The following is a 72,089-nucleotide window of genomic DNA, read 5'->3' as shown; positions in this document are numbered from 1 at the left end:
ACATCCTTTAGACCCATCCCATTTCTCAACATTACACACCTGGGCAAAACTGACCAGTCCGCATCCCTCCAGCTGTGACAAATGTAATAAACCCTCTGGAATACCCTTCCCATCAATACCCGACTAGCACCCTCTCTATCCACCTTTAAGACCAAACTTAAAGCACACCTGCTTAATGAAGCATATGAGTAGCTCAATGGCTAACACTATACACATGGTACATGAAGCTTGGCAACTTGCAGACTCACTTACCAGTATGCCCTCCTACTGTCTCTGTATGTTCCTCCTACAAATTAGATTGTAAGCTCCTCGGAGCAGGGACACCTTTTCCTAAATGTTACTTTTATGTCTGAAGCACGTATTCCCATGATCTGTTATTTGTATTATTTGCTATTTATTTTATTGTCACGTTTACCCCTGCTGTGAAGCGCTATGTACATTAATGGCGCTATATAAATAAAGACATACATACATTCATAATACCACAACTTTACCATACTGTACCTTCTAAAGTCTCTTTTATTATTTATATAAAATATAACATTTCAAATTAGAATCATAACATTAAACATAAAACATAACATAAACCTGAAACCTCAATAGTCAATGTCATCCTTTATTGTTGTCACGATAGACCAGACCTAATTCACGCCGAATATACTGGGCACTGATTGAACTGGACAAAATGATAAAATAAACTGAAGATTTATCCAATTTCGGGCAAACACATCACTGTAACACAAATAACACTTGAAAATAACACTTACGGTAAAATAACAGGATGAAGTATCCAAGAATAACACTGGCTAGCAATTTTCCCTTGCTGGATTAGAGTCACGAACCACCAACTATGAACAGCGAACACTCTACAACTGGGGTTGGGCAACTTTATAGGGTTTGCCTCTTTATAGGGTTTGAATTCCCATCACAAACAGGCAAGGATCCCTGGGAGGAAGCAGGAGTGCACTCCCCCTGGCAACACCAAGTCTAGGGCTGAATGGCTGGGCATTGTCTAACCCATAGGAGGGGTTGATGGCAGATACTTAATGTTATCTGGCCCATCCCCACTCCTTCTGGCTCTGCAGCTTGATAGTCCTGAATATCTCCAGACACCTTGGCAAGAAAGCCACTGGATGCCCAAAGCTCCGGGACAAAGTCAGGGACTCCCAAAGCTCCCAGCTCATCCTCAATGCACCAATACCTGCAGGAACCTCACCTGATTAAATCAGGGGCCCCTCCATACAAATGTAACTCACATGCAAATCCCATTACAAGTCTGCTATCTGAGAAATTAGTACATACAGTCACATAATCCCCTGAACACTTTGCAGGGCTGACTCCCAAATCACATCACAGATAGATCACCCATAGATCATACCCATAGATCACAGAACACTTTACCTCATTTGCCTGCTTAACTAGACTTGGGAATTGAATTCACAGGGAATAAAAGTGCTTTGGAATACACATACATAGTACATTATACATTAACCCTTTCTCTTCCCACACAAATTAGGGGTACCTAGCCGGGTATAACCCCTTTATTACAGGCCAGATTACCCCTGATCGTCACAATTGTCCATTCAATTGGATCCATTAATGCCCATTTTATATTTCAACTCTTTTTGTATGTAGAATTTTTCAAACTCTGCATATTCTTCCAATCTGTCTATACGTTTATTCCGTAACCATACTTACCAACTAATGCATTGTCTTTCTGCTGGGCACCAATCTTTGCAGTGAAATATTCTATATTGTAATGATCCTAAGATGATAATTTCCTTTGTTGTTAAGTTAGTTGATTCCATGGTAAAGTTGATTGTCTGTGTGACAAGTGGGGTATACACTTGGATAATTTGACGTCTGTATCTCTCTTTCGATTGAATGAATAAAATACAGAAATGCCCAATGCTACATCCAATATGACAATAATACATAGTAAAATACTTCAATATTCTCGTGAGTAAGGATCATTTAGTTAAACCCTTTGGCCAAAGTGCTATAAGCCTGCAATCCACGTCAAGGCATGACCAGTAAGCAGGTCCTTAAACTAACTGTGAAAATTCTCATTTACCACTGCTGGAGAGAGAATGACCACAGTGGTTCTGTCCACACAGGAACATGAAAAAAGCTGCTACTTTAAAAAGCGGGGTGAGGTAAGCTTAAATCCTGGGAGGAGGAGCCACTAACCGCCAAACAACTGATACCAGCTGAAAATTTAAATGAATAAACACACAATCCCAGCAAACTCAAATCCTCAAATCCCACCACATCATACAGTATATATTTATATATTAGTGTCAAAAGGAGTGCTGCATAGCGTGGCCAAATGTATACAACAAAAGACAGAAATGCTTAATGCTACAATAGTACATAGTGATATACTTCAATATTCTCATGAGTAAGGGTCGTTTAGTTAAACCCTGTGGCCAAAGCCTTATAAGCCTGCAAGCCATGTCACAGCATGACCAGTGCTTTGTGAAGGTGAAAAAAACGGCGCTAGCTCTATTAATGTTTCACTAAAAAACTATATAGTGAATGTTGTTAACAAAATCAATTGATTATAACAGGTAATCAAAACGTGCTTAAATAACGTGCAAATAGTGATATTTAAAAGGTTCAAACCCCCTGCTCAAACCCAGCTGGTAGGGACTGGTTTCGCTAGTCCCACAAATCGTCACTCCTGTTGTATTCCAGGGGGAGCATGGAGGAAAATAGAACAGAAAAAAACAATCTAAGTGTAAACAGTATTTAAAGTGCAAAATTCAATATCTTGTCTTGGCTCGTATGTTGTACCTACTTACAAGATGTAAGTTGTATTCAAGCGTTTTAGACACACAATGGTCTCTGCTATGGATGTTGTTCTCCACTTAATGAAGCAGTCTCCAATAGTCAGCTCAGCAACCCAGTGCATGTAAAGAAAAATGATACCATAGTGCAGACCAGTATAATGATAAAACTAAACTTTATATATTTAAAATTGAACACTTACAATAAAAATGAATATATTAAGCATTGTTCACAATATTAGTGAGGAGAGAAGAGTGTGTTAGCTTCCGGCTCACCCGCCTCTTCCAATGGGACCCGGTACAGATAGCCTCTTTCCGCGACTCCACGTCTTCGGCGGTGTACTGTGTGATTTGGGCTGTATTCTCCCGTGGGCTGTTTGAGCTCCCCTTCAGCTATTCAAGCCTGGAGCTGCCTCTCGGGTGGGTGATCTCGCCTCTCTCACCGCCGGAACGTCACTTCCGCTTAGTTCCGTCGCGTCACTTCCGGGTGCGGCTGGTAGAATTTCTAAATGGCAATCACGCCTCTCTCCTCTCTCCCGTCTGGACGGCTCCCACTCTACGCGTTTCGCCAGAAAAGGGTGTGTGGCCACACACCCTTTTCTGGCGAAACGCGTAGAGTGGGAGCCGTCCAGACGGGAGAGAGGAGAGAGGCGTGATTGCCATTTAGAAATTCTACCAGCCGCACCCGGAAGTGACGCGACGGAACTAAGCGGAAGTGACGTTCCGGCGGTGAGAGAGGCGAGATCACCCACCCGAGAGGCAGCTCCAGGCTTGAATAGCTGAAGGGGAGCTCAAACAGCCCACGGGAGAATACAGCCCAAATCACACAGTACACCGCCGAAGACGTGGAGTCGCGGAAAGAGGCTATCTGTACCGGGTCCCATTGGAAGAGGCGGGTGAGCCGGAAGCTAACACACTCTTCTCTCCTCACTAATATTGTGAACAATGCTTAATATATTCATTTTTATTGTAAGTGTTCAATTTTAAATATATAAAGTTTAGTTTTATCATTATACTGGTCTGCACTATGGTATCATTTTTCTTTACATGCACTGGGTTGCTGAGCTGACTATTGGAGACTGCTTCATTAAGTGGAGAACAACATCCATAGCAGAGACCATTGTGTGTCTAAAACGCTTGAATACAACTTACATCTTGTAAGTAGGTACAACATACGAGCCAAGACAAGATATTGAATTTTGCACTTTAAATACTGTTTACACTTAGATTGTTTTTTTCTGTTCTATTTTCCTCCATGCTCCCCCTGGAATACAACAGGACAGCATGACCAGTAACAGGTTCTAACGCTAACTGTTAAAATTCTCATTTACTGTACCTCTGCTGGATGGAGAATGACCGCAGTTGGTCTGTCCACACAGGAACATGAAAAAACCTACAACTGGTGGGTATACACTTGGATAATTTGAAGTCTGTATCTTTCTGTCGACTGAATGAATATACACGATGCTCAGGTTGCTTCCCCAGTTCTTGTTAACGACGAAGCCTACTCTTCTTACTTCACTAAGGCCAATCTGGGCTCCAGAGAATGAGGGCCATTGCTTTTCAGTATCTTTCATATTTGGGGGTTGTGGCCTTACTACTACTTTGGCTCTGTACTTCACCTTCATTCTTCACATTCAATCACTTCATAAGTCCTGCCACCTTCACCTACGAAATATTGATAAAATACTGCCCCTCAAGAAAACAAACATCTTAATTCATTGATGTTCCACCTCCATTTAGTTTGCATTCGTCTCATCTGTCTCCACTCTATTCATCCAAAAGGCTGCTGCCAGGCTCATCTACCTTCTCACTGCTCTTCACCTGCTTCTCCCCTATGCATATCCCTACACTGGCAAACCATATACTTTAGAATATACAAAGCTTGAATAGCAAGCAAAAGGCTGCTCAGGATTATATAACAAAAGGTGAAAGATTATGGTGCAAATTCTACTTTAAATTGAAAGATGGTATTTATCAACCCCAGTGACAAGTGACAAAATTGCACATATGAAAAATGAGAATATGGCTCATTAATTAAGACCATAGGGGGTTGTGCAGCTCCGAAGAAAAATATTTTTTCCAATCATCTCAGAAGTAATAGGCACAGGATACAGAGAGCTAATACTCCCAGGTATATGCAAAGGAAAAGGGGAAAATATACTGCAACGCAGCCAGTGCACAAAGATGGAAGAAATCCTCTGCTCATAGAATTGAGAAAAAAACAAACCATGGAACAGATATGCAGTTTACTTAAAAACACACAGAAAGGAAAAGACCAAACACTCACAAAAGGCGCTATATCTCAAGCATGGAGACTACCCTAGGTCCAGAAATCAGCACGCGCCTCGTTCCTTCCTCCGCACCGGAGGGATGACATCACTCGTTGCCACTAACAGGAACCAGGGAAACAGGTTTTTGTCTTTCTGCATCTCAGGTCGCTTATATTTCTCCACTGCCCAATGTGTTTCATTCTCTAGGAACATCCTCAGGGGCTATATATAACCCCTGAGGAAGTTCCTATGGAACAAAACGTGAAACGCGTTTCCTGTTGACAATGACACTTACAGAAGTGACTTCATCCCTCCGGTGCGATGGAAGGCACGAGGCTGATGTGCATTTCTCGTGCTGACCCAGGGAGGTCTCAATGCTTGAGATATAGCGCCTTTTGTGAGTGTTAGGTCTTTTCCCTTCTGCGTGTTTTTAAGTAAACAAAATATCCGTTCTATGGTCTGTTTTTCTCAGTTTCATGATCAAAGGTTTTTTTGTATGACTCTGGACTCAATGTTTTACCGTGGTCCCTTTTCCCTGCTATTGCTTACATACCTACACCCTTGGAGTACCTGCCACCATTTGGAAAAGGGAGGTTTAACCTCATACCGCCTGCAATTACTTCACATCATGTGAATGGGAGAAAGTGTGTTTTATCTCTTCTATTTTTGAGCATTTGCTATGCTACAATATATTTTCCCTTTTCCTTTGCATATACAGATGCAGCGGCCGTTATTCAAACATTTCACGGAGCCGTTTTCATGTGCCCTGCTGTATTCCACGCGGCATTAACGCGGCCAATCACACCAGGCACACGTGTTTATCGCGGTTGCTTTGTTTGAATTTAATGGATTCTGTTTCATATCTGTGGCAGAAATGAATGAATTGTAATGTGTACAGTACTGTGCTACTGTGTCAATTTCAAGTGTTTAAAAACCAGAACACTAAAATGCCATTTTCTACACTCGCGTCTTAAGGCGGTACGGTTGGAAGAAATCACGCACCATGACATGGGTATTCTGAGGTATACAACGCGTGAAGTGTTCGAATAACGACTGCTGCATTTGTACCTGGGAGTATTTGCACTCTGTATCCTGTGCCAGGATTATAGCATGTTATGATTATTTTCCCAGTAAATTCCTATTTACTCAGTATTCCAAAAGCAGAACAAAAACAAGGGAACTTTAGGCAAAGTCAAATCCAAAATTCCGAAAAAAAAATTTAGAAACAAAACCAAAACATGGACTCCAGTAAGTATTTATACAGGCAAATAACCCAGAAAATAGTAATATGACAATGAGGGAATACGAAGTGCACTTAATTGTGCATAAGAACGAGACTAACTCACCTGGGCTATTTGTTAATTGGGGGGATATTAAAGTGTAATAGTGCTGATCAGGTAGTCATTGAGCATTTCCATACTGTAGTTCTCGTTTGGCACTTTTGTGCTTTGGAGAATTACCGCAAATGTAAAATCCAAGCTGAAAAAAATGGGGGTGGAGGGGAGGGGAGGGGGGACCGTACCAGATTTATTATTTAGTAACCAGTGGGCATGGGTTCACCTTGGTGAATCTGAAGCTTTGAAAGAAGCTTTTTTTTTTTTTACTTTGATAGATCAGGTGCTATTTTTGAGTCAGTTTTGTGCGTTTGACATGTAGGACGTGATGAATCATGATGATTTTAGAAAACCAAAATGATGCAACTGGCATTATTATCTCGGTTTGCACGTATCAAGGAAATTAGATGAAACATAATCCGTGTGCATCTACTTGAAGAGGAAGTGTGAATAGAAGGGGAGGAGTTACATTAGGCAGAATTTTATAATTGGATGTATCAAATTCTGTGTCCGGGTGTATCATTATTTTACCTTTTACTAGAACTCACAATGCACCCAAGTCTTTGTGATGCAAACCTTTCTATTATTTGATTGAAACTCTTACAATTGATGCAAATACAATCACATAAAGGTGCAGAGTGTCCAAATTACCTTTTTTTCTTTTTACATGATCTTGTACATTGATATCTCACATCCCATCATCCCTACTGTGCACTAGAAGTAACAACACAAGCAGCAGCTATATCATTAACAACAAGGTTGGAAATTGTTTCAATTCCCTTGAAATGCTTCATTTGTATTTGCTCTACATACAGCCACATGTTCAAATCCCTATACAGCTGCAATTGTGTCATCATCTCCTCTTTGCATCTGAATAGATGTAATTCCCAGTTCTGGCAGTGATGTGACTTTAAATGGCTAACACTGGTTAGAAGTAACTTTATACTGTGTTTATAATGTGTCAGCCCAACAAGCAGCTGATCCAAAGTCTCCAACACGTTAAAATATTCACGCGTGTCCAGAACTTCTTTCCCCAGCTGCTTAAATCATTGGGGGGGTTTAGACTTTGATTGCTGGCTCAAAACATGAAAGCAATGAGGGGCTTACGCAACATATAGTTTTACATCCTTTTTTGTGGTCTGATAAAATATTACAAAAGTAAATATTTAAGGGCAAATCGAGCTGATCCAAAGGCTGAACCGGACAGTTACGTTACCCCATTATGTAGGCTCCACTATTATGCAGTAATTGATTACTTTATCCCTTTTAGCCGCTATACAATATGACCAGAAGCAGCGGATGTGTAGTTAATGATGTGATAACTTTAATTCACTTGAATAGAAGTTAATACATTATTAACTATGGCTTCTTGGTCTGTTGAATAGGGGCTGTAGTCTGCTATGGCTCCATGCTAAATTCTATCTTTCACTTTGAATCAACTATATGACCTTGCAGATAAAACAGCATCCAATCATCCTTCTCCAGCACTCGCCCATCTTATGCATTCTTAAATACAGCACAGTTACAGGCCTATAGAAAGCATGAGTACAGCCAAACCAGTAAATCTACATCATTTACTTAACCTACTCCCCAAATAGGAACAAATCCTCCCTAAGCCCGCTGGTCAGAAAGCGCATCTCACAGCAAATGCTGGTGTCAGTAATAGACTAGGGGGAGATAGTATATGGCACGGCACCCCAAACTTACCGTAGCAAACTAGACACCCTCTAAAACTCAATATGCTACTAATTCCTTCAATGCAATTACAACACACATCACTGTGACATGCTCAAAAAACTAGATTGGTCATCACTAGAGTCTAGGCGCAAAGTACATTTTTCTTGTCTTGTCAAATACTTTCTAGGCAAACTACCCGCCTATCTGAACAAGCTCCTCACCCCTACCACATGCAGCACTTATCATCTGAGATCTGACTCCAAAAGACTGTTAACGGGCACAAGGTTCATGAAAGAATCCGGACACTCCTCTTTCTCTTCTACCAGAGACTCTCAAAGCCACTAGTTCTTTGAAAACTGTCTCACATTTTAATCTGATCTGTAACTGTTACATACGCCTATAAAATATATTATCTTTTACTGTTTATGCAATGTCTTTAAATATAATGTATAACCCTGTTTAATTAATGTAACAATGTATTGTCATCATAACTTTGTGTCCAGGACATACTAGAAAACCAGCAGTAACTCTCAATGTATTACTCACTGATAAACATTGTATAAATAAATAAACTTACTTCATATAATTCATGTTAGAATAGCCATTGGAAATAGTGATAACTTGACGAACACAAAATAGGGTCGTGTGAATACATATAAAATATATAATTCAACCTATTTTACCCCATGTGCATCAAACGGAGATTTGGGAAGATAGTTATTGGAGGTGTTTGGGAGGGGTGACTGAAAGCATATATTATAATGGAAAAAATTCTATTTTACTATAGTGTTGAAAGGTCTGCAAAGTTTGAGTTCATGTAAACTCTGCTGACTAATGATAAACTGTATCATATGTGAGACGCTTGATTGACCAGTTTGCAACTTTGGACTCTAAAAGTACATACTGTACATACATTAATACACAGATGAAAAGCAACATTTTGGACCTACTTCCTAATAATTTTATTTTTATATTGAAACCACAATGGTTCAGCCATTTTAGTAACAATAACCTCCTATAGTTAGTGTGTGTTAGAGGGACTGAAAACTATATTATCTTGATGCTAACTATATTTTATAAAATACACATAAACTAATTGTGTCTTAAGAACAAAAGTAATAATTCAGGATACATTAAAGTTCAAACCAGAAAACCACATTGTTCAGACATTAACAAATGCACAATACGGTTCAGTCATAACATTATTTTCTGTATCTAGTATGATACTGACTTTCAATGCCCTTGCCTACTCACTCACAAATGATGACCCCAATCGCTTCAGTGAGAATTACCTAGAAGGTTGTATGGCTGGGATAGGCTGGGATTTAAAGTACTGTAAATGAAGACACCAGCCGAAGACACTAACCCTGAAAGATACCATTGCTGCTATTTAATGAACTATTCCTAAGGCTGTTTCTTGAGAAGAACATATGCATGTCCCATGTGGCTTTCTCTGTCCTCTGAATTCCATGTACCATGACGATAAATGTATAGTTATCAATTTGACATTGTTACATTGATATCTACAAGGGCTTTTTCACCTGCCTGGCTAACCATTTTTTAAATGTGGTGTTGGCCTGTATGATTCTTAAGAACATTTTGAGTGTTCCTTTCTGTTCTTGGGATAAACTACTTCGTATTACTCATATTACTATGTGACAGCGCTTGTTTGTACACACATACACCGTTATGCAATCGTAACGTGCACCCAAACCTATTGTGTCAATTTGTCTCCCACTAACCCGCTTATGTTGTATGTCTTCTATGCCAAGCCTTTTTGTATTGTATTGTATGTCTTTGTTTATATAGCGCCATTAATGTACATAGCGCTTCACAGTAGTAATACACATGGTAATCAAATAGATAACAGATAATATAAATAACAGATCATGGGAATAAGTGCTTTAGACATAAAAGTAACATTAAGGAAGAGGAGTCCCTGCCCCGAGGAGCTTACAGTCTAATTGGTAGGTAGGGAGAACGTACAGAGACAGTAGGAGGGAGTTCTGGTAAGTGCGTCTGCAGGGGGCCAAGCTTTATGTATCATGTGTTCAGAATATCCACAGTGCTATTCATATGCTTCTTTAAGCAAGTGTGTCTTAAGGTGGGTCTTAAAGGTGGATAGAGAGGGTGCTAGTCGGGTACTGAGGGGAAGGGCATTCCAGAGGTGTGGGGCAGTCAGTGAAAAAGGTTTAAGGCAGGAGAGGGCTTTAGATACAAAGGGGGTATTGATATTGTTTCCATACTGTACATAGCCTGTGATTGTGGGAAAATTAGCAGATGTAATGACACCACAAGTACAAAGTTTATTTGGAAAGACCTTCACTGTGGGTGGATCCGTAAACATACAGTAGTTCTCTCCTCACTGCAGTTGTTGCATTCAGAGCCAGCTGGTCACCTTCTCTTCATTAGGTCCACTTTGCTATGCTTAAAGAGGAATGCGACATACTGTATAACCAGCCAACGTTGGGTATTACATCTGCAAAAAGCAGAGAAATGTGTGCATCTTCATCCCCCCAGGTATACCAGTTGACCTATGGATCCTAAGATTATTGCTGATTATTGAAAATGCATTTGTATGTGGTGTGTACAATGAAAGGTATGTATTTTCAATCACCAAGAAACACAACACTAAATAATTCAAGCGAAAAGTGATGCATGTGTATACAGTATATGACATGTGCTCCCTCCCCGAAAAATATGGCACCTTGATAAATAAAATATAATATAAAAAATGCTGGATTAGGTTCTTTTTTACCGGATCCAATATTTTTAATGGCTCTCATAAATGCGTGTTATTTAGTTTTTTTTATATTTTTTTTTTTTTTACTGGATATGTTTTATCTGTAGGGTCTTGGTAGCTCATGTACAATATACATTCAATGGTATAACTATCTACAAAAGAAGGCCGTAACCTCCATGGCTTCTATGGCTGGCTACTAGAACTCTTCAGAACACAACTGAATTCAATTAAAACAGATAAAGGACCAGCGCTCTTCATAATCTGAAAATTCAACACCAACCGTTTATAAAAACACAACTTCTATTTGTGTAGTCTATTATAATTCAAATTAAATTACCATTTCCTAAATAGGACATTGACTTGTCTCTGTGTCCAATTTATGTAACCCATGTGTTGTCTTGGTCACATAGTTTATTAAAAATAAATATGCACATCTTTCTTCATCACTGGAATGGGAATCACGGTATGAGAAAGAACTGCCCCAAATGTAAGAATCATGAGCAGCTTTATTAAAATCTGTTCATATATTTAAATAAGGGCAAGTTAATAAAGGAGTTACAAAACTTTTTTCTTACTGTCATGTAGGATCTGATGGTTCAATCTGAACAAAATGCTCATTCTGTTTTAATTCACCATAAGCATAATAATGCATTGAAGGAAAACTTCTAAAATTAAAAAAGAAAGCATATATATTTTTTTTAAGTGTTTGCAAATTACCCCCATCATTTTAAATTGCTCTATAGTCGTTTTTCATAGGGCATGTGAGCATACTGCTCCTCAAGAACTTTTTACCTTCTGACAATCTGTATTTTATTGAATGGCTGCTTTGCATTTAAAAAGTATAAAGGAATATTGTATGCTACAATTTATGCAGATTGTATGCAAAAGTAATATCATGAAGCTGCATACAAATGAGATGCAAACATTATACAACAAACCTTCTCTGAAGAGGTTCTGTAAAATACAGAATCATCCATTTCAATATCTGTCAAGATTTTTAATTAATTCTTTAATATAAAATTCTTACTTATTACGCAGTTTGTTTACAGAATACATTAAAAACTGCATAATTATACATCTCATTTAGAAAGATTTTGTAAAACAATAGAACCGTACAGCGTTTTACTTTCAACCCTTTTGAAATCAAGTTAATGGTGCTATTGTATGATTAGTATCAAAAACCTTTAAACACCTTTACGTTGTTTGGCGTAAGGCCGTTGCGAGTATTCTGCTATACCCTGATATTTTTAATTTCTCATGAAAGAAACATTTTGAGAGCAGATCTTTTCGAGTTAGGTTTGTGAGAGTTACTTTGAATTTGTGAAGTTTCTTCATTTCGCCGTCAAAAAAGTCACAACTTTCACAAAGTTTTCCACTTCAAACAACAGATTAGACCTACAGTACAGAGGACAAAAGCAGAGATCGTATATACAGGAATAATTATGTGTATGTCTTCGCATATTAAAAAACAACCCTATAACTTTTAAACCATTTAAAATAAAAGGGTACATTTCACCATAACTTACCACAAGAACATAATCGAAAGGTAATAGACAAAATAAAAGATATGTAGTAAAATCAACTCCTGAGAAGTATACAGATGCAGCGACTGTTATTGAGACACTCATGTCATGGCGCAGGATTTTTTCCAACCATACCACCTTAAGACGCGTGTGCAGGCGAGTGCAGAAAATGACAATTTAGTGTCCTGGCTTTTAAACACCTGAAATTGACTCAGTAGCACAGTACTGTACACATTGCAATTCATTAATTTCATTGCATTTAATTGCACACAATCCATGAAATTCAAACAAAGCAACCGCGATAAACACGTATGCCTGGGACGATTGCCAGCATTAATGCCGCCTGGAGTAAAGCAGCGCACATGACGAAGCGCTGATTCGAGTGTGAAACGAGTTGAGGGGGAGACTGTGGTGTAGCCTGTTGTTCGTTTGTGAGCTCAATAAATTTTTTTCAAATTAACCGGAAGTGCCCTGGATTCTGTCACGGGTTGTGGCACCGGATTCCCTTCTCTCCTATGCAAGCTACACAGAAGGCTGCAACTGACTGTTGGGTCTCTTAGCCTTCGCCCAAACAACAAAATGCATGATTCCCAGAACGACCTTCTCCGCTGACATCTCTGCCCTTGAGGGTACTGCTCACGCTGCGCCCCTTTCTAGGAGGATCTGATCTGACATTTGGGGAGTGTCCTTGCCAGGGTCATGGCATGCCTGACTAAACATCTAGTATCCTCCCATACTCCTCCAGTATAGCATTTCCAGGTACATCTCAAGCTGTATCCATTGCATTGGCCTTTCCATGTGCACTGCTTATTGAGGCCCCTTAGTTCTCAGGGTCTACCTGGGCCCTTAGCTTCTTGGGTACCACTGATCCCTCCTACCTCTTGGAGCCTACTGTTGTCCCTTCTCTGCCAGGCCTGCTGAGATCACCCACTATCTTGGGCCTTCTGGGACTGACCACTTCCTGGGGCCTCCTGACAAATATTTCCTCCTGAGGGCTACTGGGAGATGTAGTTCCCAGGCCCTGCTGCCTTGATATGGCTCCCCCTTATGGTGTCTAATAGGCGAGCCATCACATGTGCTGCTGGGGCCTTGTTCCATCTCCCTCTCCTCCTGAGCGGACCTCTTTGCTCACGCTGCTGAGGACTTCTGACAGGCCCAATGTTCTTCCACAATCACCTGCACCAGGACATTAGTCATTCCCTTTACATTGGTCTCTCTTCCTCTGACCTCCTGCAGGCACCTTATTGGCACCCTATCCAAGCAGCTTATCAAGACAGCCTAGACAGCATGGAGACACGCTGATCTGCTCCTTTGCTGATCTCTGCTAGCAGCCTTGTGCACAACTCCGCAGTGGGGGCAAGCACCTCCGCTGACCATAGTCACTGCCATCACTGCTTCACCAGCTCTCCGCATTAGACCCATCACTTGCTGTTGATGAAGCGTATGTGGACAGTAATCAGGGCAGAACATTTTGGGGAGGTGGCCAGAGGATGAGAAAGGTAAGTAATATGACAACAGCCCCTTAAATAACTTCTCCCTCCCTCATCTTCCTACCCCCCACCCCACCAACACATCACGTCCTGGTCACTCGGGCTAAAAGTCATGCTACCTTCTCCTAATAGGTCATAGATTTCTATGTAGTGTGTGATAAAGATTTGACCTCAAAGTACATTATAAACGTAGAATGTAAAGTGCATAGGGCATAAGTGGCAGGGTCAAATTCCAGGGCAGGGTGGGAGTGTAGCCAGGAAGGATCAACATCTCCTGAGTGCCTAAAAGCAGCAATCTCACCTACCTAGCCCTCCCTATTTTTTATAGGATGGGAACGAGGCTGAACCCCATTTTTTCAGCTCCTAGGACTCTACCGGTTTCCGAGATACTTCATGGTAATGGTACCAATGTTACTTCCTGGATTTTAAATCTCCTGCACCGACTAAAAGGAAGCTGCAAAGATTGATGGTACAACTTCTTATTGGCCTGTGTGAAGATGGACATTTAAACTGCCATATTGTTATTTCTGGAAGGACTGAAACACTGTTCCTTTACTGATATGTACCTCGAGAACCAGGGGGCCCCCGGGAAATGAACTGCGGTATAAAAAAATACTAACAGTCAGGTTAAGGTAAATGTTGGTATGCATAAATAACAAAGAATAAATGCACACCAAATTGTGTGATATGAAAATAAATAATATATAATGTTGATATAGTATAAACTGGTGATAAACCAAATGGGGTCAAAACCATAGAATTGATTAGTGATCAATCAGATCAACGTGATCCTAAAGTGTCTAAAAATATCAATGTTGTAGATACAAGTGAAGCGAAAAAATAAATACACATGTAACGTGTTACATCCCTTATTGCAGGATAACGTGTTACATCCCTTATTGCAGGATAATGTTATTACATTCCTTATTGCAGGATAATGTTATTACATTCCTTATTGCAGGATAATGTTATTACATTCCTTATTGCAGGATAATGTTATTACATCCCTTATTGCAGGATAACATGTTACATCCCTTATTGCAGGATAACATGTTACATCCCTTATTGCAGGATAACGTGTTACATCCCTTATTGCAGGATAATGTTATTACATTCCTTATTGCAGGATAACGTGTTACATCCCTTATTGCAGGATAACGTGTTACATCCCTTATTGCAGGATAACGTGTTACATCCCTTATTGCATGATAACGTGTTACATCCCTTATTGCAGGATAACGTTATTATATCCCTTATTGCAGGATAACGTGTTACATCCCTTATTGCATGATAACGTGTTACATCCCTTATTGCATGATAACGTGTTACATCCCTTATTGCATGATAACGTGTTACATCCCTTATTGCATGATAACGTGTTACATCCCTTATTGCATGATAACGTGTTACATCCCTTATTGCATGATAACGTGTTACATCCCTTATTGCATGATAACGTGTTACATCCCTTATTGCAGAATAACGTTATTATATCCCTTATTGCATGATAAGATGTTACATCCCGTATTGCATGATAACGTGTTACATCCCTTATTGCATGATAAGATGTTACATCCCTTATTGCTGGATAATGTTATTACATCCCTTATTGCATGATAACGTGTTACATCCCTTATTGCAGGATAACGTGTTACATCCCTTATTGCAGGATAACGTGTTACATCCCTTATTGCATGATAACATGTTACATCCCTTATTGCAGGATAACGTGTTACATCCCTTATTGCATGATAACATGTTACATCCCTTATTGCATGATAAAATGTTACATCCCTTATTGCAGGATAACATGTTACATCCCTTATTGCATGATAACGTGTTACATCCCTTATTGCATGATAACGTGTTACATCCCTTATTGAATGATAACGTTATTATATCCCTTATTGCATGATAACGTGTTACATCCCTTATTGCATGATAACGTGTTACATCCCTTATTGAATGATAACGTTATTATATCCCTTATTGCATGATAACGTGTTACATCCCTTATTGCATGATAATGTGTTACATCCCTTATTGCAGAATAACGTTATTATATCCCTTATTGCATGATAAGATGTTACATCCCTTATTGCATGATAACGTGTTACATCCCTTATTGCAGGATAACGTGTTACATCCCTTATTGCAGGATAACGTGTAACATCCCTTATTGCATAATAATGTGTTACATCCCTTATTGCAGAATAACGTTATTATATCCCTTATTGCATGATAAGATGTTACATCCCTTATTGCATGATAACGTGTTACATTCCTTATTGCAGGATAACGTGTTACATCCCTTATTGCAGGATAACGTGTTACATCCCTTATTGCAAGATAACGTGTTACATCCCTTATTGCAGGATAACATGTTACATCCCTTATTGAATGATAACGTTATTATATCCCTTATTGCAAGATAATGTGTTACATCCCTTATTGCATGATAACATGTTACATCCCTTATTGAATGATAACGTTATTATATCCCTTATTGCATGATAACGTGTTACATCCCTTATTGCCGGATAACGTGTTACATCCCTTATTGCATGATAACGTGTAACATCCCTTATTGCAGGATAACGTGTTACATCCCTTATTGCAGAATAACGTTATTATATCCCTTATTGCATGATAATGTTATTACATTCCTTATTGCAGGATAACGTGTTACATCCCTTATTGCAGGATAACGTGTTACATCACTTATTGGATGATAACGTTATTATATCCCTTATTGCATGATAAAATGCTGCATCCCTTATTGCAGAATAACGTTATTATATCCCTTATTGCATGATAAGATGTTACATCCCGTATTGCATGATAACGTGTTACATCCCTTATTGCATGATAACGTGTTACATCCTTTATTGTATGATAACATGTTACATCCCTTATTGCATGATAACGTTATTATATCCCTTATTGCATGATAAAATGTTACATCCGTTATTGCAGGATAATGTTATTACATCCCTTATTGCATGATAAAATGTTACATCCGTTATTGCAGGATAATGTTATTACATCCTTTATTGTATGATAACATGTTACATCCCTTATTGCATGATAACGTTATTACATCCCTTATTGCATGATAACGTGTTACATCCTTTATTGCATGATAACGTTATTACATCACTTATTGCATGATAACATGTTATATCCCTTATTGCATGATAACGTTATTACATCACTTATTGCATGATAACGTGTTTCCACTGTATATGGTGTCCATGCCTTACCGTATGTTACAGTGATTTATATCTGCACATGCATATCAATTCTTTAGTATTATTTTGTAAACTTCAGCTGTGATTCCCTAAAGGACGCGGATCTTTAGCACGCCTTATTTCCTATCCGTTAAAATGGGAAATGAGGAGTACTAAAGCCTAGCGCGCTGTATTAAATCTGGGCCTTAGGACTCTTTGGCTGGGAAGTTGCCATCCTACTTAATTTTATTAATCATCTTTTATATATATATGGGCATTGTCTTGACCATATATTGAATGGCAAAGTAAAGGTTTTAACTGATGATAAAATGCCAACAAAATAGCACATTAGAAGTAGCTTATTATCTCTGTTCAGTCATAACTTGCAAAAGACATTGAAAGAATTATAGCATCTTTTTTTCTAAAATGCTGTTTCCTTAGGTGTACTTTCCTTTGGATTAGAACACAGTTTGCATTTTCAATTTCCATTTACTAAACAGGAAAATATTTTACTGGGAGGGAAAAGTATTAAGAGGAAACGATTCTCACTTTGCCTGAGGCCCAGTGAACGCAGGATTTGATTTGCTATGTTAGGCTGCAATCTGGATTGATACAGAGAGATGAGAGGGGTCTTTAATAAAATTTACATTTCATTTTCTTACTTGACACCAGTCTCTTGTCACTCACTGACTGGGGGAAGGGATAATGTTCAAATGATTATGTTTTTTCTTCCAGAACTGGAATAGAAAATATCCGATATAAGCGAAAGAATTAGTACTATTTCACATCAATTAATTCTTAAGGTAGCATGCACAGAACACTGACAATTTTCCAATTCATTTGAGTTCTCAATATAAACCAGTGCATTAATACTGAAGAGAAGACATAAGGTTTGTTGAGCAAACATGGGTTTTATTTACTCCTGTTTAGCTCTCTTTAAGGCTGCATTTACTAAGCACTGCTATCCACCTTTAAGACTCACCTCAAAACACACCTGCTTAAGGAAGCATATAAATAACTCCATGACTGATAATTAACACCTCATAAAGCACATAAAGCTTGGCCCCGTGCAGACGCATTTACAAGAACGCCCTCCTACAGTCTCTGCACGTTCTTCTTTCCAACCAATTAGATTGTAAGCTCTTCGGAGCAGGGACTCCTTTTCCTAAATGTTACTTTTATGTCTGAAGCACGTCTTCCCTTTATGTGTTATTTGTTATTTATATGATTTGTTATTTATATGATTGTCAAGTGTATTACTACTGTGAAGCGCTATGTACATTAATGGCACTACATACATACATACATGCATACATACATACATACATACATTCCATGAGATCATTTCTGGTGCTGGTTGATACCTTACCACCCATACACTTGAAGGACTATACGGTGTCTTCTCACCCTGGAAGGTATCTGATGGAATAGCACTGCTAGATATAAGCGTGGAAAGCCATAGAAATACGAGTAAGCAAGGCAAAGATGGGTGAAAAAGTAGTGCAGGGTAGTGTGTCTGAATACTATTTGTGTCACCATGGCTGCACTTTACTAACCAGAGCAATGCTATAAGACACCAGGAACAGGAATACAATTCAAATGAATATGCTGAAATCTGACTTCAGGTGTTGTATAGCATAGCACCACTTAGTAAATATTGCCCTTCAATTCTACGTGCCACAGGGTACCCCTAATTGGATGTGAACCATATGGGATGTGGGTGGGTGTGTGACTGAAAACGTTTATGTATAGAACTATATACATTGCAAAGAGATGTAAGGTAAAAACATAACATAATCATTCCCTGCAAGAGAGAGCGCCTCAAGATCAGTTTCACTAAGTATAATGTATTGTGCAAGAACATGTGATGCATTCTACAGTAGTTTTAATATGTGGGTCAAAATGACGTTCCTCAGTCTGCTGTTGCACCTGATGCACATACAGGTAGGTCCTGAGTTGAGCAACGCACCTTGATACACTGATACAGGTCTCACGTGAAAATGCTTCTCTTTGTAGCATATAGTCTTATAATTTCCTGGATGTTTAGGGGTTATGTATAAATAATAGTTTTTTTATATATAATGAATTGAAAGAGTGCATTGCGTAAAATAATGAATTTCTCTCCTAAAATCACTAGCACCACAAGATATGTCATTTTTCACGTTCTTACATTTGCACACAGTTTCTTATTCCTTGTACGCTGCCGTGATGTTCGTTCACATTAACGCATTAAGAACTGTTAGCGTCTACTTGCATTTGTCTTTTATGGCAAGAAAGACAATTTAGACGCATTTGTTGAACGCAAAAGGGGCACATACGGGAACTTGAATATTGGATCTAATTTCCATATGTGCCCCGCAGATAACAGCCACACTGCGTCTCTATCCCCACCACGTAGCATCATTTCTTTCTTTGTGAGACGGGGACACTTTACACTGCACATAAGCAGGGGCGTAGTCAGGACTCTGCCTGAGGTGGGGAATTATGGGGTGGTGGGGTTCACAAATGTTTGCCGGACAACCACAGAGTATAACCTGACCGCACTATACACTGACACATAATATAACCTGACCACACAATACACTGACACATAAAATAACCTGACCACACTATACACTGACACATAATATAACCTGACTGCACTATACAGTAGCGGCAGCTTTTATTTGAACAAATGCCGGCAGCATGCCGGGATCTACTCCGGCTGGCGCAGTCAAGACCGCGCGCCGCCGCGTTTCCTCCACGCAACCCCCCTCCACTTCGGGCGCATTTTAGTCCCCCTTCCCGACCCCGAACCCGGCTCCTGCTCTGCCCCTCTGCTTCCCCGCAACCCCGCTTACCTCACTTTAAACTCCAGGGGTGTCGGAGAAGCCCGGGGAAGCCGGGCGCGCACGTGACTGTGACGTCACAGTGCGCCGCAACAAGCCGCGTCTCCACGCTTCCCGCACGCATCCTGCCGTACACTGACTATATACTATACACTGACACAATATAACTTGACCGCACTATACACTGACACAATATAACCTGACTGCACTATACACTGACACAGATTATATAACCTGACCGCACTATACACTGACACAATATAACCTGACCGCACTATACACTGACACAATATAACCTGACCGCACTATACACTGACACAATATAACCTGACCGCACTATACACTGACACAGATTATATAACCTGACCGCACTATACACTGACACCTAATATAACCTGACCGCACTATACACTGACACAGATTATATAACCTGACCGCACTATACACTGACACAGATTATATAACCTGACCGCACTATACACTGACACAGATTATATAACCTGACCGCACTATACACTGACACCTAATATAACCTGACCGCACTATACACTGACACAGATTATATAACCTGACCGCACTATACACTGACACAGATTATATAACCTGACCGCACTATACACTGACACCTAATATAACCTGATTACAATATACACTGACACAGATTAAATAATCTGATCACACTATACACTGAAACAGAGTATAACCTTACTGCACTATACACTGACACAGAGTATAACCTGTTCGCACTATACACTACACAGAATACAAATGGGAGGAGGAGAGAGGGTGACATGTTAGAGGGGGAAGAGAGGTATGCCCAGGACATACTTGAAAACGAGAGGTAACTCTCAATGTATTACTTCCTGGTAAAATATTTTATAAATAAATAAATAAATAACACCATGGGGGAAAGAGGACAATACATGGGAGGATGTGGATACAGGGAGAGAGTGACAGGGAGAGGGACAGGGGACAGTGGGTAATAATATTATAGCACCTATTGAAAAAGAATAATAAATCTGAGATGCATTCATATAATTAAAGATGTGTAGCCAGGTCCTCTTGCACCGCGACCCCACCCCTCCTCTTACCTCCGCCGCGGAGGGTCATGCGACAGACCCGCCGGCACATCTGGAGGGTGGGGGCTAGTGCAGGGAGTGCTCCGGCGTCTCCGAGTCCCCGGCGGCTCCCGAGCATGCGCAAAGGAAGCGCACGCGAGTCCCCCGCAGGGAGAATAGCTCCCAAGAGCAGTCAGCCCCCAGGGTGCAGAGGGGCAGAGCCACATGACCCCAGGGAGCCAATAGGGCTACAGTATTTCCCTGCTCAGGGATAGATACATTTCGCGGGCTTGCAGCACGTTAGTTCCGTTGGTGACCGGAACAGCTAAGGGAAGGAGGTAGGGTGCAGGAGTCAGTGACTCCCTGCACTAGGCCAGCATCCCCCTAGGCCCCAGATAGCCCTGAGTCACCAGTAGCTGAGTGCTATAGGGACAGGCCCTAGGTTAGGGACCCTGCCCCATTAGCCATTTGCTAGTTAGGGATACATCGGACGCTGCGTTTCCTGCTGAGAGACTTGGGCTCAAGTCTCTGCCATAAAGAGAGCTGGACTATCTTCAGGGTGGGATTGCCCCTGACGGATCACCACGCGGGTGGATCCTGGATGTCGTGTAGGAGCTCGTCTGATCCTTTGTGAAGCCAGTTGCAGGCCCGAGCACTGGAGTGCTCGGCAGGTAATCCGTAACAATAAGTGCACCAACAATCCTATTAGCTTTAATAGTGACTGCGCAGTCACACATATCCTTTCTCTGTAGAGTGCGAGACATTGTGTGGGGTTACTGGACACAGGGTGGGATCACCCAGTGTAGGGGGGAGCGTCCTGCGCGACGCAATAGTCAGTGTCTCCTCTCGAGAGGGACACCCGATATTATTATATGCAAAGTAAAGTCATTGATTGTTTACATACGGTGTGCTGGTTATTTGTATGTGTCCTGCGAAGACCAATTCCCGCTCTGCTGGGAACCATCGCAGGTGGAGGCGCTGCACCGACTACAGGGTTACCCCTAATTTAATTGCCCCAGGTTCCCCGTGGCGGAAGCTCAGCCCTCCTGTGAGCCTAACAGGTAAAGCACCACACTTGGTAACACTAAATTCCCCGCACCCACACTATATCTGCGATTGGGTGGGGTGGAATATCCGTTACAGATGTTATAATTCTTAGCACAATTGTTTCTTTGTATTTTCCTTTCTCAAAGGTATAAAGAGAAAGAGCTGCTCCATCGGGAGAATTTCAGTCTTTAACCCCCTCATTTTCTCCGAAGTTCACATTTACTGGGAATGCATGAAAATCTGGCTAACAGCAATATTTTTCCAGATCACAGCAAAATGTTGCAACTTTTTACACAAGTTTGCCAAACTGACCGAATATAAGAGACCACGTGAGCTGATGTAATTTGCTTCTATATTGAAATTTGTAATTTACATTGATTTTTACATTTTTAGCGAACGTTTTGTAAATGTTGCATTTTTTTGCAAAAAAAAAAAACCTAAATCTCACCTGGATTGCAAACTTCGGAAAAATAAATTCCCCACCTCCAGTTTTAACAAACCTCCCTGAATCTAACATTCATTCTTGCAAAGAATACATATTTCAGAAGGGGTTGGAAATGTTTCTAATAACTTGTAGTAGCTGAGCTTTGTTTCAAAGGTTTATAAATGATAGAAACATTATACTAATGTAGTCATGCATAACACTGCCTACTGTCATCTCTCCTGCTGGCAATAAGACCTGGTAAGTTACAGGAGTGCCAGCAGTAATTATGGAGGTTTGCCCGCACACCCTGGTGAGGTGCCCTATGTATGGATGGGAGTGGCTACATGTTCTGAGTCCATGTTAGTGACCTCAGAGATGTGCCTGCCTCCTGAGGTATATAAGGCACTACACTGCCAAAAGTTAGTGCGCGCACGTACGGGAGTAAAAGTGGAAGGTTGAAGTTACAAGTTCAAGGTACCCCCTAGTGTAGTAACTAGGGGTACCCACTAATCTTTAAAGTGAGCTAAGGCCAACTGTTCCAGGGTCCTGGAACAGGGGTGATCTTCCTATGGGGAGAGGGAATCTCACTCCATTGGGAGGGCGTACCTTTTGAAGGGAATCACGGAGAATGTGCGGCTGAGAAGTTTCACTGCACCGGGCAGCATGCTCACCTCTGGTACAATAAAGATTACTTGTTAAAAGGAAATCCCCTGGTGTGAGTTTGCAATTACTCTCTGGGGGCCCTCACCACCAAGAATGAGCTCCTCATCAGGATCATCTACCTGCATCTGCATAGATCCTGATGAGGTGGAGGCGCTGCACGTAATGTGAGTAAGACTCAACACCCACTACCTCAGATACCTGTCTTGCTTGACATCCCCCAATACCATCAAGCGGGAGACTCAGGAGTCCTGTTGCCTACAGGTGCACCACAATACACACGCATGTAATGGGGCTGGATAGACCACCGGGGCCAATGTGAGATTGGGGGGGTCAGACCAGACACGAACACCCGTTACACTAAAGGAGTTTTAGTAAATGTATAGAACTATAAACTTTAGAGATTTCTGAAAGCTAGCTGGCCCAGTACGAACAAGGCTGGATGCATACATTGTACGTTTACCAAATTCCGGACTGTTATCTACTCAACAGGAAGTAACCAACTGGCCTCAGGCATTGTCATATATCAGCAGTTGTTGAGTGACATCCTACTTGTAGTTAATGGTAAATAATCATCACTTGATGCCAGAATACACAATATTATAGCACTTCTATTAAAAAAAACCAACTTTAAATCTAAGGTGTACTCATCATTTCCGATGTTAGTATCACGATCATAGTATAACAATAGTTTCTTTGTGTTTTGCAATGCCCAAAGGCTTTTCCTGGAAGGTAAAAAAAAATAAAAGAGACATCTGCCCCTCTGTGAGAATTTGAGTCCTTACCCCACCCTTCTCATTTTGACAATGAGCTTGTTATTTAAGATTCTTACACCCGGCACAGGCTGTTAGTAGAGTTGACAGAATATCTTCTGATTTGCTTTGCAATCTCTTTTTGCGATTTTCCTCCTCGATTAGCTTTCAGTCGCAAACTTTTCGCGACAGTTTACGAATATGCATGAAAAATTTATTTAAATTTACTGTATGTTGTTGCGAAAAACTCTGCTTTTTAAAGGGCCCTGCGACCTGATTCATTTTGTTTGGGTGTTGGGATTTTTTAAGTACATTATGCAACAGATGCCTATTTAATAAACATTTTTGCAAAAAACAAACAAACATTGTAACATATTGTATCTAGTTGTTAGACAGACATAGGCCCTTATTTTGTAAGGTGTGATAAACGGAGATGACGTGATAAAAGTCAATGGGGCTTTCCATGCGATAGCACTTCATCTATGCTTACCACACCTTGCAGAATAAAGAGTACAGTATAAGTTATGTTTTGCCTCTCTTTGAGACAGTTTTATGTTAAAATGTCATCAACGCAGATGTCGCAGCCATTGTTACTCTAGATGGCTTCGATTTTATTGAATCAGTTGTGGGCAAAATGAGGCGGAGCTAATGTGTTACCGCACCCTGGTGAGTGCCAGCGTGTATGGTTATGCTTGCTACATCTGTACATGTCCCTTCCCCCTGGAAACAAATCTAGTTTCTATTTAAAGGTGCGAGCCCTAGCAGTTTACTCAAAAACATTTTGTAATGTAGATGGCTTTAGTTAGACAAATGTAACCATGTTTAAAGAAAATATTTGTCTGTTTTCTTTCCATTGGAATCTAGGCATAAACCCTTTTCTTCAAGGCCTCTAAATGGGGTAGTGTTTGTCAACCAAGATTTTCCTCTACCCTTCTACCACCCTGTCCTTATCCCTAAGGCCGCGATTATAGCGGCCGCGTGCAAGACATCGCGCACCCCCAGTACAAATCTGTGTTCTTCAATGAGGCCACACATAGTGCGTGTGAGTGCTGCAGAGCGACCGCACGGATGATTTTTTAAAATACAATTGAATTTGTTTGTTTTTGCGCGACGGCTGGATCACGGTCGCGTCACGTGAGTGGTTCAGCCAAAAAGGGCGAACCAGCCTGGTGATGCGTCCGCCACGCCTCCCGATCGCCTCAAGTCTAGTGACTGTTTTGCGCAAGCAGACAGGCCTGCGTGACGTCATGCGTTCGGTCGCATGCGTGCACGCCGCAACTGTAATCGAGGCCTATGTCTTTCCCAAGTTTTAGCTCGCCATGTTTAAAAACGCTTAGTTTTACATGTTTTGTAACTTTAAAAAAAATTACAAATAACTGGTAATCATATCTTTTTGAAGTAGGCATTACTTATCTAGATGTACTGTAATATCTTAAACGTATCACTAGTACATCATTTTAGTCCTAGGAGGGACTGCTCCTTTAATTAAGTGATGTCCCGCATCTTCTTGCTTCATAGACTGGAACTCCCCAAATCCAGAACCCCATGACCCTTTGGGGAAAAAAAAGTTGAGACCTTTGATATTGTACTTTTGTACTCTGGGAAGTCAAGGGGCATGCACATGGTCTTATGATATCATCATCATGTCCAGCCCTTGTCGAACCACTGCTGGAAGAAGGCCTCCCCAAAGGATTCAAATTGATGTATTCCATATTTGGGGATTGAGGCCTTACTTGTCTGTTAGTCTCAATTGCATGTAGGCAAGTACCTGTCCCATTTTAGCACGGCATATTGGTCACATTTTTATAGTATGGTTAAGGATTTGAGGGAAGGGTCATATGCTGTTTCGTCTCAAGTCCATGTTTTCTTATTTGCATGTTATTTCCCAGAATCCCTTGCTGCAGTGGAAGGACTATATGCTAGGTGATAATGGCGAAAAGCAGGGTTGCAGACCAGTCTAAGATATGTGAATGTGCTCACAAGTACAGTAGTACTAATTAAAACCAGAGACAGAACATGAAACACAGACTGAGCTCAGTGCACATCCAGTGAAACTTATACACGGTACAGTGCCTAAATATATATGTATAGATATTTATTAAATAAAATGGTCTTTTAGTTTAAAATTTTGGCCAAAGTGTTGTAAGCCCCTGAGCCAATACACTATAGTCACTACACTATGAACAGCAACAGCAACTTTTTTCATGTCCTTAAACTTTCTCTAGCACTCACATAAGAAGAAAGTAATCTAAGTTTATTTCCCAAATCAAAGTTTATACAACTCCCTTTTCAGTAATAACAATGGTCAATATATTATTTAAGAATTTGTTGGAATCCCCAATATTTAATTCTTTGACATAGCCACTTTGAGAAAAATGCGGTGCTAAGTAAATGCAGTGTCGTCCCAAGCAATATAAATCATAAATCAATGCATTAAAAACCTCTAACAAGTCTATCTGCTTTTTGAAATGACTGGGAGATGAAAGAGAGGAGTCTCATTTAAGAAGGCCCAGCGGAACAGTTCTGCATTTATATAGCTGTTATCAAAAGCAATTCATTTGGAGATCAAATAGACTGACAGATAGGACAAACTGGGGATCACTGCTGCCTTCAGGCAGTCAAAGGCAAAATGGTTTTCCAGAACCTCCACTAATATTGGGTCTAGTCAATGCTCACGTCTATTATGACTTTCAGTAACTGCCAGCTGAATGATAATATGCAGCTTTTTTTAGCCTGGCAAACACTCAATGATGATTTGCAACCAGGGAGATATAAATTGAGCAACGTGAAGTATTTCCAGTAATGTAATCTAGTATGCAGAACATGGAATCTGCGGTACCGTAACAAAACGAATCACGTTGTGATGTAGATCTGATAATGTGACACTGAGGGACGGTACCACGGTCCCAGCACGATGGTTATCAGGGTTAACATATGCAAATAGGGAAACCTGTAATGTGAGCTTGTATCTCCGTAAAGGGAAACAGCAGGAAGCTTGGACACTATTTTGGCAATTCTGAATTCTATGTATATTACCTGTCAGTGAAAAGTAAATCTGAAATAGATACGGCAGAACATTAAGTTAGAGCCAATGTCCAATATATTTGAGTTTTTTTTTCTCATAATGATGACATCACTGTAAATATAGTGTATGTAATGCTGCTAGGAAATATTGTAAATACTATCCAGTTTCGTCACTTAGGATTTAACCCAAACATATTTTATTTGCTGTATTTAAATGCATCTAACAGTTCTAAACCCAAGGCATATTTAACCCACCTTTTTTTGTGTTAGTAGATTATAATGTGTGGACATGTGTTTAGAATAAATAACTCACACTTGCCTAGATACTGTACGGCAATGCAACAAAATTTGCCTACAAGCATATTCAGCTGTACCAATTATAATACACATCAATGCAAAAGGTAGCATTGAAATAAACATATGCCAAGATATTTGGAATATACATACTACTATTGGTAAACTAAACATTTAAATCTAAAAACATTTTTAAAATAATTTTTATGACACAAAAAATAAAGTTAATTGAATGCTACCTCTTGATATGTACAGTTGTGTGAAAAAGAAAGTACACCCTCTTTGAATTCCATGGTTTTACATATCAGGACATAATAACAATCATCTGTTCCTTAGCAGGTCTTAAAATTAGATAAATACAATCTCAGATGAACAACAGCACATGACATATTACACCGTGTCATGATTTATTTAACAAAAATAAAGCCAAAATGGAGAAGTGCATGTTCAGCGCAAGAGAATGGATAGACTGTGTGCATATGCGCATGCGCGCCGGTGGAACAGCGTGACTAAGAGCTATGTACTGTATCGCTCACCGGGACTGCGGGGAAACTGAGTCTGCAGCTCGACTAAGCCCAGGAAAATCGTGCAGCACTGTGACATTAGGGGGAGTGCTGGAAAGAGAGACTCTGTGCACCTTACCATGCCTTAAAGAATGTGCACATTGTGAGTGAGACCATTTGATGCTTTACAAAATACTTATATGTGAGTTTGTCTGTAAGTCATTAATCCTACACTAGCGAGGAACCCTATATAGATATTTGGACTTGCCCCCAGTGGAGGGTGAACTTTGAGTACTGCACCAGCTGTGTATTGTTTGTTTTCTGCACATTATTCACATTATTGTTGCTGATCATTATATTTATAATTGATTAGTCACATTTAGGTTTTAAGAGTATTGCACTTATTAAAATTGAAACATTTACACGTATATTTTATTTTCTATGTGCACCAATTAGAGTAGCACTATTAATAGTTTTTTCATGATTGCCGCTTGCCTGCCTCACTAATCAACTCTATTTTGTCTTCAGGCCATATCCTACACACCTGAAAAACTGCTAGATTTTCCCCAGTCTACAAAAGTGTGGACAACAAATATTGTCCCGAATTACAGACTAATCTCTTCTCCCAATACTATCCAAAGTCATGGAACAATGGGGGTCATGCACTAAGCAGTGATGAGTGCTTTTAGGTGAGATAAAAAGCCATTATAGCGTGATACTGCCTTCTGTGAGATTCACAAAGCAGTGATAAGTCTTTTAAGTGAGATAAATGCCTTTATAGTGCGATACTGCATTCTGTGAGATTCGTAAAGCAGTGATAAGTGCTTTTAAGTAGCCATTATAGCAGGTTACTGCACTGTTATCACTGCTTTGTGAATCTCACAGCAGGCAGTATCACGCTATAAAGGCAGTTATCTCACTTAAAAGCACTTATCACTGCTTTGTGCATAGCACCCAGAAAACCCACTTATCACTGCTTAGTGCATCACCCCCGATGTGTGCACTCTCAATTCAGCTATTAATATCACAAGACAATTTTCCTCTATCAAATCCAATCCGGCTTCCGCCCAAACTACTTCATGGTAAAGGCACAAATCCTCCCTAAACTCTCTGGTCAGAAATGCACAGCAGATGCTAATGGCAATTATAGACTATGAGGACATACAGCACCCCAAACTCACTTGGCAAACTAGACATCCTCTACTATTCAATATTTTGCTTTGTCCTACAATGTAATTACAGGATAGACGAAGGAGAATTGGAGCACTACTACAAAAACAATGTAGTTGTTACAATCATTTTCTTGTAACCATGCTCTGATCCATTAAACCTTTTATTTTGGGACCCACTCTCTAGCAATTGTTTTTGTAGTAGTGCTCCAATTTTCCTTCGTCTATCCTGTTGAACTCTGTGGAGTGCCGGCAGCACACGCCTATGAAGATTAAACCCACTGGAGACCATCCTACTAAACAGCGAGTTATATTACTCGTTTATATACCGCAGTAATCCTTATCAATGTGTTGGGCTGGACACTAGCAAGTGTGAGTACTCACCATTCAAGAGGTGGCTCTCTTCCAGTTTTTTGATGTCTGGTGGATTTGTTGTTATCATTCTGTGGGTGGTCTCTTTATTGTGTGGGATACTTCGAGGATACAATTTATGGCAATAATGCTTTTATGAGCCTGGCAGCTTTTTGCGTCTATGTTTGAGCACTATACACTGGCGACACACTTTATTCGAGCTCGGCTAGTCCCACGAATTCGGGTATACCCGGGTGTATTGAGGTTTGTGACTGTTTTCTGCCCGAGTGCATTGAGGTATTTTCCAGGCAGGGATTGAAGCATTTTATTCCCGCTGGCTGCAATACTGCACAGTATATATATATATACTGCATTACAATTCATGATTTTATGCCATCTGGTAGACACGCGAAGCATTGCAGCCTATTAAATCCTAATCATTATCATTTAACAGATCAGCCGCCCGTCAGCCAGGCATGAACCCAGGCTGGGAAGGCAAACGCAACGGGGCTTGTCAGAGGTGAGGAGCGGCGCATTCCAGGTATCTGCCAGGTACATACTGGGTATTTGCTCGAATAAAGTGTGTCGGTGCAGTACAGCTTTTTTTTGTTCCTACAATGTAATTACAACACACATCACCTCAAAATGCTCCAAGAACTAGATTGGCTATCTCTTGAATCCAGGTGCAAAGTACATTTTTGCTATATTGCCTTCAAATACTTTTTGGGCACGCTATCTGGCTATCTGAACAAGCTCCTCACCACTACCATGTGTAATACTTATTACCTGAGATCTGACTGCAAAAGACTGTTCACGCTCCCAAGGTTCAAGAAAGAATCTGGTCATTCCTTCTTCTCTTACTGTGCAACTCACAACTAGAACAATCTACCAGAGTCTCGCAAAGCCACTCCCTGGTTAAGTTCTTTCAAGACTTACAATTTAATCTCTTATATAACTGTTTAATGTCTGTTAAATACACCCATAACATATATTGTCCCTAACTGTCCATGAAATGTCTGTAAATATAACGAGTAGCAATGTATTTGTAACGGTTTTACGGGCCCACCCAATCTCACATTGGCCTCTGTGGTCTACTGGCCCCATTACATGTATGTATGTCGTGTGGTGCACCTGCTGGCTTACAGGACCCCTGAGTCTCCCGCTTGGATGGTATGGGGATATCAGCAAGACAGGCATCTGAGGTAGTGTGCTTTGAGTCCTACTCACATCTAATGCAGCGCCTCCACCTCATCAGGATCTCTGCGGCCGCAGGGGGATGTGACTGATGAGGACCTCCTCTGTGGTGCCTCCTTCTATGTAATGACTCCACACATACACAGCAAGGGTCTTATGAAACTGGGCATCTTTATTAGCATCTTGAGGCAGACTGCCCCTCACAGCGGTCAGTCTAGCCGCTCATTTCATGTAGTGCATCCCTCTCAGAAGTACTTCTCTCTCAATAGAATTGGATCACCTCTCCCCTAAGGGAGATCACCATCTGTGTCAGATCCCTGAACACAGCGTAGGGTATGCTATCAACTGGATCTGACAGCCTAACTGCTGCAGACACTCATTAACCTTGCACTCTGTAAAACCACTGACTAACCATCTCTCCAACACTATTGAACCACTAACTTTAGGCAGTGCTGTGTCTTATATAGACTCAGAAAACAGCAACACCCCTTGTGTCACTAATAGTGGACACAGAGCATGTTACCACTTCCCTTGTGTACATATGACACCTCACCAGGGTGTGAGGGCAAACCTCCATGATTGATGCTGGCAATCCTGCATACTTACCAGGTTTACTGCCAGCATGAGAAAGAACTGTATACCATTTTTATACATGGCTACATTTTGTTATTATAAGTCTGTCCAGGACATACTTAAAAATGAGATGTAACTCTCAGTGTATTATTTCCTGATAATTTTTATTTATAAATAAATACATTATGTGTCACAAATATCATTTGGAAATGCAATTAGATTGATCAATTCTTATACTGTGTAGATTATTTTGTACATATTCAAATGTACCTCTGAACATTTTCAGCACCTTGAAAGTTATCTTGGTTTTAGAGATTTTTTTTGTGTGTCCAATGACACGTCCTTAATTGCAGATAATTATCTCAGAGAACTTGGGTCTATTGACCCTGAAACGCTGCATTGCTTTAGATTAGCAAGGTCTTTAGCTGTATAGGTTTCCTATCCTCAAGGTGGATTCAGTTCTCTAGTGGTAAAGTTGCCTGAGACATTGGGATACCACCAATTTAGATGAAATACTAATTATGGTAAGATAAAAAAGCCAATCTTCGACTCCTCTTACTGTTAGCTCAGGAGACATAGAGCCTTCAAGGCTGTCTCATGCGTAACAAGAGTGAGCTGTCAGATTTGAATAATATCCTGCATATAGATAAACCTTTCCGTTTCTCCTTATTTCACTTGCACAAACAAGAAAAGGATAACTAGGAGCTATTTTAATGGATGGTTATGCAAATGAAACAGGAGATTTAAATATTCTAGTGAAATAAATCAGAGCAGCAGATTTAAAGCGCAATATATAAAGATATGTGTTATTTACGTTAGTGAACCACTGGCATTTTTTTTTAAAATATGGGTATTTTGATTATTCTATGTCATTTTATTTCAAACAAAGTTTGATGAAATTCTGTTACTGTATTTCAAATTAGTGAAGATAGATGGGAGAGCCTTAAACAAAATATATAGGTGATATATTGGTCTTACCGCTTTGGGTAGTTTCAAATTACCCCAAGAATGTCTGCTCCAGGAATTGAACACTGGCCTTGTTCAGGGTGGTGCTGAGCGGGCGGGCGCGCTCACGCTGACCGCGATGAAACATATTGCGGCAAAGTGTGTGCCAGCGTGAGAAAGCGCCGAGCATGCGCTGAGCTTAGCTGCTTGTCGAAGCATGCGTGAGCAGTTCGCCCAATAAGGGCGAACAAGCTCCGTGATGTCTTGGCTGCGCCGCCCAACACGCCCCCCACGTGCGCCCTTAACCGGCCACAAAACCGCCCAGCCGTGTAGGAGCGCGTGGCATCATCGCAAATTTGTACAGTAGCACTCTCCCTGCCTTGACACAGCCTTAGAGGTACTGTACAAATATCAAACATCATAGAAGCCAATAGAATTGCAATAAAGTGTCATTAACATGACAAAAGATATATTAGCCTAAATTTTGCATCCTAAAGTTTTGTGATGTAGTAAATAAATCATGTTATGCTATTTTCTGTATTAAGTGCTGAACCTATTTTACATGTTTCTAACTTTCTAGGTTTAGGGGAGTAATTCAGTTGTTTTAAAACTTGCAAAATAATAGTAATCCTGGGTCTAAAATTTCCAAAAGTTTCACATAATATTTAGAGCCATTCCCACGACTCTCCAATCACCTGACATATAACTTGGCTCTGACATTTCCAATATGGCTACACCTTAATATGTCAGGTTCTTTGCCATGTGTCAAGATTTTGTGCCCTAACAAATAGTATCAGATCCTTGGCAAACTCTCACTTCTCATTTAGGTCAAGGCCACTCAAATTTGAGGACATTAAGCAGTCTGCTGTCATGTTCCTGTCTATTAGTGTCATATACTAAGGCATCATGTGCTTGGTATATCACACGGTCAAATCCTTCCAGCATACCGTATGTCACTTTCTTTGCTAAAAGTGCTCTGGTATAGATCGAATTTCAAAAGGTAGATGGTGAAAGCACCAGAGACTAAATGAGGCGATGGGCGACGGGCTACCGGAGACTCTCACATCCACCACCAGTTTAAGTTCTTCCAAAATTAAAGGCTGTCTCACATTTTAAGCTGGTGTGTAACTGTTTCATAATCCTATAATATATTTTTTCTTTAACTGTGCATGCAATGTCTTGTATATAATGTATACCCTGTTCCCTTATGTAACTGTATCTGTAACCATGTATTATTTCTCTTAACTCTATACCCAGGACATACTTGAAAATGAGAGGTAACTCTCAATGTATTACTTTCTGGTAAAATATTTTATAAATAAATAAATAAAATAGTCACAGAGGATTGTGCACACATTCTGAGTTGGAATCTGATTTGGTAAATATGTTTGCATTGTTTAACATTGCCACAGTTTGGTCAGATTCTGCTAAAATGTGTTCTCTGAGTACCCACAAGTAAGATTACTACCCAGGATATTATTCTATATTAGCCAAAGCGTACCATTTCTTTTTCAGCTCAAATTCCCCATTGACATTGTTTTGGTTTAAGTTTAAAAATAATATATAGATATACATACAGTATATGTGTGTGTATATAGATATGTATGATATGGGTGACATGGGGTGGAGAGTGAAATGGGGGGAGGAGAAGAGAGGGACATAGGGGAGAGAGTGACATGGTGGATCAAAGGGTGACTGGTGATGAAGAGAGTGACATGAGGGAAAGAGAGACATACTGTAGTGGAGGGGGAGAGAGGATGACATGGGTGGGAGTGACATTGTGAGAGGGCTGTTCCTACCTCCTCCAGTATACAGGAGGTCTGAGTGGTCTGCTTGTTGTTATGAGACATGACAGGACTGGCTCTCACAGGACTCTGGTTCTTCACAATGTGTCAGTGCCTCCAGCAGTGATGGCTCCCACAAAATACAGGCATCAGCCCCCATCACTACACACTTACTTCTCCCCAGCCCAGGAACTGTCACCTTAGGCTGAGGTATCTTTACAGGAACTTTATTCACAGCATCACACAGCATCTTTAGCAGCATAATCTTCTGCAAACGTCCCAGGTGATTTTAGGCTAGCTAGCCCAAGTGAGCAAGCTTACCATGCCATGGTAAGACTCACAGCTACCACCACCACCTCACCCTCCTTCACCCTAGCATGGATCAGAGAGGGACATACTCCCCTCCTTACTCCAGGAGGAGCTCAGAGGAACTGCTCCGTCCACCTCCTCACACCCTGAGGTGCAGAATCAGACTCCTTCATCAATCTCCTCACACCATGAGGTGCAGAGGGGAACTCACTACTAACTTTAGCCTACTCCCCCATAGAAACTTCTGGAAGGGGCGGGCTCATGGACTGTACCCACCTAGAAGGGGATGTACACAGGCCATGGGGCACCACCTACCTTCCTTCACTCCTTCACTTTCTGGGAAGCAAGAAAGGGAGTCAAGTGTCCACAGATGAACCTGGTAATGCCTGGATCTTAACAGGACTTACATAGCAGATACACTAGGTCGGGAGAAACAGGTACAGCTGGACATACCCTGTTACATCCTCCCCTGGGTGAAAAACTCCAACGACCCCGCTTTGGTCCGAATTTAGAGCACCGTCTGTCATCCTGGAGACTTGTAGAATGACAGAAAAATTACATCACATAATTAATAATGTACCATCCACTGACATCAGTGATGGTAGGAACAGATACAATATTACTAGACACTTGCTGACCCCGATGGTGATGACACTAGAGAGAACACTGAGAGGGACACTGAGGACCTCCTAAATGACTGGAAGGAGCCTCTATTTCCCAGTCTTTTAATACACCTGGAGACAGATTTGTTTCCATCCGAATAGGAACTATGACTTAACCACTTATTAACATCTACCTCTTCAGGGAATTTGGTTAGTACAAACCCTTGAACAGTAGGATCAATGGAACTCACACTCTGAGAACTGCACCTGGATGACGGGGCAGTGGCAGGAGCTGAGTGAACTTGAGCAAAGTCCTTTAAGTCCAGTACTGGGGCAATAGCAGAAGGGGTATTTAAAGCTAGAAAAAAAGCACAAGTGCGCACCAAGGTATGAGTATGATGGTATAATATGACAACAAGAATATAAAACTTACATATGAGTAAAACTTAATTCATATCCAGGTCTTAGCGATATCCTCGTCTCTTAGGCTGAAGCCCCAGTACCTCCGCTGCACGTGCACCCGCGAGTCTGGCGGCGCGTGCAGCCGATTCCCCGGTCTGCAGGGAGCTGCAGACCAAAAGACTGGGGGGGCGTGGCGAGGGAGTGATGGGGGCGTGGCCATGACATCACCCGGCAGGTTCGCCCTCATTGGCTGAACTGCCGGGGGCGTGGCTTAGCGCTCCGTAGCGAGTCCTGCTCTCAATTCTATTGAGAGCAGGAGCAACTCGCGCCACAGCACTGCGGCCCCCCCTCGCAGCGGGCCCGGCGCCATTGAGGGGAGGGCTCTCGTCCCTGCAGCGTCTGCCACAGCGGGTGCTGCAATAGCCAGAGGGGTCCAGCCCTTAGGCTTCACCTTAGATCAGGCAAGGGGGCAAAGTCCAATTCTTATCGGGTAGCAGTCCAGCGCACTGGGGCTGTCTCCGTTGCAGTCACTGCAATAGCACCTCTGCATGTCGGCGTGGTGTGTGGCGATCCCTCAAACAAACTGGCATTGACGGACGGCTATAGGGGGCTTTATTTCCACACATGCGCACTTGCGCCACACACCACACCGACACACGCGGAGGTGTTATTGCAGTGACTGCAACGGAGACAGCCCCAGCGCGCGGGACTGCTAACCGATAAGAATTGGACTTTGCCCCCTTGCCTGATCTAAGGTGAAGCCTAAGAGACGAGGCTATCGCTCAGACCTGGATATGAATTAAGTTTTACTCATATGTAAGTTTTTTATTATTGTTGTCATATTATACCATCATACTCTTACCTTGGTGCGCACTTGTGCTTTTTTTCTTGGTTGCCTGGATCCGCCGACCGGGGTCCTTCTTGGCGTGGGGGGAGACACTCCAAATCACAGGAGCAGCAAGAGGAAAGACTTTTCTGCATTCATAGGAAGCAAGAACGCGGATTGAACACTCTTTGACTGGTACTTAAAGCTAGGGCTATGGGCTGGGACTCAAATACATCTTTCTTAGGGGATACTGTCCTGGGCATCACCTCTCTTTCAACTGGGAAGGAAGCCTTGGCTGCTGCCAAGCGATGTCCTCTACCTAGTCCAGCAGGGGGTGGTACCAAGGCAGGAGCCATCTTCTTTCCCTTCGCACAGGGACTCCTCTCTGCAGGTGACATCTGGTGGGGCCAGGTCCACACACACACACCGCTTCAGGGCCCAGCGGTAGTGTGAACAGCTCCACGGACGCCATCTTGGTGAATTAACTCCCGGACGCCATTCTCGCGAGACTTCCGGTGCAACCACCGCCCGCGCCATTGATGACATCACTTCCAGGGAGACCGGAAGTTCGTCACCAGGTTGCGCAGTGGACGAGGCCGCAACCGGTGCTACCAGCGAGTAATCTGCTGGAACAGAAGAACGGGACAGCTCAACCACGGCAAGGTAGGGGACGTCCAGCATTGTCTCCACAGGCAGTCGACGGATTCCTCCGATGTCATCTGAAGCTGCGGGTCGTTCTGAAGTCTCCGGAACTTCCGCATCTGCTGGAATGGGTACTTCTGGACCGGAACTCGTCTTGCCTGCACAGATACGTGGGGGTCTTTCTTCCACAAGTCCTGCAGCATACAATTCTTCTTCTAGGGGGGACACCTCCGCCAGGATGTGAGGTGGAACACATAGTAGGGGAGGGCAGACCAGGCTCTGGCTGACTCAGTCACAGAACTGGGCGGTGTCAGGTTTTGCCACCAAACAAGATGTAACTACTTTTACAAGAGTGCAACTACTTTTGCAAAACTGGAAACTGGTTTGTGCAACCCACGTGGTCCCATGAGTTTGGTGGGAACGCCATCTTGGTTACTCCATACTTGCCATGTACTCCATTGTAAGAACACAGAAATAGATCACGAAATACAGATACAGGGGGTCCCTGGTGACGCATCAGGGGCCCATTCCTTACTCTTTCTTGACTTGTAGAAAAGTCCAGAGCAATAAAGGTGCACAAAGTCCCACACATTACACTGTAAGAGGCCCGTCCCTTGTAGATAAAGATGTGGGGTTCATGCCACCTGGGTACATTTTCCAACAGAGTGCGCCCCCAGGAGCACAGATCGTTGTGCGTTCGTACCCAAGGGTCCTCATGGTTCATTGTAAGGGCCCTGGCCAATGTTCAAAATAACAGAATGAAGGGGACACGCTCCCTGGAAACATACGCTCAATGTGCGCCCAAACTTGCACAGTACGTTGTGCACAAGGTCCTTTCGGTACACTAAAAGGCTGTCCTGCCCCTGTCTTGGATCCTTTATGAAGGGTTCATGCTCCCCGGTAACATACCCTCAGGGTGCGCCCCAACTCAGTCTATCCTTGGTTAGGGTCTAGGCTGCCCCCTTCCCGGTGTCGCATCAGGGAGACGCTCCCCCCTTCCTTAGCGTGGTTGGGTGCCCGGGGTCCCTGGGGTAGCATCAGGTGCCCGCCCTGACCTCTTTAACTGCTGCTGGCTGCAAAGTCTCTGAAAGCCTGCCCTGTTGCTGCATCTCAGCAGCGCCTCCATTTGTAGCCCTGTTTCCCCACCTCTCTGGAAACATGTTGCTGCTACTGATGTCTGTGGTGCGGTCATATCTGTGAGGGTCCAGGAGAGCTGAGTGTCCGCGATGTTGTGGGGTAACAAGACAGGCTTTCGGTGATCCTTAGGTTCTTTCCATGGGGTGATAGTGCCTCCAGTCAAAGCAGGATGCAGTATAACTACAGGCAGTCCCTACCATGACAGTCTTACTCCTATACTTCAGGCTAATAGACTGCAACTCAGCCAGAAGTATATAAACGGGTGGCAAACCCCAAAGGATAGCCTGTCACTGCCTGTACCTAGGAGAACTTACGTGACAGGTGGGGGAAGAAAGATAGCTGGACCAGCCATGGCTATACCTATAAATATGAAAGTCTAGTAGGGTGAACACATATTAACTTACAATTCTAAGAGATATCAGCTTCAACTAATGTCATTTTGGGCACTTTCACATGAATTGTATAGTCATGCTGCAGGTTGCAGCATGCATGTCCCATGTTTAATCTTGTATGTAACTGTTACATTCGACCATAACACCTTATTGGTGAAGCTCTTAGGATTTTTAAATTCTGCATATGTGAGTTTGCTCCAAAGTCTGATAGGAATTCTCAGTAAATCATAGATTTCATTTGTTTACTTTTTGACTGTGATATGACCAGGGCTCGACAAATGCACTCAACCGCACGCTACGGGCGAGAGCATTATTGCCGCTGTCGAGTGCTTACCTCCGGCGGGGTCTGGCGGGGTCCGGCGGGGTGGTGCAGCGATCTCCGTCTTCTCCCCTGCAAATTGTAATGTTTCCACTTCAGGTCCAGAAAAAATGTTGATGACGCAACGCATGACGTCATAGTGCTGCGGCTAGGCTGCGGCTACTGAGCTCCCATGCACTTATGGTTAAAGTGGCAATTCTGCTTCAGGGCATTTAGGGTTAGCTAAACTAAGTTGTGGGCCCCAGGAGGCATCCACTAGCTAGGATCTAGTACCTAGTGGACTGGCTTTGCTGCATCGGTAATTATCCTTTGGGCTCACAATGTGATACAGTGCCAGCTAAGGTGTATGTGGCACCGACCTGACATTTGAGCAAGCACCTCATGCTGCAGGGTAAGTGAGATTATCAAATCCAGTGTCCCTCTGCCCCATCTGTTTTTCCCCTCCTTGTCGGGCTCGTTCACCTGTCTCCTGCACCTACCCTTCCTTCCCCCCACAGCTTACATCTATTCAGTGGGGGCTCAACTGAAGGTAATTGTGGGTATTTGAGCTCACCACTACCCATTGGGTTTATACCCATATCACCAGGTTATGCCACTCTGGGGATTAGGATATGGTGTTATTAACTCTATTAGCCTAGTATAGTACCCTTACCCATTACATCAAGGGGGAGCTTCACTGGAGGGGATATTTCTTTGACTTCTTGGGAGCTATTATTTATACAGTATATTAGCACTCTGTCACACTCTATGACAGTAGACACCTGTGACACTGTTCCGATTATATTAGGTACGGTATCAATGGCAGTAGTACCTAGCACCTATAGGTTTTAACCTCTTCTTTCCTCTCAGAACACAATAAACATTTATTATTTTCATTTTAGTGGAGGAAGAGTGCTCGTGTGAGGATTCTTTCTCTTTATGTATTTGCTCTGACCCAATTCTCAGCACCTCTCCAATTTATATATATGGTTTAGCATCATCATTGGTAGTGCGGTCTCCAACCTCCTTCTATTCTATTCTTTACGATTAAAACATTTTATAATTAAATGTGTAATGTAACTGTTCTGTAACAATCAGTTCAATGGGAATTGGAAAGTTGCTATCATTTTTGTGTCCACTTGCATGGTGGTTAAATCCAGTAACAGACCCACTAATTCAACCAGCACACAGCTCAATGAAGAGGTAATTGTGATGCATGGATACCAGAAAATGAGTAGCCTGTCCGTTCTAACCGTTTTGCTTTTAGAGAGGCACATTACAAGGCCAAAATCTGATTTGTTCACTTACATTTTGTATACTGTTTGTGTTACTTTCACAATGTTGCAGCTACTGAATATACTTTGGGAATATTATTCTTTGGTATAACTACACAGACATTTACCTTCATATTCTCTTCTAGTAATTGCTTGAGCTAAAAAGAAGCGTTTTGCATCACTTCCCTTCGGTTTTGTTTGCTACATTGTCAGGTGTAAAGTAAGAAAATGCAGGGAGATGTGACAAGGAAAATGACCTATTGCACATTTTATAGACTCTATCATATCATTAAAAACATTGGATGTTCTTAGCTCCGTGTTCCTTTTGGTTACACCATACCGATTAGACATTATAGTGATATTGAGTGCAGTTACGTAGGGGACTTGTTACTGGACCACTGGCTCTATTTGGGTCTGTTGTGCACCAGTTTCTTTTTTGCGTTTGTCATATTTTCCAAACGCCTGAATCCCTAAGGCACAAACTTCTGATTAAATGTAAAATGTTTATTTTACATAGTAGCCAATCAACCACGGTTAGCTATTTGACTTGTTTCTGGAGGGGGAGACAGCTATTTAGAATATTTTTTTTTTTACCGTTCATATTTCCCCGTGTATCACTTATTAAAATCTTGTTGTTCTGACCACTGTCACTGCCAGCGAAGTCTGGTTTATTTACTTGAAAATCTGATTTGTTTCATTTTATTACTGTGTTTGTGAAGTAAACTGATATCAGATTCTGGAGGGAAGGGCTGCTATTTACCAGCAGGCCATGATGGCTCTGATTCGGTCTGCAGACCCGTTCTGAGTCCTCGTCTGCCCTGGGGCACCTGCAAAAATAAGATTACTGGCAATAACTGCTTCAACTGCTTTGAATAACACACACAACTCAGAGAGCATAAAATTAGCATAAACAAAGCAATCGTTTTCCACAGCGCATATGAGACAGGCAGAGGGTGGACTAAAACAGGTCAGGCAATATAGCCATTTCTAAATATCAGATACGCAGGACACATTTCTTTTTCTCGCGCACTTTTAATGATAAAATGTTAGAGCAGCTAAAAATGAAAGATGCAGCATCTCTACAAGCGCATATACTACTTGGAGAAAAAAAAAAATGATTAACAATCATTCAAGATTTCCGATCCCCAGGGTAAGAAAATGCACCTTCCCTGTCATTTACAAATTGATTTTCCTCTTTGCCGGTGATAAGTTTGAATACAGTGAGTTTTTTTTTTAATGCTTTAAGGCAAAGTAGCTGCTGTACGTATTTACTTAAAAAGAACTCGGCTGTACAGAAGTTTTGATCAAACAGTAAATATGATGCAAGGAAATCCAATAAGGAATAACATTATTGAGAAAGAAAATATGCAACATCTTAAAAACACATTTAGCCGCAGTAGGGATTTTCATACTAATGAGTAGCTTGCTGCTTGCTATCGGTCCTGGTCTATAGTCAGTGACGTACAAGTTTGCAGTTGCCTATGTATAAAGCGTTGCTTAAAGCAATTTTGTCATAAAAGTGAAGCACAGAAGAGTAACAAATGAATGCGTCTTAGTGCGCCAGTGTATAAAACTGCTTCTGTTGTACGTTGTGTGCGTCCACTGCAAATGCAAGCAAACTATTTGAAATGCATTTATATTTATAAGCTTACCGCACATCATACAAGGTGTAAGAAAAGCTATCCCAAATGTAATGTTGGATGCTATTATGACTTTCCTAGGTCATTAAAATGACCCTTTTTGCTATTGAATTCTCCCTATTTTTGGTGTGCTTGACTCTACGTTTTCATGATTACTACATCTTAACCAGATTTGTTGTCCTACAACCCCACCTTGGATATCTGTGCTTTGCTTTAGACCCCTGGTAGGAGTGTCCCAAGTTTCTGGACCTCATCCTCTATCTTTTATCCCAAATGTAAGAACATGAATGACAATACACCGAATACAGATGTTCCTAATGATTTTCAGTGAGAAACTCATTTTCTGACGCAATGCACTCTTTCAATTCGTTTAGCGAAAACCTTTATACATAGACCCAAATATTATTACCAATTACTGCAAGGGGGTTGTTCATTTGGAATCATTGTTCATTCCAATAACATGCACAATTCGATACATTTTACATATCCCTGCTACAAGGTGATCAGATATCTCTATACAGTAGGAACACATTTGTATGGAACAAATGTAAATTGTACTCCCTCAATGTTGTAAAAATATATTTACATGCAAAGTAAAGTAGAATGACAGAGATGTGTATGTAAATAAGCATACGTGTTGAACTTAACCAATAGAAATAGTTAGAACTTTTCAACATTTGCAAACAATGTTAAGAAGGTGATTATTTAACTTGAATGAAATTACCCAGTTTTAAGTTATTTAGTTCAGTTGAAGAACTTTTCCAGAATCGATCACTGGTAGTTGCTCTTGCTAATGGGTCTGATGTTTTTCTCTCTGCATCATAGAGATCCCTATTCCAGATATAATGTAATATTTTATTGGGATCAGCAGCATTCATTGAAAGGTACAAGCGGTAACACCATTAAGTACATATATATGTTCCAGGAGCGGGACACATCCAATGACTTTGTCAGTATCAGCTTGTGTGCTTTACACCACGTGCCTCAAACTCATTCTTCAAGGGCCACCTGACACATTGACTTCATAATTGTTTGGACGCATACCAGAGCGCACGACGGTGTTATTCTACATTCTCACGGGCCACCAACAGGCCAGCTTTTATGGATATCCCTGCTTCAGCACAAGTGGCTCAATCAGTGGCTCAGTCTTTGAAGCAGGGAGATCCATAAAACCTGGACTATTGGTGGAGTTTGAGGACTGCGTTTGCGACCCCTGCTGTAGATCAACATTTGAAGTCGTAGGTAAACACGTCAAAAGATAAATAATAATTTATCTCCAGAACAGCGATCTCTATGGTGAATACCAGGAAAGATTGCGTCTTTAACTTTGCTCTGCTATTATTAAACAAACTATAAAGTATGTCATGCTAAAAAAAACCAGGGAAGGGCATTTGAATAGCCAAAGAAAATGAATGTGATGTAACTTACTATTTGAATTTGCATTGGTCAGAACTGAAATGTGTTCATCACCACATTTAAGGCAAATAATAAAGCAGTCATTACCGAATAACAGCTTCTTGATATATTGTTTGTCATTAGAGCCAAATGAATTGGCCCTGGCTTCATTCTTGTTCCACAATTTGTATTAGTATATCATGTTCTAATACGTAATGATAGATTTCTATGGTCAGCGGGCAGCTCCTTTCTAATTATTGAAGTGCTACCCCCTGGGGATACAGGAAATTAGAACAGCTCGTCTTCACTGCGTCTCAGTCCTCAGGCAGAGGTGATGTTATTAAATGAATGCGCGTGTGTATATACAGTGCTATGTCTGAGAAGGTGAGAGAGAAAGAATAGAAGCTTTTGGAAAGAGGGATGGAATTGTCTGATACAAACCGTTTGGTAGCAGAAAAAAAAAATTAAGGCACCAAATTACTCTGGGTTTTTTATTATCAGTTACATTGTACTCAATTTTCTGATATTCGAAGTGCTTTTTTTTTTTATCTTTTGCAAATAAGTTCAAACAGAAGTGATTCAAACAGTTGCTCTGCCATTGAACCGCTTTAAAAATCCGCAGTCTGTCTTGGTATATTATTTTATTAGTAAAAAAAAGAAGAAAAAGAATGTGCTTAAATAAACTTCTGGGGCTGTGTTAAAAAAAATAAGATATAATGAATAGGAACAGTAGCAAAGAAGGAGATAATTAGACGCATTCTTCTTTCAAAAGTTCTTTAGATCATTTATTGCAATTCAGTGACACAAAAGAGAGCACAACGTCTCGGGGACCAATGTTAACCCTCCCTCAGGTGCATCAGGTACACATTGGTTGCAGAAATTTCGTGCCATCTTTTGTCGCACTGAACTGCAATGAATGATGTAGGGATTGTTTGAAAGAAGAGTGCGGATATTTCTCTCCTTCTTTGCTACTGGAATTATATGGTGACAGCTAAGGAGTCACACAGCTCAAAATAACTGGACAAGAAAATGATCTATATGAACAAGGGTGCAGGGTATGTAACTTTCCTTTACTCTGTATAATTAGTAAGACTAAGTATTGTGATATGCGATATCTAAATATAAATGAATATAGGACACGGTCACTGTAAGAATGCGAAATGAGTGTGGTTGAGTGTGGCAGATGATGAATGACACAGAACAAGATGGAAGAGATCTGACGTCAATGAGGTGACATCAACAGAGGTGTCAAACTATCTCATGGTGGGCTCTGATAGAGCCCAGATTAAGCCTCCAGTGCCACATAGTCTGCATTAAGATATATTGTTATTAGGCGCTATAACAATTGTAAGTTCAATTATTGTTTTCTGCTTATATGTCCACCATTGCAAGAGCCACTCCTTTAAAGAAGCCGTGTATCAATCTTAAAACATCTGTGCTGTGTCTGCATGCTACAAGCAATTAGTACTTTTGTGAGTGCACCATCCTAGTTTGTACAGCTCCATTTGTGTGATTTAAATACTACACTATATAGTTGTTTTAGTTTTATTATTTTTTTCATTCTCCCCCACCCCCCCTGTCACCATGCATCTAAGGGGATTTGAGTACAGACTATATTCTTTTATTAGACAAAACGGTTCCACAAAGACTAAAAATGGGGGTGCACTGCTGAAAAAAATAAGGGGTACAGCACACTAATTAAAAGGTAAATTTGATTTCTTCGGTTCGTAGCAGCCTAAAAGTAAGCATAAAGGATTGAAAAAGTAAACCTACTTAGAGCCACTGATTGAGCCACCTTGCTGAAGCAGGGATATGCTTAAATCCTGACCTGTTGGTGGCCTTTGGGGACTGGAGTTGGCCACTGTTATATATATATATTATATATATATGATAAATATATTCAAAACTAAGGCTGTCTCACATTTTAATCTGGTAACTGTTACATAAGCCTATAATATACATCTTGTCTAACTGTGCATGTAATGTATTGTATATAATGTATACCCTGTTCATTTATGTAACTGTATTTGTAACCATGTATTATTTATCAGGTTAACTCTATGCCCAGGACATACTTGAAAACGAGAGGTAACTCTGAATGTATTACTTCCTGGTAAAACATTTTATAAATAAATTAAAAAATATATATATATACTGTAGTTGACAATTGTATACATTTTGCTTAGAAATTAGTTGATTTGATACATTTCCCTTATAGTGTTTATTGCTAACCCTAAAAGTTGAGATTTACAAGTTATGATATTTTTATTAAGTTGTACAGCTTTTGTATTTATGACGTGAGCAATTTTGTTATAAAATTTTGTACAAACTTGAGTAGTTTATGCCCTTTAGTGTAAAAAGTTCCAGAAACTCAATACAATGCATTTATTATACAAATTGTTGATAAATAAAATTAACAAAAAAGAGATAATAAAAACACAGGATTGCTACAAGGTATAGGAAGAAAGGAATCTGGCGCTACAGCATGTAACAAACTCCAGGGCACTTCCGGGTTAGAACAAAAACTTTATTGGACTTCACGAACACACAGCTACACCACAATCTCCCCCTGAATGCGTTTCACGCTAGAATCAGCGCTTCGTCTTGGAGTGGGGAGATGTGGTCTGAGCCTTCATATTTAAACATAAAAAAGACCGCGAAAAATTGACTTATATTTAAACAAATAGATTTAATTATATCCAGCTCACAATAAATCATGTTTAAGCACCACATATAGCATTCCATTGTATAGTTACATATATTTTGTGGTTTTCTAAACGCCAGATATATTATATTGAATGTAATATAATCAGGGATAATATAAAAACAACCTCTATGCAACATTTCCCAATGAACTTGGTATCTAGGACTATTCTAATTGATATTGAACTACTAACATAATCTATTCATATCATTATGTCAGCCATATCTCAATGTTATTTTAAATAACAAATAGAGAATAGTTAAACTTGTTCAAAAAATATGTAAATGAATCAGTCCAAAAATAGCAGGAACAGTAAAGAAAAGGAAAGAAGGAAAGAATTGTGAAAAGAAAAGAGGGGGGAGGAGGAGGAGGGTGGGGGGACAGGGAAGAAAAAGGGGAGGGGGGAGGGGGTGTAGGGAGGGGGGTAAGGGAAAGAAGAAAAGAAAGAGAGACAACATGGAAGGGGCAAAATAACAAATTAAAACTTTAAAACATATATAATATTATTACAACAATCAATTCCAATGTCATATTGTGAAGTACAGTTAAACAATAAGGCAGAATCATAAGAAATACAGATCTCAGAGGAAACAACGCAGGTCCCACTCAATATTTAGTCCATTGGATTGCAGTGTTTGAAGTGTAAAGATCCAATGTGCTTCTCGCTGATGCAAGAGTTTAATGCGATCTCCACCACGTGGGGGTGATCGGATATGTTCTAATGCTATACACTGTAATGACCCTACTGAACCCAATGGACAAGTATTGAAGTGAATAGATACCGGGTGCAGCATATCTTTATTTTTTATAAGCCCCAAGTGCTCAAGAATACGAATCTTAAGAATTCTGCTAGTGAGTCTGTGACAGAGTGAAGTCAACTCCTATCAGTTACGCCTGGGAGACATATGTCTGAGTGCTTCATCCAGCACTCATAAGGGTTAACTCAGGTGGAAGTTAGGAAATCAGAACTCTTTAGCTGACACCTGAGAGCCAGCAAGGTAGATAAGGATCATGTGACTGGCAGTAGCTGCCAGAGAGAGAGAGAGAGAGAGAGAGAGAGAGAAGCACACTGCTGCGTGAGCCCTTAGCCAGAGGGATTTCACCAAAGACTACTTCAACCAAAGTAAGGATTATTCATTTGTTTACTGACTGCTTAAAGTACCCTTATGGTTTGGTTCTGGTTTAGCCAGCCAGCCTGCTAGATAGGTCTGCTGTGATATTAGTCAGTTATTCTCCCAAAGTGGAGCAGGATTTATTTTGTTAAAGGGACAGTGTACCCGCATGTTATGTTACTGTGGAGAAATAATGCCACTGAACGTTTTTATTTATCCTGAAACTATACGTGTGGACTGTTCCCTGACCTCGGCTACAGGCCGTCCTGCCACAGGTGGTGTCAGAAGTGGGATGTCGGACGGCCCCTGTATCTGAAGGGCAACACAAAAAAAAAAATGGAGAAATTGTTTTCTCAGTTTCTTGAGCAACAGCTCCAGCTAGCAGAGAAGCAAGCAGAGCGACAAGCCCAGCAAGATGAGCGACAAGCCCAGCAAGCTGAGCAACAAGCCCAGTAAGATGAGCAACAGGCCCGGCGAGAGGAAAAGCTACTCCAACTGCTGGTCGAAGGCCCAACCCCAGGCATACCAGGGATTCCAAATAACCCACCAGTGATGCTGCCTAAAATGAAGCCAAACGAAGACCCAGAGGCATTTCTCCTCACTTTTGAAAGGGTAGCCACGGCCCACGGCTGGACAGTTGATTGCTGGGTAACGACTCTGGCTCCACTCCTCATAGGGGAAGCTCAGGCAGCCTACCAGGCTCTTTCAGCGGACGAGGCCATGGACTATCAGAAACTAAAGGCTGCTATTCTGGATCGCCTAGGCCTCACGCCAGAGACCTACCGACAGCGGTTCCGGACAGTCAAATATACAAACCGAGACAGACCCCGGGTCGTAGCCCACCGCTTAGTAGATTTATGTGCCAGCTGGATACAACCGGAAAAACATGACAAGGCAGAGATCCTTGAACAGTTTGTGCTCCAGCAGTTCATACAGATACTTCCCCCCTCCTCCCGCTCCTGGGTAAAAAGACACGCTGCATTTTCCCTGGATTCAGCGGTCCGCTTGATGGAAAACTTCCTTGGCGACGACACCCAACAGGATAGCTGGGAACGGCCGGTGCAAACACCAGTTGCTTCCGGTGATACTAGAGGCAGGACAGCAAACAAACGAGGGGTTTACAACCCGCCAGCTCGGGAGATCCAGTCAACCCGATCGGAAGACACTTTCCCATCTCGGAGGGTTCCTGGTACAAACTCCCGCAGAGACGCCCATCCTGGGTCCGAGGCCACTGGATCACTCAAGGGAGGCCACCACCCACAGTATTCCCTGAGAACCTGGACTCCTGTCACCCACCCGGTGGAGAGGATAACCCCACCAACCAGAAGGGAGGACCCCATCCAACAGCGGAGATGTCCAAACACCGAGCCCCGTCGAGAGCTTCCGCGGACGACCGAGTTTGCGGACTCAGGAGATGAGGAAATGGACTGTTCATATGGCAGAACCACTGCCACAGCTTGTCTCCGAGGGGACCACAATCCGTGGTTAGTCCCAGCATCTCTGGAGGGGAAAAAAGTAAACGCCATGCTGGACTCGGGCTCTTGAAAAACCCTGATCCTAGAGGGCCTAATTCCAAGCAATAGACTATCTTATGACTCTCCTTGGAATATCGAGTGTATCCATGGGGATACAAAGAGATCCCCGACGGCGAACGTTACACTGCGTATCCAGGATCAAGAGGCTAGCCTACTAGTGGGAGTTGCTCCCTGGCTACCTGCTCCTGTTCTACTTGGCCGAGACTGGCCCTACCTCGAAACATTGTTGGCCCCTACTCCTACGGAGCCTACTTCTCTGATACCGGAGAAGCCTGGAGACTTGTTCCCTTTTCCCCCAGAGATTTCCCCCCGTAGACTCCATGTCCCAAAGACACGTAAACAGAGACATGCGGAAAAAGAGGACTGGTTAAGAAAGGCTGGGACTTTTGGTAACATTAGTCAGCCCAAAGGACTGCAGGTCATGGCCGGGGATGACCAGGGTGGGGAACAGATAGATACGGGAGTGTTGCCAGACCTGGATCTTCCTGACTTCCGTCAGAGGCAGAGGGAGGACCCAGCTCTGGCTAGACAATATGAGAAGTTGGTACAGGTCAACAACAAGATAATAGATGAACAAGGTGTAAAAGTGTTTCCACATTTTGAACTGTTGAATGACATACTATATCATGTGAATAAGGTTACACAAACAGGGGAGGTCATTCGACAGATGCTAGTCCCTAAAGGGTTGATTAAAACAGTGTTTACCCTAGCCCATACTCTCCCATGGGGTGGTCATTTGGGCAGAGATAAGACCACGGACCGCATCTCGAACCGGTTTTACTGGCCAGGCATACATGGTGACATCATGAAACTATGTGAGACATGTCCTGAATGCCAGTTAACTAGCCAAAAAGGACAGAAGCCGGCTCCATCGGTTCCTCTGCCCTTGGTAGCCGTCCCATTCGAGAGAATTGGGGTAGATCTGGTCGGACCTTTAGAAACCTCTGCGAAAGGACATAAATTTATACTCGTTGTTGTTGATTATGCCACCAGGTATCCTGAGGCCTTCCCTCTGAGATCAGCCACTGCTAAACAGGTTGCTCACAGGCTGTTAGTACTGTTTTCTAGGGTAGGACTTCCCCAAGTAATATTAACTGACCAGGGAACAAATTTTATGGCAAAGTTAATGCAGGATGTCCTGAAGTTATTGGAGGTAAAATCCGTCCGGACCTTGGTCTACCATCCTCAGCCTGATGGATTGGTAGAGAGGTTTAACCGTACTTTAAAAACTATGCTTAGGAAGTTTGTGGACACTGAAAAGCGAGCTTGGAATGAACTTCTCCCTTTCCTTTTGTTTGCGGTACGAGAAGTTCCCCAATCATCCACAGGCTTCTCCCCGTTTGAGCTCCTATATGGACGCCAACCTCTGGGTATTCTCGACCTACTGAAGGAATCCTGGGAGGAGGAGCCCTCCCCCTCCAAGAACACCCTTCAGTATGTCATAGACCTTAGAAACCGCCTAGACATGATAGGTCGGTTTGCTAAGGAAAACCTCAAATCTGCTCAAGAACGTCAAGAGAGGCAGTACAACCAAAATGCCTGCTTGAGGGTCTTCCAACCTGGGGACCAAGTGATGCTACTACTACCGACATCAGAGAGTAAACTCCTTGCGAAGTGGCAGGGTCCTTTCCAAGTTCTCCGCCGCACCGGGGAGGTGAACTATGAGATCTAACAACCAGGGTCAAGGAAGGGTAAACAAATCTACCACGTAAATCTCCTGAAACCCTGGAAAATTATGAGATCGCTGTTCATCCACCCTCGGGAAGGAGAGATGGATTTGGGTCCACAGCCTCCAAAGGGTAGTACGTACAATGACCATCAGGTTCCCATGGGAGGGCAGTTAACAACAGAACAAAGGTCAGACCTACTAGAATTATGTGACCAGTTGCCAGATTTTTTTTCTGAGCTGCCAGGGCAGACTGATTTAGTGTCCTATAGGATTGAGACAGAACCTGGCGTAAAAGTACGGTCCCGTCCCTATAGATTGCCAGAGGGCCGAAAAGACCTGGTAGAGAGGGAGATAATAGACATGTTGGAATTAGGCGTGATCGAGGAGTCCCACAGCGAATGGTGTAGTCCTATAGTGTTGGTCCCTAAACCAGATGGGAAGGTGAGGTTTTGCGTGGATCTGCGAAAGGTAAATGCTGTATCCAGATTCGATGCATACCCAATGCCTAGGGTGGATGAATTGCTTGACTCGCTTGGTAAAGCAGAGTATATCTCCACCCTAGATCTCATGAAAGGATATTGGCAGATACATCTAGCGAAAGAATCCAAATGCAAAACTGCCTTCACCACCCCTCTTGGTTTATACCAATTCGTTACTATGCCATTTGGGTTACATGGGGCTCCAGCCATGTTCCAAAGGTTAATGGACAAGGTACTACGACCGCATTGGAAATATGACGCGGCCAACTTGGATGACATTGTCATCTATAGCAGACACTGGCAGTCTCATATAAAAAGGTTAAGGGCAGTCCTAACATCCTTAAGAGAAGCAGGGCTCACTGCAAATCCCCAAAAATGTGCCCTGGGTAAATCCACTACAAAATACTTGGGCTATGCCTTTGGGGGAGGGATAGTGAGGCCACTAGCTAGCAAGGTGGCCGCCATAAAGGAAGTCCCCACCCCACAGACAAAGACACAGGTCCGCTCCCTTTTGGGGTTAGCAGGGTATTACAGGCGGTTTATCCCCAATTTTTCAGAAATATCTGCACCCCTAACAGATCTGACAAAAAAGAGTGCCCCGACCCAAGTTAAATGGTCTTGGGAGTGCCAAGTCGCCTTTGACATGCTAAAAAAGTGCCTATCAGAGGGCCCCTCTCTTCGGAGCTAAGATTTTAAAGAGCCCTTCATTATCCAGATGTTTGCCTCAGAGGTAGGACTGGGAGCAGTGCTGTCCCAGAAATTTGATGGTGTTGAACACCCCATACTGTTCATCAGCCGGAAGCTGTTCCCAAGGGAAGTGGGGTATTCCGTCATTGAGAAGGAGTGCCTCGCTGTAAAATGGGCAATTGAGGCCTTGAGACATTATGTCGCCGGAGTACACTTCACCCTGGTCACTGACCATGCGCCCTTGAAATGGTTAAACACTATGAAGGACACAAACTCAAGGTTGACCAGGTGGTATATGGCCCTCCAACCCTTCTCTTTTGATATACAGCATAGACCTGGAAAGGACCATGGAAATGCTGATTTTTTGTCAAGAGAAGGAGTGGAGGGTCGGGCTTCAGCCGTGTGGGACCGTAGCTACACACAAACAGGGGAGGTATGTGACAGGTTGAACTCAACCCCTATCAGTTATGCCTGGGAAACATATGTCTGAGTGCTGCATCCAGCACTCAGGAGGTTAACTAAGGAGGAAGCTAGGTAATCAGGAGGTAAGCTGACACCTGATAGCCAGCAAGGTAGAAAAGGATCTTGTTACTGGCAGTAGCTGCATGCCTTAGACCAGAGCACACTGCTATGTGAGCTGTTAGCCAGAGGGATTTCACCAAAGTCACTACTTCAACCAAAGCAAGGATTGTTCATTTGTTTTCCTGACTGCTTAAAGTACACTTATGGTTTGTTTATGGTCTAGCCAGCCAGCCTGCTAGATAGGCCTGGCGTGTTAGTCAGATCTCCCAATGTGGAGCAGGTTTTGTTTTGAAGGGACAGTGTACCCACACGTTATGTTGTGTTATGGAGAAATAAAGCCACTGAACTTTTCATTATCCTGAAACTACACGTGTGGACTGTTCCCTGACCTCGGCTACAGGCCGTCCTGCCACAATGTGTTTTAACATTAATTGGGGGGGGCACAGAATTGGTACTGCAGGCCTGTGGTTAATACCCGAGGGCCCCCGCAGCCTATAGTATCATTGATGTGCATATATGTGTATGTTATGGGGGTATAGGGGTTGTTGGGGTAATATATATATATATATATATATATATATATATATAAAATATATATATATATATATATATATTTATTTATATATATATATTTATTTATTTAGTGTGGGGCTGTTGTGTGTGTTTTTTTTTTATTGTGGGTAGTGGGGGTGGATGAAGGGGGTATTTGGCCTCAACGATGGTTTGTTTAGGGCTTGCGGGTGGGTAGCGGGAGGGCTTAACCCCTTCATGACTGTGGCGGTATTAACCGCTACGGTCGTGAAGGGGTTAAGTGCACCCGCAAATATAGGACCCTTTCAGTGTGAGATGGGTAGGCAGATTATTGGAGATAAAGAAAAAGCTGAGGTATTAAACAAATTCTTTGCCTCTGTGTTTACCAGGGAAGAATCAAGTTCAATAGTAGTGCCGCAGGAGGAAGCCACAACCTCCATATTAATGAACAATTGGTTAAATGAGGAAGAAGTTCATAAGCGACTTGAAAAAATTTAAGTAAATAAGGCACCTGGCCTCGATTGCATACATCCAAGAGTTCTCAAGGAGTTAAACTCAGTAATAGCCAAACCATTATATTTAATATTCAAGGACTCCAGTTCCACAGGCTCAGTACCACAAGATTGGCGTAAAGCAGATGAGGTGCCTATATTTAAAAAGGGAGCTAGATCACAACCGGGAAATTACAGACCTGTAAGCCTGACTTCAATAGTAGGGAAACTACCTGAAGGTTTAATACGGGATAATATTCAGGAATACCTAATGGAAAACAAAATTATTAGTAATAGTCAGCATGGATTTATGAAGGATAGATCATGCCAAACTAACCTTATTTGTTTCTTTAAGGAGGTAAGTTGGAATTTAGACCAGGGTAATGCAGTTGATGTGGTTTACTTAGATTTTGCAAAGGTTTTTGATACGGTTTCACACAAGAGGTTGGTGTACAAAATAAAGAAAATTTGACTCAGTAATAATATATGAACCTGGATTGAAAACTGGTTAAAGGACAGACAACAGAGGGTTGTCATAAATGGAACTTTTTCAGGTTGGGCTAAAGTCGTGAGTGGAGTACCTTAGAGATCGGTACTGGGACCCCTGCTTTTTAACTTGTTTATTAATTACCTTGAGGTTGGGATCGAGAGCAAAGTCTCCATCTTTGCTGATGATACTAAATTGTTATACACAAAGGAAAAACCCGCACAGCTGATACGAACCACAGTGAGGTGCTGACTGGATGGAGACTGATTGTTTCATATGGGAGAAAAAAGAACCCAGTCTTCCAGCACTCAATCACAAACAAATGTAGAATTATATATTTAAAATACTTTATTATTATTACCAAGAATAAAAAAATGGGTGTTAAAACGTAATTAAACGGTGTATTGCAACAGCACGTGACTGTGTCCAATTGTAACCCACCTAGAGCTGGGTGGGTGGATGTAGTAATAAAATCCCTTATAGATATTCGGGATTTGGACTGCTATATGTTATAGCTTCCTAAAAAGTATAGGAGAGGAGCCTATAAAAACTCACCCAGAGGTATTGTCAATGTAAGTGTATCCGGGTATGTAGTGCACACTCAGAAGATACACTTATGGTGCAATTGTATTGGTATACTATGCAAGGTCAGACCGTATCCACCCCTATTGTGGGAATAAACTGCTTCCTGCGTGATATCTTAATCGGCGCTAGATCTATTGCGGATTCATATTGCGCCCACATAATAAAGTAAAACACAGGCTTATAGGCAATTATTAGGTGAGGTATATATTAGCGTTCATCAGGTATATAGTTTATTAACTGCAGAGTGTTGATTGATATAGAAACACCATAGGTGGTAGTGATAATGCCGTGGTGTTTCTAGGTGTACTATAACCCTGAGGGCTCACCTATGGTACTGTCAGTGAGGTGTAGGTGATCTTAACTCAGTATAGAAGTCTGTGTGTATTATAATTGCCTGTTGAAGCAACCTCCACTATGTTTGTGGTTGCTGCAGCTGAGATCAGCACTGGTTATGGGGCTAATAAATACACATAACAACTGACAGAATATATGAATCTACTGAGCAGATGAACACACTGACAAAATGCAAATAGTACCAACTAATAGGGTGTGTGGGGTTAATGATGGGATGGATTCAGTGTACAGTCACCCCACCCCCCTTTCCCTATATAGCAGCTATATACCAAATGCCAGTTTATAGAGGGGACGGTCTAACTGTAAGTCGCATAGTCCCCTATATCAGCGCTGATCTTGGTTATATCAGCGCTGATATGTTCGAGGACATGCCTGTCTGTAGGTGAGTTGAATAGACCCCTAGAGGTAAGAGGATCACGCTATATGGTTACAGAGCGCGATCCCGGCTTCACATGCACGCCGGGGGAAGCCGCAAATCACTCAACGCGGATCAACATCCATCTGCTGTTGAATTTCAAATGAACAGGCTTCCCGCGTGTGCAGGAGAGGATTGCCAAGGTAAGAGGATCACGCTGTATGGTTACGAAGCGCGATCCCCACTGGACATGCACTTCGGGGGAAGCCACAAATCTCTTAACGCGGATCAATATCCCTCTGCTGTTAAATTTAAATGAACTGGCTTCCCCCGTGTGCAGGAGAAAAATGCCGACGCGCGCGTTTCACGTAGTGAACGCTTCTTCAGGGCTAAATTGTGTAAGGTAATAGAATCAGAGCAGGATGTAATTTCTCTTCAGAAGGACTTGGAGAGACTGGAAACGTGGCAGGTAAATGGAAGATGAGGTTTAATACAGATAAATGTAAGGTTATGCATTTGGGATGCAAGAATAAAAAGGCGACTTACAAATTAAATGGAGATATATTGGGGGAATCCTTGATGGAGAAGGATTTAGGAGTGCTTTTAGACAGCAGGCTTAGCAATAGTGCCCAATGTCATGCAGTAGCTGCAAAGGCAAACAAGATCTTATCTTGCATCAAACGGGCAATGGATGGAAGGGAAGTAAACATAATTATGCCCCTTTACAAAGCATTAGTAAGACCACACCTTGAATATGGAGTACAATTTTGGGCACCAATCCTAAGAAAAGACATTATGGAACTAGAGAGAGTGCAGAGAAGAGCAACCAAATTAATAAAGGGGATGGACAATCTTACTTATGAGGAGAGGCTAGCTAAATTAGATTTATTTACATTAGAAAATAGGCGTCTAAGAGGGGATATGATAACTATATACAAATATATACAGGGACAATACAAGAAGCTTTCAAAAGAACTATTCATCCCACGGGCAGTACAAAGGACTCAGGGCCATCCCTTAAGGTTGGAGGAAAGGAAATTTCACCAGCAACAAAAGAAAGGGTTCTTTACAGTAAGGGCAGTTCAAATGTGGAATTCATTACCTATGGAAACTGTGATGGCAGATACAATAGATTTGTTCAAAAAAAGGTTGGACATCTTTTTAGATGGGAAATGTATACAGGGATATACCAAATAAGTATACATGGGAAGGATGTTGATCCAGGGATTAATCTGATTGCCATTCTTGGTGTCAGGAAGGAATTCATTTTTCCTCCTTAATGGGGTTTTTTGTTTGCCTTCCTCTGGATCAATAAGTAAGTATAGATATTGAATAAAGTATCTGTTGTCTGAATTTAGCATAGGTTGAACTTGATGGACGTACGTCTTTTTTCAACCTCTTCTACTATGTAACTATGTAACTATATGTGTGTGTATATATATATATATATAGTGTGTGTGTGTGTGTATATATTTTTTTTTTGTATGTGTGTATATATGTATGTGTATATATATATATATATATATATAAATATCATAGTGGAGTTTGCTTCCTTTCACAAGGATGAATGATATAGTGTAAGGGGCAATATTAATTGCCTTAGTACATTTGTCGTTTATCTAATACAATGTGGATGCGGCCTCCAATATGTAGGTCGCACCCCTCGTTCCCTTAGTACCAGATTCCTGGAGCACAGGAGGAATGTGATAAATGGTGTCACTACCCACAGTTTACCAAGACATTTTATCAAAATACACAATAAGGATCCGGAATCTTTAAAAATTATGGTATTGAGCACATCCCTCCTAGTGAATCAGGTGGGGACCGATTCAAAACACTCTGTAGAAGGGAGACTTTTTGGATACAGCGGTTTGGGACACTCACCCCCGGTGGTCTAAATGAATGTTTGGATACCAGTACTCTGGTATAGGCTCGTTAGAAACATTCTGGGTATGTCTTCTCTGTCTCATTCTCTGCTGTCCTTTTAGTCCCTTCCCCCTCTTTTCAATATTTCCCCATCTACTGCTGTAATTCCCCCCCCCCCCTCCACCCATTTGGAGAATTTCAAGTGGTACCGGAGAGACAGCGCTGTTTGGGAGCCTTATTCCAGCTGTTCTTGGACTCTCTACGTGTTTCGGATTGTACCAGCCTTGGTGGTGATTATAAATCACATACTGCTATATTTTAACTTGCACATTGTGAGTGTTTTTAATCCCCCCACCCATTCTTCCCTACATTAAATGTTACAGTGTTACACTATGGGGCGTGCGCTCTCTGTTTTGTTTTTCTCATAGATTCTGCTGTGGAATTGTTTTTTCCATGTGAGAGCTGCCGTGGACCTCTGGATTCTGTACTTTGTCCTGTTGTTACCTGTCAGGACTCACCTTAGGGTTTGGACATTGGACTTTAAATTTGTTATGTCATTTATTATTTTTTTATGTAATTGTTTATTCTAGTATGTAATATTATATCATTTATGGTTTTATTAATTTAGGGTATTTAGTATAATTTTTTGCTATTCACATAGACTTTTGTTAATTTATTGGCGCTACTTTCTTTCCTTTTTCTGTCTATACACTTCAACCTTAAGTAGCAGCCTTAGGTTTAACACAGGTGATTTAATTTATTATATATATTTTTATATATTTTAATATTCATAAAATGATGCAAACAGCCCTAGAAAGACAAACTAGGAGAACAGGGTATATATCTTCCCCACCAATTAATGATGAGAATATATCTATGGATGTGGGAGTTAACATAAAGGAACAATGTTTAAAACTAGAAAATTTAATGAAGGAGGAAATGCGTCACTGGTGGGATGCGTACTCACTCCAGGATTATTTAGAAAGGAAAATCATTCCTAGAGGCTTAAGAGTTACTAAAAGTCCAACATTTGAGACTGATGTAGAGTTTACGAACAGCTGAACAATACACTTGACTCTTGCTCATTTTCACTGATGAGACTCTTGATTGAATATAGAGATGCAAAAGTTAAGATACTGGAAACTGAGATAGAGTCTATCAAAACAGGATTGTTACCCTATTCGGATAATCAGGAATTTATAGAATTGGATCACTTGACTATCAAAAGACTAAAAACCGAGGAGGGGGCGTGGCTACGGGTATGTGGATGGAAGTGTAGTGCAGCAGCTCCAATACCCACCGGCACAAATTAGCTAATAAAAGACATTCTCGGCGCAGTTACCCTAGTTTCAAGAATAGCACCACGAGTGTGAACCTCTGCGGAACAGTCACATATCACTTTTGAGGAATTATGGCCACAACAAGGCAGAAAAATAAACGAAAAAAAGACGTGTGATCATACTTCACAGGGGGAAGCAAAGCAAGGCCAGAGGAGATCCCTGCAGGCACAGACTCAGACTCGGCACCAGAGATGGAGGGGACAGAACAGACAGGGATAATAAAGAAAGAAATTGCTCGGTTGCTATTAGATTTAAAGTCGTTCTTCAGGGGGGAAGTGGAGAGTCTCCGCAAAGATATACTCCAGATTGGCACCCGCACGAACGAGCTTGAAGAGAAAATGGAGGAAAGCTCCCGGTGCCATCGGGAAACAAATACACGGATGGGGGACCTGGAGCGCAGAGTAGCGGAGCTCGAGGACAGGCAAGAGGACAGCGAGAATCGCGACAGGCGCAATAACCTGCGCATACGGGGGATACCCGAGGAGATCCTAAATCCCGAGGCCCTGCTCAATAGGTGGATGAGCAGCATATTGCCAGGCAAAACGGAGGCTGAGCTAACAATGGATCGCTGCCATTGCGCCCTGCGTTCGCGCCCAATGCCCAACAACCCTCCCCGGGATGTGATCCTCCGCCTGCACCATTACAGAACAAAGGAGGAGATCTGTAAGATTACACGGGCTATGCCGGCGGTAACCTATGAGGGAATCACCATGGCGATTTTCCAGGATCTCTCCCCTCTTACCCTGGCGAGGCGGAGGACGCTATTCCCCATCACAAGAGCCCTACGTGACGCAGACGTCCGCTATTGCTGGGCTTTCCCTTTCGCCCTGGTGGTGATAAGAAACGGCCGCTCCCACACCATTAAACACCACTCAGAGGGGGCCGCATTCCTCAAAAAGCTGGGCATAACAGCTGCAACCACAGGCCCGGGGACCCCGGAGGCGCGTCCCCCGCGCCCGGCTGAATGGGAAAAAGTGCCCAAAACAGCGGAGCGGCGCAAAGACAGAGCGGATACAGACGCTTAGTAACATCATACAAGACGCCGAAAATCACAGTTCAAGTTATATAAGTTCCATGTTAAGTTGCTACTTGTACCCCCACTGATGAATGCTGTTCTAAGGCCCACCTCGACCTCAGAAGGTGCCCAAGGAGACCAGAGGGAGTGAATACGCCCACCTGCACCAAACCCTGCAATGGCGAAGAAAACCCCCCAAAATGGCGTTACTGGTCTTACCTGGCAAAGAAGGGGAGAAAGCGCGGCAAGTATCATGGCGGCGGCTGTTTTGGCGGGACAGACTGGTGATCAGAGTGCGCCCGCCTCCGGCTGCGACTGTCTCCGCCCTCGTCCGGCCCCCATCTGCCAACCCACTGCTGCGTCACTTGACAGGTTCCGGCGGCGCAACGGAGTCCCGGATACCCGGCGGAGAGGCTGTCCCACCGGAAGTGCACACGAGTCGGGTCCCGGCTCTCAGCGCGGCAAGCATCACGGCGGCGGCTGTTTTGGCGAGGCAGTCTGGTAGGCAGAGTGCGCCCGCCCCCGGCTGCGACCGTCTCCGCCCTCGTCTGGCCCCCATCTGCCGACCCGCTGCTGCGTCGCCCGACAGGTTCCGGCGGCGCCGCGGGGTTCCGGCGGAGGGGCTGTCCCACCGGAAGTGCGTCACGAGTCGGGTCCCAGCTCCCCCCGGCGGAGGCACGCGAGCCCAGTGGACACGGAGGGAAGACAGCTAATCAGCGTGAAGGAGTGCCGAGCAGTGAAGGCTGTCACACCGGAGCAGCCCCAGAACAGAGTGGGAAGGGCGCGACAAGAGAGCGAGATACACAGGAAGCAGGGGGGGGAGGGTTGAAGGAGATGGAGGCCTAGTACACAAGGCAGGAAGAGGGAATCTAGCGGCCACCTAGGCAGATGTAAGCAAGGGAGAGGACAGGCCAGTGGAGGAAGCAGGGGGGGCCAAAAGCAGAATAGAAGGAGGTCCAGGGGTGCAGGGGGGTTCGGCTCCGTGCGTCCCCAGTTAGACTTTACAAACAGGCCAGAGCACGGCAGTTAGGCTTGGATATTAATAGACACAACTAGACATGTAGGTTAAGGGATTTAAGGGTCACCTGAAGTCAGACCCAGTTGGGGGAGGAGGTGGCTGCACGAGGATGTTTAGCAGTAGCCGTCGGGTGGTCGGGAGTCTGTCACCAACCCTGCCCGCAGGCATGTGCTTCCACGACAGGGAGTTGGGCCCAGCCCGCGCCCCTGTTAAAGTCCTGGAATCCCATGGTCCGCAGGAGGGACTATGGTGCTGGACAGGGAGGGAGGAGGGTCCAGATGGAAGGATTTACTTCCGGGCATTTACCCTGGGGCCCTCTGGGACTTCCAGGGTACTGTTTGTGTGTTTATTAAAGGCAATGGGATGGGCTGTGGGACAGGGAAGTCCTAGAGCCGATACCATAGTTCTGTTTGTTTACATGTATTTGTGTTGTTGTCTTCTCGTTGTCCCCCCTGATGTGTTTTCCCTCTGTACCACTTTCCCCCACCACATACCCTACTCCCCTAGCAGGGCGCAGAAGAAAGGCGGCGACGGAATAAAAGAGACAGGGATCGGGATCCCCACGCCATCCAGAGGACTCAGAATGGCTCAGGAAGACACCGACGGAATCAGGTCACAAATAAAGTACTATGAATAACGAGGTCCGGTGTATCTCTCACAACGTTAAGGGGTTTAACGGTCCGGCGAAGCGCAAGCTAGCTCTCAGGGATTACAAACGACTCAAAGCCGACCTCCTCTTTCTCCAAGAGACACACTTTTCTAGGGACAGCTACCCAAAATTTTTAGACAAAGATTTCCGGGTAGTACATTTGGCATCCGCCCAAGTGAAAAATAGAGGGGTAGCGATAGCCATACACAATAGGATAGATTTCACGGTTGAGAAAAAGGTTGCAGATAAAGAGGGCAGATTTCTAATTCTGGTGGGATCAATCCACGGGAAACCGCTTACATTAGCATCAGTATACGCACCCTGTGAAACATCAACTGATTTCTTTTCCCTTTTCTTCCGAAAACTCCAAAAGGAAGCCAAGGGAAACATGATCATAGCGGGCGATTTCAACAGGACACTGAATCCCAAGTTAGACCGGTGCACGGCCGCTAGTCTCCCCCTAAAATAGATATTCAGCAAATCAGGGATTGAAGGATTGCCAATTGGTAGATATATGGCGCGAACAGATCCCCAAAGTAGAGATTATACCTTCTTCTCCCACCCCCATAACAGATACAGCAGGCTGGACTACTTCCTAGTATCAAACAGACTGGTCCCAGTGGTCTCCCACACAGGGATCCACGATATTTCATGGTCCGACCACGCACCTATCGAGCTGCGGTGCACTCTAAACTTACTAGACAGACCTGGAGCAAACTGGAGGCTAAACGAGCTGTTACTAAAAATCCCAAAATTTGCAGAGAGAAATTGGTGAGAGGATTAAGGATTTCTTCACTGAGAACGTAGGGAGCGTTTCTTCGGACACCACCCTATGGGAAGCCCACAAGGCGACTCTCAGAGGCTCCCTCATGTGCCTAACTGCTAGGCGCCGGAGGGATCAGGAGAAACAGATAAAAGTCCTACAAGACAAAATAGCGACCCTATCCAAGGCGCACAAAGTATCTAGGAATCAGGAAACACTGCGTGCTTTGGCAGAAACCAAACAGCAGTTGAATATAAAACTGGCCTCCAGGGCAGAAAAGGAGATGAGTTGGTCCAGACGTAGGTACTTTGAGAAAGCGAGCAAGCCGGACACCCTATTAGCAAATCGACTTCAAAACAAAATTCCTAATTATCATATACAAACTATTCGCACACAAGGGGGTGAGCTTACTTCTAATCCTAAGCGGATCGTGGCAGAGTTCAAAAGCTACTACGAGACGCTATACGATGGGGGTAAGGTCATACACAATCAAAAGACGAGGGATAATCTCGGGGAATTCTTGAAAGAAGCCAAATTACCGACCTTGAGCAGGGTGGAGAAAGAAGCGTTACAGACGGACTTCTCTTTAGAAGAGTTAACGGTAGTTGTAAAGTCACTTAAGCCTGCCAAAGCGCCCGGCCCAGATGGCTTCTCCAACTTATACTATAAAAAATACCTGAAAATTTTAGCCCCACATCTATTGAAGCTATTTAACTCTATACTACACGGGGCCTCGTTCCCAGCTCAGATGCTTCAGAAGTCAATCTCCCTGATCCATAAACCTGGTAAGGACCCGGCAGACTGTAAGAGCTACCGGCCCATCTCGCTGATTAATACGTATGTAAAAATTTTCTCCAAATTACTAGCTAATAGAGTGGGTATCGTCCTTCCCAGGTTAGTTCATCCAGATCAGGTGGGGTTCATCGGAGGAAGGCAAGCGGCGGACAATACCAGACGGATAATAGATTTGGTGGATTTGGCACAGAAGCAGAATATCCCGTCAATGGTACTAAGTCTGGACGCGGAGAAAGCCTTCGATAGAATCGATTGGCCCTACTTGAGAGGGACGCTTGAGGCATTTGGCTTTGAGGGACGCCTCTTGGAGGCCATCATGGCCCTCTACGAGGGGCCAACGGCAAGGGTGAGACACCAGGGATTCCCATCAGAGCAATTTCAAATTAAGAGTGGAACACGCCAGGGATGCCCGCTGTCCCCTTTGTTGTTCGCCCTCTGCGTGGAACCCTTGGCGGCACATATCAGAAACAACTCGGATATTACGGGCATAGCTGTAAAAGAGCAATCACACAAAGTGGCGCTCTACGCAGATGATGTGATCCTGACATTATCACAGCCTCTCACCTCCCTGCCCAATGTTTTCTCAATTTTGGGGACCTTTAAACAAATTTCTGGGTTCAAAATTAATCAGGCCAAATCGGAAGCCCTCAATATAAATTTACCCAAACCAGTAGAAAAACTAATTGGACTCAATTTTAATTTTAAATGGCAACCCTCTATGATTAAGTATTTAGGGGTATATATCACGAAAGAATATAAGGCTTTATATAAAGCAAATTATCCCAGGTTATTTCGGACTATCCGTGAGGATCTCCGGAGATGGGCGGAGTACAGTATCTCGTGGATAGGCCGTATTCATAGTGTGAGGATGAATCTCCTGCCACGAGTGCTGTACCTTTTCCAGGCCCTCCCGATCCCCCTGATACAAGAAGATATCCTCTCGCTTCAGTCCTTAATAACAAAGTTTATCTGGAATAAGAAAAACCCACGAATTAACAAAGCGATCTTGAGGAGGCCGACCTTGACAGGAGGGTTGGGGGTGCCATGCTTGTTCGCCTACTACAAAGCAGCCCAACTGAGCCAGAAGGCACACAGACCCGAACCTTCGGAGGTGGGTAGCGCTAGAAAAAACATGCTGCACACCAATAGATATTAGGAACCTAATTTGGTTGCCCAAAAAAAGTCGGGCCGTCATGCGGACTCCTCTGCAGACCATGGTCAACTCCTTGAAAGTCTGGGACGCGGTTAAGTTCAAGTGCCATCTCACATCCCTGAACTCTCTGATGACTCCCATATGGGGGAACCCAAACTTTGCTCCAGGTATGGATAGCTCTATTTTCTCAAAATGGATTCAAGCAGGGTATCTCCGCCTAAAAGATCTGGAGGGCAGGCAACATATAAAAACATTTGATCACATTAAAGAGGAGAACAATTTACCAAACACTGAATTCTTTAGATACCTCCAGATCAGGGCCTTCTACAATGAAGCCCCAATTCGGCCTCGGAGAACAAATTTTGAGCAGCTCTGTTCAAGAGATACGGACACAAGGGGACTAACATCTAGAATGTACAGGGAAGTAGTGTGCCCGAAGACGGACGACCAACCCAAACTTGCCTACATGAGACAGCGGGAAGCAGACATGGGAGAGACATTAGAAGACGAAGACTGGGATAGGATCCTGCAGATGGCGGCCAAAAGCTCCATCTGCACCACATTAAAGGAGAACGCATATAAAGTCCTGATGAGGTGGTATTACACGCCCGCTAAATTATCTAAATTTGTCAAAGGCTACTCTCCGCTCTGCCCCAAGCAGTGCGGGGAGAGAGCGGACTTATTCCATATGCTGTGGTCTTGTACGAAGGTAAACCCGCTTTGGGAGGAGATTAAAGATTGGCTTCAGAGACTGCTAGAAGTGGAAATCCCCTTAGACCCGTGGCTGTTCCTATTGGGCAGGCGAGTCAAGGGGCTATCTAATGCCACACATAAATTGATCACACATCTGGCTACAGCCACCAGATGCGAGATTGCAGCAGTATGGAAACAACCAGAGATTCCAATTATCCCCAAGATTAGAAATAGAATTTGGTTTGTCTGCCGGATGGAACAGTTGACGAGTTTGGTTAACGACACCGGCTCAAATTTTCTAAAAGTCTGGGAGCCCTGGCTGGCACAGACAGACATCCCGGGAATAGATATCACCACAATCCTGCAATAATAGGCGGTAAATGCGTTCTCCGGTAATGAAAGGGATCCATGACAACATAGAGACAGAGAACCCGGAGAAAGAGCGGGATCCAGGGCAGAATAGGCCCCTAGTGTAAGAGGCAGCCAAAGAGGTAACAGCAGGAGAGAGTGGGTCAATGTTCTCGGAGAAAGAGGTCTACACTAAAATACACGCACGGTGCCCGAACGGAAGATGATAGGTGGAACACCCCTTCGAGCCCTACCACCCCCCCCCCCTCCCTTCCCCCCCTCCCCTCCCTACTACATAGTTCGTGTGTCTTGTCCCCCGGTTTGTCTTGTAAGTCCAGTAAGTCAAGTTTTTGGTTAATTATATAAAAAAGAAAGTATTAAATGCGGTGATGTCACTGTAGACAATGGATGGTGTTACCATGTAAGATATATTTCACCCAATAAAATCAAAGTTATAAAAAAAAAAAAAGACTAAAAACCTTTGAACAGGATTTAACAGCAAGGAAACAAAATAAATGAAATCGTGACAAAGGTGACTATGCCACTGACAAAGTGAGGATTTGCACTTACCGACCTGTTGATTGAGTTAGAGGGGACGCAGGGTTCCTTCAGCAATGCTTTTGACAAGTTTGATATTACTGTGCATTCAACGCAAACATTGGATACTGATTTGGACGATGGGGCAATTATCATGCATTCCCCATTTAGGCCAAAGTCACTGTTCTTTACCTACCAATCAAAGGGAGGGTACATCGATGCTTTTTAAAATCTAGTACTCAAAGATTTTGAGACACTGTGCAGTAAACCATTTAGATTCAATAAGAATCTATCTAAAGGTGAATTAGATGCACTGTGTGATTTGAAGGAAAACAGGGACATTGTTATTAGACAGGCTGACAAGGGAGGTGGCATAGTCATCCAGGATAGATCGGCCTACCTATCGGAGGCCGGTCGACTACTGGGTGACTCTGCCTCCTACATTCCCTTGCCAGATGATCTCACATCACGGTATCAGGTGTTGCTGAAACAACATTTGTTTTCAGCCATGGAGGAGGGTATTCTCACCAAATTTGAATTTAAATTTCTTTATTCTGATCACCCCCGCACCCCTATATTTTATTATTTGCCCAGGTCCACGAGTCTTTGGTGGATCCTCCTGGGAGACCTATTATCTCGGGGATTGTATGTAATTTTATTTAATTATCTGTACAACAGTGGGTTTCATTATTTGTATATGGATATTAGAACTAATTGTGTCCACCTGATATATGCTTGAACATTGGTTGTTTAATTAACCTATGAGGGATAAGATTATGCTATTTAAGCAACAACCAGTCAGACACACTTATTCCCCAGATGAAGTCCTAGTTCCAGGACGAAACGCGTAGGGAGGAGGCTCTAAGACAAACTCTCAGCTCCCCTATTCAGTATCTACATTCCAGCAGTATCCCCTGATTATTCCTGGACAGTGCACTCGAATTACGGCCGAAATCTCGGCTGAGTGACGTCAGCGGGCAAGTCTCGCGAGATCGGAGGAACAACCAGGAAGTCAAGGAGAAAAGCTGCAGCCAGAGGAGAAGCAGCACGAAGGATTTCGGCGTTCCACGTGGAGGACAGATACATATTAACTCCAGGCATCTGGACGGAGAGGATTATTATATCCTATATGCTTGTTAACATCTGCTACTTTGTAAGTAGCGATCTACTTTTGCGCATATACTTTTGCTAAACGTACTTCACTATATTTTGTTCTCTCTTCATTTCATTTCAGAGTAACCAGCAATCCAAACATATCCCCAGTCTATTCATGCTTAAATTTATTGTTAGTTACCAGTTTTGCGCCAATGTTTTCCCTTTCCCCTCTATATATGTGCTATTGTGTATAGCTTAACATTCAGGCAGCAACTGTCACTATTTTTGGTTTAACTGTTTTAATTTGCGCACTTAGTATTTTTATAATATATATATATAGAAACCCTGTCTTCCCATGAGAGAAGGCACAAAAGCAGCAACACTCAGATAACGCAAAAGGACATATATTAGCAGTTACAATACAGCACACTATAAACCCAGGGTTTATAGTGTGCTGTTTTGTAACTGCTAATATATGTCTTTTTGTTTTATCTGAGTGTTGCTGCTTTTGTGCCTTCTCTCATGGGAAGACAGGGTTTCTATATTGATTTCTATGGAGCATGCACCTTGACTTTACATTTGTTGCTTGGAGTGCTGGCTGCTGCTTTTTGTTTTATATATTTACTAGCTGAGAGACCCGGCGTTGCCCGGGATGTAATTTTGGGGGGGGTGTACGACAGGGTTAGGCTTCCCCCCCCCCTTGACAGCTAGGTGGGTGACTGAGTTGACTGAGTGTGTGGGTGACTGTGTGGGTGGGTGGGTGGGTGACACTTGACTGAGTGGGTGGGTGGGTGGGTTGGTGACTGAGTGGGTGACTTTGGGTCGGTGACTGGGTGGGTGACTTTGGGTCGGTTTGACTTTGGGTCGGTAGGTGGGTGACTTTGGGTCGGTGGGTGTGTGACTTTGGGTCGGTGGGTGTGTGACTTTGGGTCGGTGGGTGGGTGACTTTGGGTCGGTGGGTGGGTGACTTTGGGTTGGTGGGTGGGTGACTTTGGGTCGGTGGGTGACTTTGGGTCGGTGGGTGGGTGACTTTGGGTAGGTGGGTGGGTGGGTGACTCTGGGTTGGTGGGTGGGTGGGTGAGTTTGGGTCGGTGGGTGGGTCGGTGACTGGGTGACTTTTTCAGGGTCGGTGACTGGGTGGGTCAGTGACTGGGGTCGGTGACTGGGTGGGTCAGTGAGTGGGTAGGTGGGGTCGGTGAGTGGGTGGGTGGGGTCGGTGAGTGGGTGGGTGGGGTCAGTGACTGGGTGGGTGGTTTTGGGTGAGACTGGGTAGGTGAGTGTGAGACTGAATGGGTGGGTGAGTGTGAGACTGAATGGTTGGGTGAGTGTGAGACTGAATGGGTGGGTGAGTGTGAGACTGAATGGGTGGGTGAGTGTGAGACTGAATGGGTGGGTGAGTGTGAGACTGAATGGGTGGGTGAGTGGGAGACTGAATGGGTGGGTGAGTGGGAAACTGAATGGGTGGATGAGTGGGAAACTGAATGGGTGGGTGAGTGGGAAACTGAATGGGTGGGTGAGTGGGAAACTGAATGGGTGGGTGAGTGGGAAACTGAATGGGTGGGTGAGTGGGAAACTGAATGGGTGGGTGAGTGGGAGACTGAGTGGGAGACTGAGTGGGAGAGTGGGTGGGAGACTGACTGGGTGGGAGACTGACTGGGTGGGTGAGTGGGAGACTGACTGGGTGGGTGAGTGGGAGACTGACTGGGTGGGTGAGTGTGTGACTGACTGGGTGGGTGAGTGGGTGACTGACTGGGTGGGTGAGTGGGTGACTGACTGGGTGGGTGAGTGGGTGACTGACTGGGTGGGTGAGTGGGTGACTGACTGGGTGGGTGAGTGGGTGACTGACTGGGTGGGTGAGTGGGTGACTGACTGGGTGGGTGAGTGGGTGACTGACTGGGTGACTGACTGGGTGAGTGAGTGGGTGGGTGAGTGGGTGACTGACTGAATGGGTGGGTGACTGGGTGACTGACTGAATGGGTGACTGAATGGGTGGGTGACTGAGTGACTGGGTGGGTGACTGAGTGACTGGGTGGGTGACTGAGTGGGTGGGTGACTGAGTGGGTGGGTGACTGAGTTGACTGAGTTGACTGGGTGGGTGGGTGACTGAGTGGGTGGGTGACTGAGTGGGTGGGTGACTGGGTGGGTGTGTGGGTGGGTGGGTGACTGGATGGGTGACTGGGTTGACTGACTGTGTGGGTGACTGACTGGGTGACTTGACTGAGTGAGTGAGTGGGTGGGTGACTGAGTGAGTGGGTGGGTGACTAAGTGAGTTTTTGAGTGACTAAGTGAGTGGGTGGGTGGGTTACTGAGTGGGTGGGTGACTGAGTGGGTGGGTGGGTGACTGTGTATGTAATTATTGTGTGTGATTGTTGATTGTGTGGGGTGTGTGTGTGGATGAGTGAGTGTGTGATGTGATAGTGAGTGTGTGGTGTGTGAGTGTGTGTGTCAGTGTTGGTTAGTTGAGTGTTTGTGTGCAATAAATTAGACAGATGTGTAAATAGTAATGTTTTGTGTAAAATATGTTATTGAAAGGAAGAGGTGATTTATTGTGCTAGGTGTGTTAGTAGCGGAGGTGTTGTTGTATATGTTTGTGTGTGGTGGGATGTTGATGTGCAATGGGAGTGGGTGGTGAGACGTGTAAATGTGCATTGTATTCAGTGTAGTGTGTATGGTGAAGGGTAGGTAATTGGAACAGTGGGTTGGGTGTGTGTGTTTGTTTAGTGGTGGTTGTGTTGTTTGTGGTAGTTAAGGTTATGTTGAAGTGTTGTTTTGTGTGTTGTATCAGCAGAGGAGGTTGGTGTGTGTGTGTGAGTACGTGTGTTGCGTGGTTGAGGGCGTGTGGCGTTGCTGAGTGCGTGTGTGTGTGCATGTGTTTGTGTATTTGTGTGTGTGTTGTGTGTGATGGTGTGTGGTGTGTGTGAGAGCATGTGTGTATGTGGCGTGTGTGATGGCATGTGTGTGTGTATGACGCATGTTGTGTGTGTGAGTGCGTGTTGTTGGTCATAGACATGTTGTAAATTGCATGTTTTTGAGTGTAGTGTGTGTATTATGAGGGTGAAGGTGAGGTGTGATTTGTTGTTATGTGTGGCATAGAATGACAGGATGTTTGCGTGTGTGTGTGTGTGTGTGTGTGTATGAGGGGGTTTTGTGTGGGTGAGTGTTGTGTGTGAGTGGTGGTGTGAGAAGTGTTTTAGAATAAATTATACAGACAGTGAAATTGTTAGGAAAACATATTTTATTGTAAGGAACAGCTGAGTTTCAGTGGTAGGTGTTGTCATACAGTGTGTGAGGTAGCGGGAGTGACATTGGTGGCATGCTGTTTGACTGTAGTCCGCGGCGTTGCGGTCCGGTTGCGGAGGGAGATGTGTGAGGTGCAGGAGATGTCAGGCGTGCTGGTTGTTCCGCGGGAGGTAGAGTGTGTGAGGTAGCGGGATAGCGGGAGTGACATCGGTGGCATGGTGTGTGGTGTGTGTGAGAGCATGTGTGTGTGTTGCTGGTGTGTGATGGCGTGTGTGTGTGTATGAGGAATGTTGTGTGTGTGACGTGTGTGAGTGCGTGTTGTTGGTCATACACATGTTAAAAATTGCATGTTTTTGAGTGTAGTGTGTGGCATAGAATGACAGGATGTTTGCGTGTGTGTGTGTGTGTGTGTATGAGGGGGTTTTGTGTAGGGAGGGAGATGTGTGAGGTGCAGGAGATGTGAGGCGTGCTGTGCGGTTCGCGGGAGCTACACTGTGTGAGCTAGCGGGATAGGGGGAGGGACATTGGTGGCATGGTGTAGCGGGGTAGGGGGCCTCGCGGTCCGGTTGCGGTAGGGAGCTGTGTGAGGTGCAGGAGATGTGGCGTGCTGTGCGGTTCGCGGGAGCTACACTGTGTGAGGTAGCGGGATAGGGGGAGGGACATTGTTGCCATGGTGTGTGAGTGTAGGCCGCGGCCTCGCGGTCCGGTTGCGGGAGGGAGATGTGTGGCGTGGAGGGGAGGGGGGGTTTGAAGAGGCAGTCTGCAGTGTTTGGTGTTGTGTGAATGTGTGTGTGTGCTGTGTTTGTGCGTTGTGTGTAGATTCTGTACCTCAATGGTTCCCAAACTTTTTCGGTTCAAGGCTCCCCAAGGCGATCAGGATTTTTACGCGGCGCCCAAAGTAAAAACAAAGGTGTATATACATATCTAACAGTTGCAGTGCGCAGTTGGTGTCTCTCTCACACACTCTCACTCTCTCTGACCTCACTCTCTCTCTCTCTGACCTCACTCTCTCTGACCTCACTCTCTCTCTCTCTGACCTCACTCTCTCTCAGACCTCTCTCTCTCTCTCTGAGTGTTGTGTACATTATACAGACAGTAAAATAGTTAGGAAAACATATTTTATTTCAACGAACATCTGATTTCCAGTGGTAGGTGTTGTCATACACTGTGTGAGGTAGCGGGATAGGGGGAGGAACATTGGTGGCATGGTGTGTGAGTGTAGGCCGCGGCCTCGCGGTCCGGTTGCGGTAGGGAGCTGTGTGAGGTGCAGGAGATGAGGCGTGCTGTGCGGTCCGCGGGAGCTACACTGTGTGAGGTAGCGGGATAGGGGGAGGGACATCGTTGCCATGGTGTGTGAGTGTAGGTCGCGGCCTCGCGGTCCGGTTGCGGTAGGGAGCTGTGTGAGGTGCAGGAGATGAGGCGTGCTGTGCGGTCCGCGGGAGCTACACTGTGTGAGGTAGCGGGATAGGGGGAGGGACATCGTTGCCATGGTGTGTGAGTGTAGGCCGCGGCCTCGCGGTCCGGTTGCGGTAGGGAGCTGTGTGAGGTGCAGGAGATGTGGCGTGCTGTGCGGTCCGCGGGAGCTACACTGTGTGAGGTAGCGGGATAGGAGGAGGGACATCGTTGCCATGGTGTGTGAGTGTAGGCCGCGGCCTCGCGGTCCGGTTGCGGTAGGGAGATGTGTGAGGTGCAGGAGATGTGAGGCGTGCTGTGCGGTCCGCGGGAGCTACACTGTGTGAGGTAGCGGGATAGGGGGAGGGACATTGGTGGCATGGTGTAGCGGGGTAGGGGGCCTCGCGGTCCGGTTGCGGTAGGGAGATGTGTGAGGTGCAGGAGATGTGAGGCGTGCTGTGCGGTTCGCGGGAGCTACACTGTGTGAGGTAGCGGGATAGGGGGAGGGACATTGGTGGCATGGTGTAGCGGGGTAGGGGGCCTCGCGGTCTGGTTGCGGTAGGGAGCTGTGTGAGGTGCAGGAGATGAGGCGTGCTGTGCGGTCCGCGGGAGCTACACTGTGTGAGGTAGCGGGATAGGGGGAGGGACATCGTTGCCATGGTGTGTGAGTGTAGGCCGCGGCCTCGCGGTCCGGTTGCGGTAGGGAGCTGTGTGAGGTGCAGGAGATGAGGCGTGCTGTGCGGTCCGCGGGAGCTACACTGTGTGAGGTAGCGGGATAGGGGGAGGGACATCGTTGCCATGGTGTGTGAGTGTAGGTCGCGGCCTCGCGGTCCGGTTGCGGTAGGGAGCTGTGTGAGGTGCAGGAGATGTGGCGTGCTGTGCGGTCCGCGGGAGCTACACTGTGTGAGGTAGCGGGATAGGGGGAGGGACATTGGTGGCATGGTGTAGCGGGGTAGGGGGCCTCGCGGTCCGGTTGCGGTAGGGAGATGTGTGAGGTGCAGGAGATGTGAGGCGTGCTGTGCGGTCCGCGGGAGCTACACTGTGTGAGGTAGCGGGATAGGGGGAGGGACATTGGTGGCATGGTGTAGCGGCAGAGGGGGCCTCGCGGTCCGGTTGCGGTAGGGAGATGTGTGAGGTGCAGGAGATGTGAGGCGTGCTGTGCGGTTCGCGGGAGCTACACTGTGTGAGCTAGCGGGATAGGGGGAGGGACATTGGTGGCATGGTGTAGCGGGGTAGGGGGCCTCGCGGTCCGGTTGCGGTAGGGAGCTGTGTGAGGTGCAGGAGATGTGGCGTGCTGTGCGGTTCGCGGGAGCTACACTGTGTGAGGTAGCGGGATAGGGGGAGGGACATTGTTGCCATGGTGTGTGAGTGTAGGCCGCGGCCTCGCGGTCCGGTTGCGGGAGGGAGATGTGTGGCGTGGAGGGGAGGGGGGGTTTGAAGAGGCAGTCTGCAGTGTTTGGTGTTGTGTGAATGTGTGTGTGTGCTGTGTTTGTGCGTTGTGTGTAGATTCTGTACCTCAATGGTTCCCAAACTTTTTCGGTTCAAGGCTCCCCAAGGCGATCAGGATTTTTACGCGGCGCCCAAAGTAAAAACAAAGGTGTATATACATATCTAACAGTTGCAGTGCGCAGTTGGTGTCTCTCTCACACACTCTCACTCTCTCTGACCTCACTCTCTCTCTCTCTGACCTCACTCTCTCTGACCTCACTCTCTCTCTCTCTGACCTCACTCTCTCTCAGACCTCTCTCTCTCTCTCTGACCTCACACTCTCTCTGACCTCCCTCACTCTCTCTCTGACCTCACTCTCTCTCTCTGACCTCACTCTCTCTCTCTGACCTCACTCTCTCTCTCTGACCTCACTCTCTCTCTCTGACCTCACTCTCTCTCTCTGACCTCACTCTCTCTCTCTGACCTCACTCTCTCTCTCTCTCTGACCTCACTCTCTCTCTCTCTCTGACCTCACTCTCTCTCTCTCTCTGACCTCACTCTCTCTCTCTCTGACCTCACTCTCTCTCTCTGACCTCTCTCTCTCTCTCTGACCTCACACTCTCTCTGACCTCCCTCTCTCTCTCTCTGACCTCACTCTCTCTCT

Source organism: Ascaphus truei, chromosome 4 (assembly GCF_040206685.1).
Source record: "Ascaphus truei isolate aAscTru1 chromosome 4, aAscTru1.hap1, whole genome shotgun sequence".
NCBI lineage: Eukaryota > Metazoa > Chordata > Amphibia > Anura > Ascaphidae > Ascaphus > Ascaphus truei.
Note: the sequence above shows the minus strand (reverse complement) of the source record.